This window comes from Vipera ursinii (genome assembly GCF_947247035.1).
Source record: "Vipera ursinii genome assembly, chromosome: 3".
Lineage (NCBI taxonomy): Eukaryota > Metazoa > Chordata > Lepidosauria > Squamata > Viperidae > Vipera > Vipera ursinii.
In genome coordinates, this window is record NC_139516.1 from 103804761 (window position 1) to 103876849 (window position 72089).

Genomic DNA, 72089 nt, shown 5'->3' on the forward strand with positions numbered 1-72089 from the left:
CCGGCTTGCTCGAACAAGTATGTTTTTAGATCGCGGCGAAAGGAGCGAAGATTGGGCGCCGGCGGAGCTCAACCAGTAACTGGTTCCATAGCTCTGGGGCGCCCACAGAGAAGGATCTCCCCCTGGGGGCCACCAGTCGACATTCTCTGACCGGTGGCACCCTGAGGAGGCCCTCTCTGTGGGAACGCACAGGGCGGAGGGAAGTAGACGCCGGCAGCAGGTGTTCCCTAAGGTACTCCGGACCCCTGCCATGTAGGGCTTTAAACACCATTACTAGTACCTTGAATCTCACCCGGAAGATAACTGGTAACCAATGCAGCTCACGGAGCAGAGGTGTGACATGGGAGTATCGGGAGACTCGCAACACAACTCTCGCGGCTGCATTCTGTACCAGTTGGAGCCTCCGGGTGGTCCTCAAGGGAAGCCCCATGTAGAGAGTGTTACAGTAGTCTAGACGAGAGGGCACGAGCGCGTGAGTGACCATGCATAAATCATCCTGGCTTAGATAGGGCCGCAACTGGCGCACCAGGCGAACCTGGGCGAAAGCCCCCCTAGTCACAGCCACCATGTGATCTTCCAAGGTGAGCCGTGAATCTAGGAGGACTCCCAAGTTGCGAGCCCTATCTACGGGGGTAATAATTCACCCCCCATAGAAAGAGATGGAATATCCGAATAGACCCGGGATGAAGGTATGCAAAGCCACTCAGTCTTGTCGGGGTTGAGTTGAAGTCTGTTCCTCCCCATCCAGACCCGAACCACCTCCAGGCAACGGGACATCACGTTGAGGGCATCACTGGGGTGGTTTGGGGTCGAAAGAAAAAGCTGGGTATCATCAGCATACTGATGATACCCAACTCCAAAGCCACGAATGATCTCACCCAGCGGCTTCATGTAGATGTTGAACAGGAGAGGCGAGAGGACCGACTCCTGAGGAACTCCACAAGCGAGAGACCTCGCGGTCGACCTCTGCCCTCCTGTCAACACCGACTGCGAACGTCCCTGGAGATAGGAGGAGAACCACTGTAAGACCGTGCCTCCCACTCCCAATCCCCTGAGACGCCGCAGCAGGATACCGTGGTCGATGGTATCGAAAGCCGCTGAGAGGTCTAATGGGACTAGAACAGAGGAATGACCCCTGTCCCGAGCCCTCCAGAGATCATTCACCAGCGCGACCAATGCCGTCTCCGTGCTGTGCCCGGGCCTGAAACCCGATTGGTATGGGTCTAGATAATCCGCTTCATCCAGGACCAGAGGGAGCTGATGCGCCACCACACTCTCAACAACCTTCGCAAGAAAGCGAAGGTTGGAGACCAGACGAAAGTTGTTCAATACAGCTGGGTCCAAGGCAGGCTTCTTGAGGAGAGGCCTTACCACCGCCTCTTTCAAGACGGCAGGGAAGCTACCCTCACTCAAAGAAGCTGATATAACTGCCTGGAACCAGCTGCGTGTCCTCTCTCGGGCTGCATAAACCAGCCAGGAAGGGCACGGGTCCAATAAACATGTGGTGGAGCTCAGCCTCCCCATAATCCTGTCCATTTCCTCCAGAGTCACAGAATCAAACTCCTCCCAGGTAATATCGACAAGACCGCCCGTGTCCTGATCGTCAGACTCTGCCCAGTCAGAGTCCAGACTAGTCCGAATCCGAGCGATTTTGTCCGACAGATGTTGGTTAAACTCCTCGGCACGACCCTGCAAGGGTTCCTCCCTCACCTCTTGATTAAGGAGGGAGCGAGTCACCCTAAACAGGGCAGCCGGGCGATTATCTGCGGACGTGATAAGGGTAGCGAAGTGATTAGACCTCGCCACCCTTATCGCAGCGAGATAAGACCTAATATAGGTTCTTAGTCGCAATCGGTCGGATTCGGATCGGCTGGATCTCCAACCGCTCTCTAGGCCCCATCTCTGACGCTTCATCTCCCGGAGCTCCGCGGAGAACCATGGAGCTCGACGGGATCTGCACCGGGTCAGGGACCGCAAGGGTACAACTCGGTCAAGAGCCTCAGTGGCTGCCCTTTCCCAGGCTTCCACTAAGGCATCTGCCGAGCTGTGAGTGGGGGAGGCAGGTGGGGACCCCAGTGCTGCCTGGAACCTCTTGGGATCCATTAAGCGTCTGGGGCGGTACCATCTAACTGGTTCCACACACCCACGGCAGGGGGTAGCAAAACGGAAGACCAGCCGCAGGAGATGATGATCGGTCCATGACAGGGGCATAATAATTGGGGAGCCCCCACCAAGATCATCTAACCACCGACCAGATAAGAAAACTAGGTCAAGGGTGTGGCCTCCCTCATGAGTCGGTCCTGAAATTACTTGCGTCAGGTCCATGGCCGTCATGGAAACCATGAACTCCCGAGCCAACTCAGATGATCCTCCCAGAGATGGTAGATTGAAGTCCCCCAAAACTATATGTTTCAGGAACTCAACCACCAACCCAGAGAGGACATCGAGAAGCTCAGGCAGGGCTGCTGCTGCGTGACTAGGCGAAAGGTACACCAGCAGCAAGCCCAACTGCGCACCAGGGCCGCATCTCAAAAAGAGAGACTCACACCCGACTATCTGCGGAACGGTGGCCTCCTGTGGACACAAGGTCTCCCTCATAACAACAGCCATTCCCCCACCCCTACCCTGAGCCCGAGGCCGGTGTAGCACCCGGAAACCTGGTGGGCAAAGATCAGCCAGAGGAATACCGCCCTCTGGGCCCAACCAAGTCTCCGTGATGCAAGCCAGGTCCGCCTGCTCACACTCGATCAAGTCACGGACGAGAGGAGCTTTATTAACGACAGACCTGGCATTCAAGTACACCAGCCGGAGCTCAGGAGGCTGCACATCCTCACTCCTGGGACCTCGGGGCGGAACAAGAGGGTCGGAGTGCCTCACCGCTTGCAAGTAGCAGAGAGGCCTTCCCTGAGATTGATACGGCCCTCTGTTCCTACACCTGCTGCCATTCCCTAACGTCGTGGGAATGGGTAATCCCACGACTTGCCCTGGAGCCCTGGGGGCAACCGACCCCTGCTCCTCCCCTCCGTGATCAATCTCGGCCCTGGCCTGAACAACGGTTGTTGGACTACCCCCCATATCCGAACAACCAAAAGAAGTTCCCACCCCCCTCCCTAACCTCCTAAAAAATTTAACCAAAAAACTAACCAGGGGCCTCTTAATTTGCTTATATCGGAGGCCCCTACCCGTGCCCAACCATCTCTCAGGGTCCCAACAATCGGGCCCTTCATCAAGAGGAGGTGTAAAGAGTAAGGCGGGTCGCTCCCAGGATGGGGGGCCCCCTGAGGGCGTGTAAGACCGTGCTAGAATAAGTCAGACGCATGATGATTATTAAACAAGTCCAACAAAAAAGGCAGCAAGGCAGACCAGATCGATACGGGAGGGTCTCAAAATAAATAAGTCGAAGGCAAATGACCAGAGTGCCAGCCCAGCTCCACTGCCACTAGAGCTGGGAAACCCCGGAACAGATCGAATCCCGCCGTCTCACGGCGGTCAGGGCCGGGGAGCAGCCTGGTACATACAACCGGGGGAGCAATACCACCCAGAGCTCTCACCTCTGGGAGGCAGCAGATGTAAAATCTTAACCACTCTCCCACAGTGGTTATAACCCGGACCTTCCAAAATTATAGGGGAGGGGAGAAAAGAGGAGGGAATTAGAGCATATAAGTGAAGAAATGAGGAAAACTGTGGTTAAACAAATTGTTCAATCCAATAATAAAATTTCATTGATAATTGATGAATCAACCACAATAAGCAAAAAAACTACCCTCATAGTATTTGTTCGATGCTGTATCAAAGGTATGGGAATGAATTCACCAGTAATTTTTTTTTGGACTTGTTAGAACTGAAAAAGTAACAGCAGAAGAAATATTTGATTCCTTACTCCAATGTCTTTACTCTTATGGGATGACAGAAGATTATTTGAAAAAGTATTTGATTTCTCTGGCATGTGATGGCGCCGCTGTGATGATGGGATGTAAAAGTGGAGTGAAAAAATTGCTGTCAGAACATTTTCCTTCTATTATAGTTTGGCATTGTGCTAATCACAGACTAGAATTATCAGTAGGTGATGCTGCCAAGGAAACTTCAGGAATAAATAGATTCCAATCATTTATTGATAAACCGTATGTCATATACCATGCTTCACCAAAGAATAGTAGAGAGTTGCATTTATGTGCAGAATTACTGGGGACTGAGCTGCTGAAAATTGGAAGAATTTTAAGTACCTGATGGGTGTCATCTAGTTTGCGTACAGTTTTGGCTGTATGGAATAATTTTGAATCCCCTGTGTATCATTTTGAACAAGTAATGCATGATCCTACAAGAGATAAAAATGATAAATGCACTTATGATGGCTTGAAAAGAAAAGAAAAAAGAAAAATAACATCTACAGAATTTTTATTGGACCTAGGACTGATGTGTGATGCTCTCCAAGAATTGTCAGATTTAAGTTTGGATCTACAGGACCGCAACATCGACTTGTATAAGGCAAATAAGAAAATAAAAATACTAGTACAAGTTTTTGAAGAAAGAAGACAGAGCTTTGGGACCTATTATAAATGTGCTCTTGCTGCTGTAAGTGATCTTCGCTTTTGTGGAGTTTTACTTCACAAAAGAGATTCAAGAAAGGATCCTCCCATTGACCCAAGTATATTTTATACAAAATTGAAAGAGTCAATTGAAAAAAGATTACTTGATAGCAAAGACGATGAGTTGGCATATTGGTCTCACATACTTGATCAAAAACATTGGCCTGAAGATGTTAATACTCAACTGACATTTGGAGAAGTGGAAATTAGAAACTTATCAATCAGACTGCAACTAAATGAAAGAGAAATGATTCATGGATTCTGTGAATACATTCTCGAAAAGACATATCCAGAAAAACTGTTGCATTTGATATGGACTCTGAATACCATTCCTATTTCTTCAAGTGAATGTGAATTTTCACAGATGAATCTAATTGCCACCTCAACAAGAGCTTCGTTAAAGACTAAGACAATTTCAGCACTTTTGTTCATTAAACTTGTTGGACCACCTCTGAGACTTTTCGATCCTTCAAAGTACGTTGATCTGTGGTTACTCAGAGGATGACATTTGGCCATAGATACTAAGAGCAAGGAAAGGAGTCGAGAACATTTGCCAGACGAGAATTGGACAAAAGTTTGGAAATATCTATGAACATGTTAAATGTTTGTTAAGTATTTAGAATGCACTTGCTTAGTCCCAAGCACGGGACAAATCTTATTTCTTGTTTCAGCCTAGCCCAAGGCCATCTACAGGCAGTAGCCACAGCAGTGGCAGTTCATATTTGTGTAAATTTTTTGGCTTGCTAACAAAGAATAAAGGGAGACAGATAAGTTTGAAATGATCATATCTGTCTCCCTTTATTCTTTGTTAGCAAGCCAAAAAATTTACACACACACACACACACACAGACACACACACACACACACATATATATATATCCCTGCTTAAGCAATCTTCCAGCAATCAAACCCACAGAGGAGGTTATGCTTATAGTTAATATCAATTAACTAAGATGGCGGACGTGTCGAGCTGAGCTCCGTGAGTTTGGTGTGGTTTGGTGGTCTTGGGGGCATCCTTGGAGTGCATAATGCCTCCATGTTAGGGCTGGATGATCAGACTGCCTTGCCATCCCTGTTTTTTGGGGCGTCGGTGCCCTCCATATCGGCGAGAGGCAGCTGGAGGTCTGGCCTGGAGATCGTGGCCATTTTTAAATGCTGATTTTCGGGCGGAAAGAGCCGTGGCTTGAACTTGCTTGCATTTGTTTGAATTAGACCAAAACGGCCTGAATTTGACCAGAATCGTCTTGTAATGGCTGGAGGAACTGCGGAGGAGGTCTTGCCAGGAGACTGTGGCCGTTTTGAAATGCCACGGCTTGAAATGCCCAATCAGCTGATTTTTGGGACAGAAAGAGCCGCGGCTTGAATTTGCTTGAATTTGTTTGAATTTGACCAGAAACGGCTTGTAATGGCTGGAGGAACTGCGGAGGGAGTGAATGCTCCAGCCTGGAACATTTGGAATGGCTGGAGGAACTGGAGGAACTGCATCATGAGCAAATGTTTCCGGAGGAGCCGTGGCTTGAAATGCCCCAGTTTTGGGGCAGATAGAGCCACGGCTCCGAATGGCTGGATCAACCGAAGAAACCGCGGCATGGGTGAATGCTGCTGGATCTATCTACTCCTCGCTTGTTCCTATCTGCTACCTGCTGCTATCTACCTGCTGCTATCTACCCCTGCTAAAGCAGCCACTGGAGATCACCGAGGAGAAGATCAGGACGATGTTGGTCTCCTATGTTGATTAAGACCTGCTGCCTTTAAGAGATCTGAGGCAGCTTTCAATCATGGCCTGGAGTTACAGCTTCCAAGTTGGGCTGGGCTTGCCTATCACCTATATGGAGTTAGACTCTTGCATGCTGTTTTTCTTGTCCCCCAAAGACTCAGGAGGACCCGGGGTGAAGAGTCGCTGAGAGAGGGCGGCTCAGTTTCTTTTTCATCTACAACCTCTCTGGATGTGGGAGATCTGTGAGGGTATGTTCTTTTTCCCTGGATGGGGTTTCCATCTGCCTCCCAAATCAGCCTTGAGGTCGGGGTGAAAGAACGACTGCTGACTGGTTCTGGGGTAGCCAGCACAAGTGAGAGTGGTGCTGGACTGGCGGTTTTGGACTCATACACTCCTTCTGATATGACATCATCTTTCAACATCTGACTGCCACTTCCCGAACTCACATGGCCAGTCATGGCACGCTTATGTTATTCAGTCACAGACTTATACGCCCTCAGGGGTGCTCCCCCCTCCTGGGTGCATCCCGCCTTCTTTTCTACCTCTCCTCTTGATGACAGGCCCAATTGTTGGGACCCTGAGAGATGGTCAGGTATGGATTGGGGTCTCCAGTTTATTGTTAAGAAGAGACCCCTGATCTGTTTTTTAGCAAAAAAATTTAAGGGGTTAAGGGGGAGGGTTGGATTGCAGTTTGGCTTGGAATCTGGGTTGGAATCTTCCACCAACCGAGTTTCAGTCCAGGCTTGTGACAGGTCGTGGTGGGACCAGGCTTGGGTTGGGCGCCTCTGGGTCTCCGGAAGGAGGGGTGGGGTTGCGGATCCCCACGATGATTGGGAATGGCAACAGGTGGTTGTACGGGGGGCCACATCAACATTCGGGAGCACGCCCCGCTATCTTCAAGAGGTGGCGCGCTCCGATCCCCCGGATTTACCCCGTATTCCTGGGAGCAGGGATGAGCAGACACCTGAGCTCAGGCTGGTGTACCTTAACGCCAGATCGGTAGTTAACAAGGTTCCCCTTATCCGAGAGCTGGTTGAGGAGGAGCATGCCGATCTGTCTTGCATTACTGAGACCTGGTTGGGCCCAGAGGGAGGTGTCCCTCTGACTGATCTTTGCCCGCCAGGTTTCCATATGCTTCACCAGCCCCGGGCTCAGAGAAGGGGTGGGGGTGTTGCGGTGGTTGTAAGGGAGACCTTGTGTCTGCGGGAAGCTACCGTTACTCAGATATTTGGGTGTGAGTCGCTCCTCCTGAGATTTGGCCCTGGGGTTCAGTTGGGCTTGTTGCTGGCATATCTTTCACCTACCTGTGTAGCAGCCGCCCTGCCCAAGCTGGGTTGGCGGTTGAGTTCCCCAGACTTATGGTTCTGGGGGACTTTAACCTGCCATCCTTGGGAGGTTTGTCGGGGTTGGCTCAGGAGTTCATGACCTCCATGACGGCCATGGACCTGACCCAGGTAATTCAGGGTCAGGTCCATGGCCGTCATGAGGGGGGTCACACACTCGATCTTATTTTTATATCTGGACGGTGGCTTGATGATCTGGGAGGGGGATCTCCATTTATTACTCCCCTGTCATGGACTGATCATCACCTCCTGTGGCTGGCCTTCCACTTCACGCCCCCTGCCACGGGGTTATGGAACTGACCAGGTGGTTCCATCCCAGGCGCCTAATGGACCCTGAATGATTCCAGGAGGCGCTGGGATCTGTGCCTGCCATCTTTGCTCACAGCCCGGTCGATGCCTTAGTGGAAGCCTGGGAAAGGGCAGCCGCAGAGGCACTCAACCGTGTTGTTCCCATGCGGCCCTTGACCCGGCGCAGATCCCGGTGGGCACCATGGTTCTCCATGGAGCTCCGGGAGATGAAGCGTCGGAGACGGAGCCTAGAGAGCTGTTGGAAGTCCAGCAGGTCTGAGTCTGATCGATTGCAACTAAGAACCTTCACAAGGTCTTATCTTGCAGCGATGGAGGCAGCGAAGTCTACTTCACTGCCCTCATCGCATCTGCAGATAATCACCCGGCTGCCCTGTTTGGGGTGACTCACTCCCTCCTGAATCAGGAGGTGAGGGAGGAGCCCCTGCAGGGTCGTGCCAAGGAATTTAGCCAATATCTGGCAGATGAAATCGCTCAGATTCAGGCCGGCTTGGACTCCAACTGGGCAGAGTCTGACGATGGGGAATCGAGCGGTCTTGGGAATATTACTTGGGAAGAATTCGATTCTGTGACTCTGGATGAAGTGGACAGGATCATGAGGAAGCTGAGTTCCACCACTTGTTTACTGGACCCATGCCTCTCCTGGCTGGTTTATGCGGCTCGGGAGGGGACACGAGGCTGGCTCCAGCCAGTAAGAACTGCTTCTTTGAGAGAGGGTAGCTTCCCCGCTGCCTTGAAGGAGGCGGTGGTGAGGCCCCTCCTCAAGAAGCCTGCTCTGGACCCAGCCATTTTGAATAACTACCGTCTGGTCTCCAACCTTCGCTTTTTAGCAAAGGTTGTTGAGAGTGTGGTGGCTCATCAGCTTCCTCTGTTCCTGGAGGAAGCGGATTATCTGGACCCCTACCAATCAGGCTTTAGGCCCAGGTACAGCACGGAGACGGCATTGGTCGCACTGGTGAATGATCTCTGACAGGCTCAGGACAGGGGTTGCTCCTCTGTCCTAGTCCTATTAGACCTCTCAGCGGCTTTTGATACTATCGACCATGGTATCTTACTGCGGCGCCTCAGGGGGTTGGGAGTGGGTGGCACTGTTTTACAGTGGTTCTCCTCCTACCTTCTGGGTCGTTCACAGTCGGTGTTGGCAAGAGGGCAGAGGTCGGCCTCGAGGACTCTCATTTGTGGAGTCCCTCAGGGGTCGGTCCTCTCGCCTCTCCTGTTCAACATCTATATGAAGCCGTTGGGTGAGATCATTCGTGGTTTTGGGGTGGGGTATCATCAGTACGCTGATGATACCCAGCTTTTCATTTCCACCCCAGATCAACTCAGTGATGCCCTCTCTGTGATGTCCCGTTGCCTGGAGGCAGTGAGGGTCTGGATGGGGAGGAACAGGCTTCGTCTAAATCCCGACAAGACCGAGTGGCTGTGCGTACCGGCATCTCGGGTTGTCCATTCTATTCCAGCTTTATCTATAGGGGGTGAGGTGTTACCCCCCATAGATAGAGCTCGCAATTTGGGCATCCTCCTTGATTCACAGCTCAATTTTGAAGATCATATAGGAGCTGTGGCCAGGGGGGCTTTTGCCCAGGTTTGCCTGGTGCGCCAGTTGCGGCTCTATTTGGACCGGGATGCCCTGCGCACAGTCACTCATGCGCTCGTGACCTCTCAGATAGACTACTGCAATGGGGCTGCCCTTGAGTACCACTCGGAGGCTCCAGCTGGTGCAGAATGCGGCCGCGCGAGTTGTGATGGGGGTCTCCCGATACTCCCATGTAACACCTCTGCTCCACGAGCTGCATTGGCTTCCAGTTGTCTTCCGGGTGAGATTCAAGGTGCTGGTGATGACCTATAAAGCCCTAATGGCATGGGTCCGGGTTATTTACGGGAGCACCTTTTGCCGGCATTAACCTCCCATCGTCCTGTGCCTCCTCAGGGTGCCGTCGGTCAGGGAATGTCGACTGGCAGCCCCCAGGGGGAGAGCATTCTCTGTGGGCGCGCCTGCCCTCTGGAATCAGCTTCCGGTTGAGCTCCAGATGGCTCCCGACCTTCGCTCGTTTCGCCGCGACCTGAAGACCTGGCTATTTGAACTTGCCGGCCTGGACTGAGGGATTGGGGTTTTAGTTTTAAATTTAAAAATTTTTTAATTTTAAACTATGTATTGTTTAGGGCTTTGATTTAATTCTGTTTTAATTTTTATACCTTATGTGTTATTTATAGTGTTTTAATTGCCCTGTACACCGCCCCGAGTCCCTTCGGAGAGGGGCGGTATATAAATCCAATAAATAATAATAATAATAATAATAATAATAATAATAATAATAATAATAATAATAATAATAATAATAATAATAATAATATTTAAAGTATAAAATCTTTGAACACCAGGATGGATAAAACAGTCATTTATTGCTAAAAGATCATAATGAGCAATAAAAAGTAACTGTTTAAAGTTTAAACCTAATCTAAGCTTTCGCTGGTCCTCTGCCAGCGTCATCAGAGAAAAAACACTGAAGGTTTGGAAAAAAAACCCGTTGGTAAGCCTGTTTGGTTCCGTGCTCTGCTCATTGGCCGTGTGATGGACCTTGCTCTAGCCAATTGCAATTGTTCCGACTGTCTCACATTGCTTCCCTTGCAATCCGTTTTTTTTTCAAACCTTCAATGTTTTTTCTCTGATGACGCTGGCAGAGGACCAGCGAAAGCTTAGATTAGGTAGATATACTTTAAACAGTTACTTTTTATTGCTTATTATGATCTTTTAGCAATTATCCATCCCCGTGTTCGAAGATTTTATACTTTAAGTAAATATGCCTGGGATTCATATTTTTAAAATTATTAAGAATATACATATACATACACACACACAGAGACAGTATATATATGTGTGTGTGTGTGTGTGTGTATATATATATATATATATATATATATATATACACACACACACACACACACACACATATATATATATATATATATACATATATATATATATACATACACACATACACACACACACACACATATATACATATACATATACATACATACATACATACATACATACATACACACACATATATATAAATATAAAATATAAAACCTATTCAAGTGGAACAGAGTGGAAAGAAAGGAATGTTTATTTTAAGACTACATGTGCCTGCATATAGGTACATGTTTATACATACTATCTGTGCCTGTGTGTTTGTGTGTGTGTGCATACTCTGTGCAATTGTACATATATGTACACACACACATAATTATGCACATACACATACAGAAGAACCAATTTGGTCTAGCAGTTAAGACACCAGGTTAGAAAGTGGGAAGCTGTGAATTTGCAGAATGGGACAACTCAGCATAGCCATTTGCTGTGGCCACCTCACCATGGCCAACTCTCCATGACCAACTTACTGCAACCAATTCACCATGGCTGACTTGCTGTGGCACAATTCGCCACAGCCAACTCACTGTGGGACAACTCATTGCAGGCCAATTTAACAATTAAACTTAATTATTTAAAATAAATAAAAAATATTTTAATTTTCATCATTCACATTTCATTTTGTTCCTCCTTTTGCGTCCGTTCTTTAATGATTCTATTCCACCATTTTTTTGGTATTCGTGTAACTATTGTCCTGCAGTGAGTTATCCTGTGGCGAGTTGGCTGTGGTGAGTTGTCCCATGGCAAGTTGGCCATGGCAAATTGGCCATGGCAAGTTGGCTATGACAAGTTGGCCGTGACAAGTTGGCTATGACAAGTTGGCCATGGCAAGTTGCCTGTGGCAAGTTGGCCATGGCAAGTTTGCTGTGGCAAGTTGGCCGTGGCAAATTGGCCATGGCAAGCTGGCCATGGCAAGTTGGCTATGACAAGTTGGCCATGGCAAGTTGGCCATGGCAAGTTGGCTGTGACAATTTGGTCATGGCAAGTTGGCTATGGCAAGTTGGCTGTGGCAAGTTGGCTGTGGCCAGTTGGCTGTGACAAGCTGGCCATGGTGAATTGTCATAGACCCATGAGTTCTTGTCCCACCTGAGGCACAAAGCCAAATGGGTGACCCTGTGGCCAGTCACTCCCTCTCATGCTATGAAGGATGCATTAGCAAACCATTTTTGAGAAACCTTGCCAAGAAAACTTCAGGCACTTGTCAAGCAGTTGCTGGGTATCAAGATAGACTTGATGGCACCAAGCCCCTCCGCACACGCACAAACTGAAGCGTATATATTTAGAAAGGCCTGTCCACAAGAAGGAAGGCAATTGTCAATTGTTTCCCTAGAAAAAAATATAGGAAGGTCCATTAAAAAGAGAAGGAAATTAATTCATTCATTCAAATTATGAAATACCCACAGTATGTGTGTGTGTGTGTGTGTATGTATAGATACAAAAAGGGATTTTAACTTTTCTACTGCTTGATTACTTTTAAAAGATTATTTTTCTAGCTGTCTTTACAGATTTAATCAGCATGAAAAAGTATATGGAAACAACACTGCCTTGCAAATTTTTAGGCTACATTATTGTAAGGAAAGTTATAACTACAACTCTCCAGTTTTCACCCTCTATTATAAAGTTTATTTTCTGAAATACAGCTGTGTAAATATTCAGAATTCCTTGAGTAAAACTAAAACTGGATTCTTGGCTTGAGAGGTTGCAGAATAAACACCACTCTTTGCCATACTGCTAGAACAGACATGTCAAACACATGGCCTGGGGGCCGGATCCAGACTGCGAAGTGGTTTCATGTGGCCCATGTTCTGTTGCAGGCAAATTGTATTGTGAATTTAATTCCTTGTTAAGACACGTATTGGTCTGTTTAAGCAAATTTAGTCACATTTAATGGCCCTTTCCAGACAGTGAACTCATAAAGCACCTGGTTCATCTGAAATACCTTTATTTTGCATGTAGAAAGTGGTTACAGCAGAGAAGGTGTGGTCAGGTGAATCTGGACGGTACTTTAAGGTCGAAAGACAGTAACAGGATTACTGTCCGCATGGCTTGTGTTCAGATGTTACAATGGAGGATGGAACACAAGGGAACAAGGAGAAGGAGGAAGTCCAACCCAGAAGGGGTGGATCCTAGTACAGCATCATGAGCAGGATAAGAAATACATCACAAAGGGGGAAGGAACTGGTAGACCCAATTAGCATATTATAATTTCCCAAGAACAGCCACCTGGTGGCAGCACACTCCCCGTCTGGTATTTCATAATACCACTATATAAAGCCCATAACGGTAGTTATGCAAATGCAAATACACATTTGTGGTTTGTAGTTGTCATAAAACACTTAAGAAATATAAGTAATAAATCTGAGAAATAGACATAAAACTGAGAGATATAAAAATTAAACATGCATACATATAAACGTAAACTTGAGAGATATACAAAAAAATAAACATGATATATGAGGCATAAAAACCTGAGAGATATAAGAGGTAAACATGCGTCCATATAGGACACAAAACCTGAGATATATAAGTAAACATGCATACATATTGCAATAATAAAACTGCCATTTCAGGCTTTGCTTGTTGCGTTCAAGACCTGAAAGATATAAAAGAACATGCATATATATTGCAACAATAACAATTGCCTTGTCAGGCCCCAATAGTCTGGATCAGATTTAAGGCACTTTTCTTCTTGAAGGCAGGATTCAACAGGGAAAGCAATGAGTTCAGTCTTCAAGAGGTAAAAGCAGAATGAGTTCTGTAATGGGTCTGATGAAGGTTTTTATGGTGCCTTGCTTTGCGACCCTTACTTCCACTTTACGTACCTTCCCATCATTGCTAAGAATGGCCTTCTCGATAAGTCCCATGGGCCACTCAGTTCTTTGAACTTGTTGGTCTTTGAGCAGAACAAGGTCTCCAACTTGAAGATTGGGGTATTGATTTTTCCATTTTCTGCGACTTTGCAAAAGAGAAAGATAATCCATCTTCCATCGATTCCAGAAGCAGTTGGGAAGGTGTTGTACTCTCCTCCATTGATCATGATACAGAGTTCCTCTTCTGAAATCTCCAGGTGGAACAGGAACAGATCCGAGCTTTTGAGTGAGAAGAGTAGCTGGAGTGAGGATGGTCGGGAATTCTGGATCAGTAGACACTGGTACTAGTGGCATTGAGTTGATTATAGCAGACACTTCTGCTAATAAGGTGGTCAAGATCTCATGAGTAAGCCTTGTGGAGTTCAAGTACATTAACATAGAGTCCAATATTCTATGTGTGATTCCTATCATTCTCTCCCATGAGCCGCCCATGTGGGAAGAGTGAGGAGGATTAAAGATCCAAGTGCAGCCCTTTCCAGCTAAAAAGTCCTGGACTCACTTAGAAGTGATTTCTAAATCTCTGCAAGCTCCGATGAAATTAGTTCCACAGTCAGATCTTAATGAGTTTACTGGTCCTCTTATGGCAAGAAATCGCCATAGAGCATTAATGAAACATGAGGTATCCATGGATTCCAAAACCTCAATGTGTACTGCACGTACGCTCATACAAGTGAATAGCACTGCCCAACGCTTGTTATTTGCTTGGCCACCATGTGTTCTACGTGCTGTTACCGACCATGGGCCGAAAACGTCCAGACCAACATGAGTGAATGGTGGGTCGGTGCTTAGTTGGCAAGTCTGACATCTGTTGTTGCTGATGCCTTCCTCTTAATTTTCGCCATTGCACACATCTGTGCAGTATAGCTGTAATCTGTCTTTTTGCTCCTACAATCCAAAAACCTGCTGCTCTTATGGCACCTTCTGTGAAATGTCTGCCTTGGTGCTTAACCTCTTCATGGTGATGGCGTATGAGCAAGGTACAGAGATGATGACGACCAGGTATTATAAGAGGATGCTGTTCACGCTCTCCCAGATTGGCCTTATTTAAACGTCCGCCAACCCTTAGCATGCTGTGAATGTCTATAAATGGGTTCAGGTTGGCGATTGGACTGTTTCTTGGAATGTTCTCTTTGTCCTGGATGCATTTGAATTCTGCGCTAAAAACATTCTGTTGTACACAGCATATGATGAGCAGCTCACTGCTAGCGATGTCTTTTGCTGATAGAGGGTTTTTACACAAGTGCCAGCCTTGACATTCAATGTCATTGGACTTTGCGTGATAACATTGTGCAATGTGGACTAACCTTGCGATGGTGCGTACGAGCTTTTTCCACTCAGAGAACCGTTCAAAGCGTTGACAGTCCATGATGGTTCTCTGTTCAGATCTGGTAAGAAGAGTCTTGATTTCAGAATGAATCTCCGGATCGTTGTCCGGATCTTGAAGATCAAAGGATTCGACTGTGCTTTCTTCTGTATGATCAAGCAGGAACTTAGGACGTGTTAACCAAGAGGAACTTGTAAAAGCACTTGCTGATAGTGGTCTTGTAGCGTGATCTGCAGGATTAAGTTCTGATGGAATGTAATGCCATTGTTCAGGCTTTGAGGATTTTCTGATCCGTTCTACATGGTTGCTGACGTAAACATAAAAGCGTTTTGTCTGGTTGTGTATGTAGCCCAAGAAAACCTTGCTGTCTGTATAAAATTTAATGTCATGTATGTGACAGCTCACACAATATAAAGTCTACAATTTCAACAGCCAATACGGCCCCACAAAGTTCAAGTCTAGGGATTGTGTGCTCAGGCTTGGGTGCCAACTTGGCTTTGCCAAACAAAAACCCAATGTGGGTCCGATTTATAGAGTCTTTAACCTTGAGATAGGCAACAGCTGCTATGGCCTCAGTGGATGCATCTGAGAAAATGTGAATTTCCCTGGTCTGACTTGCTGTAAGGGAGGCTGAAGTGTAGCAGCGTGGTATGTCAATTCCATTTAAGGCATGTAGAGATTGTTTCCAGGACTCCCATTTTGGGAGCTTGTCTCTTGGTAATGGTGCGTCCCAGTCTTTTTTTTTTTTTTTTTTATTGAAAAGTTTTATAATACAATTTTCCATTAAAAACCCCCATCCCCCTCCACCCTCCCCTCCCTACCTCCCCCCTACCTCTTCCCTCCCCCCTTACCTCCCCCCTTCCCCCCTCCCTCTTCCCTCCCCTCCCTCCCCCCCACCCCCCTCCCCCCCCGGACTTCCCAGAGCTAAATACAAGGTATATATATATAAAAGCAATCATAAGCAACCATATACTAACAACCATAAATTCTAAAATCCATCACTCTCTAACTTATATAAGAACAAACAAAACTTAACATTATTAAATATATATAAAAAAAAATAGGAAAAGAAAAGAAAAAACACGAAAGAAGACTTATTCGAATGCTAGATAAAACTTCTTAACCCTATACTTATTCTGGATAAACTCAATCCACTTTCTCCATTCCATAATATAACGTTCTTGCGAGTGATCTTTCAAATAAGCCGATATCTTCGCCATCTCTGCCAGGTCGGAAACCTTTAAAGTCCATTCTTCTATAGTCGGCAGCTCCTCTTTCTTCCAATATTGTCCTATCAAAAGTCTTGCTGCCGTGACTAAATTCAGCATCAACTTGGAGTCCACCACTGTAGCATCAACAATTATTCCCAACAAAAAAAATTGCGGACAAAACTTTATCCTCCTTTTAAAGATCTTCTGTATATTCCACCAAATTTTGATCCAAAAGGCCTTAACCTTTTTACATGTCCACCATATGTGAAAATATGTTGCATCTTCAACCCCGCACCTCCAACACTTAGGCTGATAATTCGGGTACATACTTGCAAGCTTTTTAGGATCTAAATGCCATCTATAAAACATCTTATAAAAATTCTCTCTTAAATTTTGAGCTTGAGTAAATTTCACATTCCTCACCCAGATCTTCTCCCACATGTCCATTGTAATAACTTCCTGGATATTTTGGGCCCATTTTATCATACAGTCCTTAACAAGCTCTGTTTCTGAATCAATCTCTATCAATGCAAGATATATCCGTTTAATATGTGCAGGTCCCTGATTTCTAATTTGCTTTATCAGATTTTCATCAATCGTTGCAAATCCAATTTTCTGGTCTTCTTTCCACCTGGCCCGTAACTGAGTATATTGAAACCATGTTTGAACAACCTTCTCTTCTCGCAAGAAGCTATATGATTTCAAGCACCAAACATTCCTTTCCAAACTTAAAATTTCCTTGTAGGTAGTCTCATCGTGTTTGAAACCAGCATGTATATTTTCTATTGCGTGTTTTGGAATTGCCCACAATGGTATCTTACAACTTAGCTTATGTCTATACTTCTTCCAAACTCTCAGCAATGCCTGTCTTAAAATATGCGTCCTAAACACAGTACCTACCTTCTTATCATACAACAAATATGCATGCCAGCCAAACAACAAATCATGGCCCTCAAGATTTAATAACCTCGATTGCGTCAAATTGATCCAATCACTTATTCCTACTAATGCAGCAGCTTCATAATATAATTTAAAATTAGGCAATTTAAGGCCACCTCTCTCACGAATATCCTGCATAATCTTAAGTTTAACTCGTGGCTTTTTCCCTGCCCACACAAATTTATTGATACCACGCTGCCATTCCTCCAAATTAGAGTCTTTCTTAAGAATCGGTATCATTTGGAATAAAAATAAAAATTTGGGCAGGACATTCATTTTCACTGCTGCAATCCGTCCCAACAAAGTCAATTGCAATTTTTGCCAACTCTCCAATTCTTTTTGAGTTTTCCCCCACAATTTTTCATAATTATTTTTATATAGCTTTGTATTCGAGGGCGACAAAATTACCCCCAAATATTTAACCCTTTTAACAATCTCAAATCCAGTTAATCCTTCCAAGAAGGCCTTCTGTGACACTGTCATGTTTCTAGCCAAAATTTTAGTTTTCTGTATGTTTACTTTAAATCCAGAAACCTTCCCATATTGTGTTATTATCTCTATCAGGTCCACAACAGAGTTCTCTGGCTGGGTCACTGTAACAACCAGATCATCTGCAAATGCTCTCAATCTATAGTCCTGATCTCCAACTTGTATCCCCTTAATTTTTTCCGAATTCCGAATCTTGTTCAATAATATCTCTAAAGTTAATACAAATAACAAGGGCGATAACGGACATCCTTGCCTTGTACCCCTCTCAATATTACATACTGCCGTCAGACTATTGTTAACTATAATTCGGGCAGTTTGCTTTTGATATAATGCCCTAATCGGCTGTAAGAAATTTTCCCCAAAATCCATTTTATCTAACATTCTCAACAGAAATTGCCAATTCAATTGATCAAAAGCCTTTTCAGCATCTAAAAAGATTAGCGCTGCAGAGATCTGGTTGTGCCTTTCCAAATACTCTAACACATCAACTATATGTCTAACATTATTTTTCATTTGCCTACCACTAATAAACCCCGTTTGATCCCCATGAATCACCTGTTGCAGAACCCTCATCAGTCTATTAGCCAAAACCTTAGCAAATATCTTATAATCTGTATTTAAAAGCGAAATCGGTCTGTAATTTTTAACTTGAGTAGCATCCTGATCTTCCTTCGGAATCAATGAGATAAAAGCTGTTCTCCAAGACGGTGGCACCTTTCCCCCCCTCTGGATTGTCTGGAACAGTTCCTTTAACGGTTTTATCATCTCAAATTGTAAATTTTTATAAAAAGCCGCAGACAAGCCATCTGTACCGGGCGCCTTATCAACCTTCAAATCCTTAATTGCTGTAAGGATTTCTTCTTCTGTGATCAGTTGGTTAATCCCCTCTCTTTGTGCTTGCGTAAGGACCGGAATATTAGCATTCTCCAAATATTTATCAATGTCTTTTACCTCAATTTCCTCTTTGGTATATAGTTTCGAATAAAAATCCACAAAAGCATCCTTAATAAGATTCTGTTGAAACACGACCCTTCCTTTATATTCAATCTTGTCTATATTAGAGGCCCTTTGTTTCTTCCTCAGTCTATAGGCTAACCATCTGCCTGGTTTATTAGCGTTGCAAAAAGTATTATGCCTAGCAAACCGCAGATTGGTTGCCACTTGGTCTGCCATTAATTTATCAAATTGTCCTCTTAACAGCCTAATAGCCTCTTTAATCTTCACGTCCCCTGGATTCAAAATCAAAGCCCTTTCTTTTTCCTTTATTTCATTCTCCAGTTCTTTCCTTCTGGTTTCCACTACACGTCTACGTCTATTATTCATATATATCAACACACCTCTCATATAGGCCTTACTAGCATCCCAAACCATATCCATAGAGGTACCCTTATTCATATTAATCTCAAAAAAATCCTTCATCCGCTGTTTACATTCTTCCACATTTCTCTGATCTCTAAACAAGTTCTCATTTAGGCGCCACGAGCGCCTGTCTCTTTTCTCCTTATCAATCTCCAACCAAACTGGACTGTGGTCTGAAATAGTTCTTGCACATATCTTCACTTTTTTAGTTCTCAAAAAGAAATCATTAGTCAACAAAATAAAATCAATCCTTGAGAAAGATTGGTGTCTGTCAGAGTAAAAAGTATAATCCTTCTCCTGCAGGTGCCTCTCCCGCCAGATATCTCGCAATTCGAGATCATCCTTCAATTCAAAAAAAGTTTTAGGCAGTCTGGCGTGGCTTGGAATACGCTTAAAAGCTCCAGCTTTATCCAAGTGTACATCCAGAACACCATTCCAATCTCCCATAATAATAAAAGATTTATAATCCAACTGGGTAAGCTTTGTATGAAGTAAGCTAAAAAAATCAGCTTGTTGTTGGTTAGGTGCATATAGTCCAACTAGAAGCATCTTTTTACCTTCTAAGAGCAGCTCAATCATAACATATCTTCCATGCTTATCTGCTTCAATTAAGTCTGCTGTTAAGGCACTTTTAACATAAACAACTACTCCATTTTTCTTATTCTCTGCAGAGGCAACAAAATGCGTACCCAGTCTCGAGTTCAGTAAATACTTTTGATCCAAAACTCTAATATGCGTTTCTTGCAAGCATATAACATCTATCTTAAATTGCTTTAAATATTGAAAAACTTTCTTCCTCTTCTGCGGTGAATTTAGTCCATTAACATTCCAAGTTAAAAATTTAGTTGCCATGCATATCATCCAGAAGCCCTTGGACCACAGCCTTGATAGGACTAACTTCTTTAGGCCGTGCCCCTCCCACAGCTTGACTGTATGTACGTTGCGAAGAAACTGAAGACTTTTGCTGATCTTGTTCTATTATTTTCTTTGCTCGTTTTAAAGCAGCACGCGTCACTCTTTGCTCTCTAGGATCATCCAAAGAAGTTGTAACTTGATCTCCTCCCACGCCACTTTCCTCTGTTTCCTCCTCTTGTTGTTCTTCTTCTCCAGATCCTTTTCCAGCTTCCAGGAGCGTTAATGGGGTTGCTTTTAGGACATTATTGTAGAAATCACGCGCTTGCTTCACAGTAATCAACCGGTACCTTTTACCTTCATGCATCACCATCAGCCCCTGAGGAATCTCCCATCTGAACCTTATATCTCTTTGCTTGAGCTCATGCACGAGGAATGTATAATCCTTCCTTCCCCTTAAAATCCTTGGAGGAATTTCTTTTAAAACCAAAACTTCTTGTTCAGCAATCACCACTTTAACATCATAGGCAGCTTGTATAATTTGATCTCTGATCTCTCTTTTTGCAAAATAAACCACCACATCTCTAGGCAACTTCCTCTGTCTGGCAATCCATGAATTCACCCGAAACACTTTATCCATAGCTGCTCTTATTTCAGATGCTGGCAGGTTTAATACTTCTTCAAAAGCCTCAGAGATCAGCTGCTTCAAATCTTCTTTAGTATCCTCTTTTAAGCCTCTGATTCTGACAGCAAACTGCATCTGGTAGAATTGGGCTAAGCTTAAGTCCTTCTCCAGTTTGTCTCTTACATTTTCATTCTCTCTTACTTTAACTTCTAATATAGCATTCCTTTGAGCCAAATCATCCATCTTTTCATCTAATTCTTCCACACATTCCGCCACTTTATGCACTGAAGACAAAATGTCTACCTTCATCACGCTGAGCTTCTGTTCCATCCTCTCTTCCATTCTCTCCTCCAGTTTCTCCAATTTCTCCTCCATCTGCGCAAATTTGTCAGCCATTGATTGATTAATTGAGTCCAAAAGTTTATCCACAGCATCTCGAAACTCCTTCGCTGTCAGCGCTTCAGAAGAGTGCAACGCCTGTAAAGATGATTGTTGCACTGGCGAGGATCCACCACTCCGAAGAGTTTTAGGGGGAGGTTTCGCCGCCATCTTTTAATCCTCAAATATGACGCACTTTCACTTAGAGTTTAAAAAGTTCAAGTAGTTAGAGAGTATAATAAAATAAGCCTCTTCACCTTTATCTCTTGTATCGCTCTGCCTGCTCCTTTAAATCATAGTCCTTTCTTCAGGCAGGGATGGTTCGCAGACGCCTGGCTCTGCTCCAAAAAGTTCAGAGCAGACACGCCGGCCAGCTGGGAGCAACCCAGGCTTCGGGGGAGTTCAATCCTTCAGCCGCCCAAGCTCCGAGCTCAGGCGGCCTCGGAGAACTCAACCCCTACCTGGGGCCTCACCCCCTCCTCTTCTCCCGAGGAGGGGGCTTCAATTTCGCCCGAACAGCTGTTCGGCGCTGTTACGGGCGAAAAAACAAACAGCTGAGCCGCGGGCAGCCCGGGAAGGCTGTCTTCGGCGCCGCGACGCCACCGGAAGTCCCCGGTGCGTCCCAGTCTTTAGTGGACTCTAAAAGCTGTCGTAGTAAGGATTTACCTTGTATGGTGATGGGAGCTACGAAACCAAGTGGATCATATAGGCTATTCACTACTGACAAAACACCACGTTTGGTGAATGGTTTATCGATAGAGCTGACATGAAAACCAAAGGTGTCATTAGATAAGTTCCACCGTAGACCCAAACTTCTCTGTTCGGGGGGCATGTCCACTCCCAAGTTAAGGTCTTTAAATCCTTTGGCATAATCACTGGGCTGGAAGGCTTTCATAACTGTAGCACTGTTTGAGGCAAATTTGTGGAGTCTAAGATTAGCTTCAGAAAGCATACTTTGTGTCCTTTGGAGCAGGTCTATGGCTTCTTCGTCTGTGGGTAAGGATTTGAGTCCATCGTCCACATAGAAGTCTCTTTCGACAAAATGTCGAGCATCTGCACCATAGTCTTTCTCACCTTCTAGAGCAGTCCTTCGTAGACCATATGTTGCAACAGCAGGTGAGGGACTGTTTCCAAAGACATGTACTTTCATGTGATATTCGGTGACATCATTGTCCATGTTGTTATCACGGTGCCACAGAAACCTTAAGAAGTTCCTATGGTCTATTCTTACTTTAAAACAATGAAACATTTGCTCAATGTCAGCTGTTATGGCGACGGGTTCTTTTCTGAACCTCATGAGTACACCTACGAGGTTGTTGGTTAAGTTTGGACCAGTGAGAAGGGCGTCATTCAGGGACACGCCTTGATGCTTGGCGCTGGAGTCAAACACTACTCTGATTTGCTTTGGCTTTCGTGGGTGATACACGCCAAAGAAAGGCAAATACCAGCACTCATCATGTACTTGAAGAGGTGAGGCTGGCTCAGCATGGTCGTTGTCGAAGATCTTTGCCATAAAGGCAATGAAGTGGTCCTTCATTTCAGACCTGTTCTTTAACGTTCGTTGTAGTGATTTGAGTCTAGATAGTGCTTGATTGCGATTGTTTGGGAGTTTGGTTCTGGTAGAACGAAAGGGGAAAGGTGCAACCCAGTTGTTAGACATATCTTTGGAGAATGCAGTGTCCATCACTTTGATGAATTCTCTGTCTTCAACGGACATGGCTATTCTGTTGTCATCACGTGTAGTATGAAACACTGTGCTGCCTAAGTTGTCATCACAGGTGATGGAGGTAAAATCAGATACCTTGATGATGTCAAGAGGTTTCTCCTTCATTTCATAGTGGTGAGGACATTGTCTGAAGTGAGATGCACGCCCATTGCTTAAAATGTTAGTTTTAAAGGAGTTGATCTCAGACGGCATGCGCATCCTATTTAAGCATACATCTCCCACTATTACCCATCCTAGGTCAATTCTTTGGGCATGTGGGGCATTGTCAGGTCCTTCGCACTGCTGGTGTATTCTATGAACTGTGATCATATCCCTTCCCAGCAGGACTAAGATGTCAGCGTCCATATCTATCGGTGGAATCTCCGTAGCCAGCTGCCTTAAGTGGAGGTGGTGATACGCAACTTCTGGGGTGGGAATCTCTGCCCTGTTGTCTGGTATTTGGTCACACTCAACCAATGATGGCAACGGTATGCCCTTAATCGCTTTGATATGGGAGATCATGAACCCATCAGCTCTTCTGCCAGAAGTCTCTATCTGACCAGAACAGGTGTTGAGCATGTATGGTGTTGCATGTCCGTCTATGCCAAAGATATCAAAGAATTTGGGTTTGACCAAGGATTTGTTGCTCTGCTCGTCTATTATGGCGTACATCCGGACGGCCTTTTCGGGCTGACCCTTTGGATATATTTTGACTAGACATATCTTGGCACAGGATTTTTGAGTGAAATTGTGTCCACACACTTTAGTGCATGAAGCTGACACATGTGTTACTGGAGCACGACGTTGGTGCTCCCCGCCATGGTTTGAAGCAGGGTTGGATGTAGGTGATTGCTGTTGGTTGCCTGGAAGTGGGGCAGGATGCATAGCTGTAACATGCTTGTTGCTGTTGCATTCTGTGCACTTGACAGGGACTTTACAATTTTTAGCAAGATGGGTATATGAAGCACAGCACCTGTAGCATATTCCAAGTTTTTGGAGAACCTCTTTCCGCTCATGTGTAGTCTTGGCTCTGAGCTCACGACATTTCCTGAGAGGGTGAGGTTTTTTGTGAATAGGACACTGATGATTGGGATGTTCCTCTCCACCAGCTGACCCACTCCATTGAGTAGGGGATGATACAGGAGGTGAGATGTCCGTCTTGTTTGTAAAAACAGCTCCATGTGAGTTTCTGTGTTTAGGTGTGGTGCTATCATGCCTTGATGATGATGATGCAGTAGGCACACTGGATTGATGTTGGTTGAAACTGTGATCATTTCTTGTCCAGGTATGTCTGCCAGTGAACCTTGATGATGATGATGTAGCATGTGCACTGGATTGAGGGTGGTTAAAACTGGGATCTGTGTTCATCCAGGCGTGTTGACTTATGAATTCGCAAAAAAATGAGAACGGGGGAAAGAAACATCATGGCGTCGTTTGTAGTCTGTGCCCTGCCATTTCCAGTCCATCTGCATGCCGTATGGCAGTTTGAATACCAGTGGATCGACACCATAGGAGGAATCCAGGTGTCGTAGACCAACTAGACGTGGGTCTTTTTTTGCCGATTCTATTTCCGTGAGAAGATCACTTAGTTTCTGAAGCTTATAATGGTCATTGTTGCTTATCTTTGGAAAGTTATATAGTCTTTCATATAAGGCAGCCTCTAACGCTTCTGGGCTTCCGTAGGTTCGGTTAAGTCTTGTCCATGCAGCAGTAAGACCTGTGTCTGGGGAGTCAACGTGTGCTACACTCAGCCCTTCCACACGATCTGTGGATTCTGGGCCCAGCCACTTTATGAGTAGTTCAAGTTCCTCTCTGGCGTTGAAGTTGAGATCAGCAATAGCAGCTTTAAAGGTTGCTTTCCAGAATCTGTATTTCTCTGGACGGTCATTAAACTTTGAGAGGCTAGAGTTGAGAAGCTCTCGGCGAAACATATATTTGGCATGATCACAGCGTTCTGACCCCTCAGTCCGTGATGCCAAAGAAACCGGTGGGACTCCTTGGTTGTGAAGGTTCTCTGGAGAAGAAGGATGAGGTGCACCGGGATGGAAAGATGTTGCAAGAGCATTCAGCTGTGGTGTATGCCCTGCAGTTTGTGCAGGCTGTGGAATCAACCGTTGATCATTGTTGGGAATTACGTTGTCATTGACAAGAGGTGATGCTGTTTGAAGTGTTGGCGCACCTGTGTTGTGGGGTTGAATAGGTGCAGGTCTCTGCAGGCTTGGGGTCTGGGTGCTGTTCGTAGGAAGTAAGGTTGATGCACCTGTGTCACTTTGAAGAAGAGGTGTAGGCCCTGGCAGGCACGGGACTTCTGTGCTGTATGTGGGAAGCACGGTTGATGCACCTGTGTTGCTTTGAAGAAGAGGTGTAGGCCCTGGCAGTTCTGTGGTCTCTGACTGGTGAGTGGGGAGTGCCGAAAATGCACTTGTGCTGTGGTGTTGAAGGGGTGCAGGCCCTTGCAGTTCTGGGGTCTCTGCAAAGTTTGTAGGCATTGTGGAAGATGGCTCTGCATCGTTGCAAACATTATGCTTTAGCACGTATTGACTGGTACGTTCCATTAGATCTTCCACTTCTGTTGGGATGGAACCATCTACATCAGTGCTTTCCTTTGCTGTCTGTTCATAGACCTTCAGCTTTGCTAAAGCAGCCGCTCGTTCCTTTTCTATTTGCAGAATTTTCATTTGGGCTTCCATCTCTACTTGCTTCTTGGTAAAGGAGAGAAGCATGTCCTTTTCTTCTGCAAGCGCACAGGCTTCTAATAGCTTGTCATGTATTCTTGAAGCCCTGGAGCGAGAGGATCTAGCTGAGCATACTGTGTGTCTACTTGATGTGGACCTATGAGATCTGGTCTCTTGCAGTTCAGCAATACGGTTTACTGTGTGTCTACTTGATGTAGACCTATGAGATCTGGTCTCTTGCAGGTCAGCAATATGGTTTTTTGCCTTATTCTTTGCCTCTTGCACCAGGAGATCTCTTTGCTGGCTCAGATCCTCCATTTTAATTAATTCTGTTGAGGAATCATCTACATTAGAATCATTCAAAAAACCTGTGTATTTTGTAGACACCCGCTGGTAATGTTCATAAGCTGCAGATAAGCGATCTATAGAGTCTCTTAATACAGCAGGATTACCATCAACACTGAGCAAAATTCTCATGGCGTGTGTAGTTCTGTCCCATAGCTCTGACAGATTACTGGAACATTCATCTTTATTTGCCTCATAAATTTCTATGAGTTTCTGGGTTGGTTTTATTGTACGCTTGGGTCTTCCAACTTCTTGGTGCAATTCAGGGTTATCTGGCTGAACCGGCTCTTCGAAATCAATGAGACATTCCGCCATGGCTAGGACAGATATAGAAAATTTCCTAGATATTTTTGATTAAATTTGGTGAACTTCGCAATTTGACCACCAGGGGGTGCCTTCTGTGTGGTTAGGGACTTCAGGGAAGTTTGCCTGTTGGCCACTAGGGGCACCTTCTGCATGGTTAGGGACTTCAGGAAAGTTTGCCCTTTGACCACTAGGGGGCACTGTACACGTGCCTGAGGACAAGCATTTTAATTGCTGAGCAGCCACTGGAATGCTGCTTGTGTAGGTGAGTACTTCAACGAACTTCACCTCTTGACCACTAGAGGTCGCTGTTTGGATGCAAGCCTGTTATTGTCTCTAGCTTGAATTGGTTAATTTGTTCTTTGTTCCTAGATTATAGATAGAGTACGATAAATCACTTGCTTATCCAAATAAAATGTTTGCATAGCTTGTTATAAGTGTGAATCAAAGTCTCTCTCTGTATACAAGCTTTTACAGGCATTTCAAATTTGCAGACAGTTTAAGCGTTTCAGTTTGGCCACCAGGGGTCGCTGCCTGCCTTAGTGTAAATCCAAACTGGACTTTTGTCTCCTGGATTCCAAGGGTGGGAGCAAGGAGGAGCTGCATTGCCAGAGCAACTAATTGCTTTATTGTCTTTTTATGACCTTCCTAAGCAGTCTTTAGAGCAAAATTTTTTTTTGCTATCTGGCAAACCTTTTTGTTTGAGCAAAATTCTAAAAACAATGGCTAATAGCACAGGATGATCTCTATAGAAATGCTTGCATGGCTAGTCATAGATTTCATTTGCAACTGGCAAAATTTTGTTTGAGCAAAATTCAACTCTAAAGACAATGGCTATCAATGAATGCCTCTCTCTCTGTATAATAACATCCAAGCTTACAAGCTGTTGCATAGCTTGCGTTCCTAAGGTGAGGTGCACCACCAAGAGCTGGTTACCAGGACAACAGATTGCTTTGTTGTCTATGTTTATTGCCACTTAATAGCTTAGCCAGAGAGAAAGAGTTCGTTTTCAAAAGGTAAATCTCTGAAACTTCTAGAGAAAGACTATTTGAAAAGGCAGGCAGGAAATTTCTCCAAACTTTCTTTTGGTTTCACAAACTTGAAGGTTGCAAACAAACAGTCATTCTAAATTGCAGGCAAGAGCTGGCAGAGAGGCAATAAGATGTTTACTAGCCTTTTCAAACAAGAGTTCACAGAATGTTATCTCTGAAGCCTTTGTTACCTCTGCCTTGCTCAAAAACAACATATACATGAAGGATGCAGAGAGAAGGAATTCAGATTGCATTTCCTGACTGTTTAAACTTGATTGTAGAAATGTTACAGACTTTAAATTGCAGATTTTAGAAATTAAAACACGTTTTCTAACTGAACTTTAAACTTGATTGAGGTAAACACATGCAGCCAGTAAGAATTAATTGCTATCCTTGACTTCTTACTTGCAGACAGCACACACAATGCAGCCAGTAAAATTGATCACTGATATTTCACTTAAGCTTTTGCAGATAACATGCATACACAATGGATTGCAGGCAGTAAAAAATTAGCTATGTCTTTCGACTGTTCTGTTGCAGGCAAATTGTATTGTGAATTTAATTCCTTGTTAAGACACTTATTGGTCCGTTTAAGCGAATTTAGTCACATTTAACGGCCCTTTCCAGACAGTGAACTCATAAAGCACCTGGTTCATCTGAAATACCTTTATTTTGCATGTAGAAAGTGGTTACAGCAGAGAAGGTGTGGTCAGGTGAATCTGGACCGTACTTTAAGGTCAAAAGACAGTAACAGGATTACTGTCCGCATGGCTTGTGTTCAGATGTTACAATGGAGGATGGAACACAAGGGAACAAGGAGAAGGAGGAAGTCCAACCCAGAAGGGGTGGATCCTAGTACAGCATCATGAGCAGGATAGGAAATACATCACAAAGGGGGAAGGCACTGGTAGACCCAATTAGCATACTATAATTTCCCAAGAACAGCCACGTGGTGGCAGCACAGTCCACGAAGCCATTCTGGAAACAGTGAGGGAACGGCCCCCACTGCCTTGGCCCCAGCCCAGACCAGCCAGGAGCCAATGTACAATTTCGTGGTGGCCATCTATGCTGAAACGCATTCAGTCTTAGCTCCACAAGGCCATCTGGAAACAGCAAGGGACCAACCCCTGCCACATCAGCCCCGTCTGCTGGGCGCGCGTTGGAGAGGTATCATCCTTTGTGAGGAATGAAGAAATGCAGATATTTAAAGAATGAGAACATTGGCTGATGCAATAAACAAATAAGTGACAATAAATTATTTAGGTCTGTGTATGATGAATCCCATCTATAAAGCAGTAAACTATACAAGAATCACAAAAATAAAGCCTTGACTGGAAGAGATTCACTTAGACAGGTGCTATATCCTAAGCAAGTGGGAAATAATGATCAAAATAGAATGCCAGGGTAAATGTTTAGGCATTTAACATTTTAAATCAATAAAGCTTTGTTGCTGTTTGCCATTCGCTGCAAAGATTTTAGCTGTTTCTTAATGGAAAGAATGCTAAAAGAGAAAGTTAGAGAAAGGCCTCACATTGAATGTTGTATACAGGTTCCCCTTTCATAAATCCCTTATTTCTTTACCAGAGTTTGTGCAACTTGGTGCTTCCATGAGACCTGATTGCAGTTACATGTGAACTATTGATCAGAGCAAATGGGAGATGCTTTCAAGAGGAGAATAGTTGCCTTTGGAACTTATTATATTAAAAAGCCACTTGGATATTTTTTAAGAAAATTGAGAAACACTGAGTGGATAGTTACATTGCCATAATATATTCTTGAATAAGGAGATGACCCCACTCACTACAGAATAGATTTCTCCTTTCCCTAGCCCAAAATTTAAATAAATGGCTTCCCCTAAGCCAGAGTTCCCAAATCCTAGTGGTTTTATAGTGTATGGTGCTAGTACAAACCATTGGAACAACAAACAATATTTTTTATTCTTTAAAAAGGAAAAAATATAATGATTCTAGGTTGTATGATCCCAAGATCTGTATACCTAAACTAGTAATCACTGCTCAGTAAACATCCTGAGCAAACAAGCAACAGAGAATGAGAGTAGATGAAAAACTACTTAATTGGACCAAAAAATTAAAAAATATCCTTAGTTTGCTAAGGATGATCCTGGAGCTTTTGGAACATTGGTTAGTCTACTAGACCATAGGTTGATAAAATCCAGATTATCAGATTGCAACAGAAAGGTGGAATTTTTGATATCTCTTGTTTTCATGATTAGACACTGGGCTTGATTATCAGGCCCAGTCTGGAAGCATCTTTTCTGCTGAGGTGCTTGCCTCTCTGAAGATTTCTGGCAGATCATTGCCTGGAGACAAAACAAACAAGTTTATAAGTCCATGAGACCATGAATCCCACCCCTCTCTGGAAGAACATAGTGACTTTACCTACTACAGGTCATCCTCAACAACCACAATTTCTGTTGCTGAGACATTTGTTAAATGAGTTTTGCCCCTTCACAATCTTTCTTGCCATAGTTGTTAATCTATGCCTTTGTTAAGTTAGTAGCATGGCTGTTAAGTGAATGTGGCTTCCCCATTGACATTGCTTCTCAGAAGGTCACAAAAAAGGTGATTGCATGATCCCAGGACACTGCAACCATCATAAATATGAATCAGTCGCCAAACATCTGAATTTTGACCACATGACCATGGGGATGCTGCAATGGTCCTAAGTGTGAAAAGTTGTGCTGATGTAACTTTGAACAGTCACTAAATGACAGTTGTAAGTGGAGGACTATCTGTACACATTTTCATGACTTTCCTAGTAATTCAGTTTCATTATTTAAGCTGATTTAGCAACACGTTCTGCTGTGTTCTCACTAGGATTTTTATGAACTAATAAAAGCTTCTGGAAACTTGCTCCTTGCTCTGTTTTGGAGGGGCTTTTTCCCATTTATTCTGTAGGTATTTAATGTTTCAGTATCTGCACTGGATATTTATATTGGAGTACAAACATAGAGGATTAAAACTTGGCAACTGTGTGTGATAAACTACATCCCTCTCTGAAGAAAATGAGAACAAGGGGAAAAAATCAAACTGTACCACTGAAAAATGTTCCGCTCAAACATATTAATGGTTTATTTATTCTACTTTGACAACAGCAGTCTATTACCATTCCTATTTTGGATGAAGTAGCTTTTTAAAAGTTAAACAAAGGGCACTCAAAGCATGGTATTAAGCAACAAGAAAAAAAAAGTTGTCCATGAGGTAAATTTTAGGTCATTAAGGCTCTCTACATCAGGGCTTTTCAACCATTGGCACCTAGCTGGTGGTACACGACCATCCTAGAAACGTAGTAGGAGAGGGGAATGAGCTGAACCGGTGGTAGCACCGCACAAGCCTAAGTGAGAGATGGCTGGAGCTGCACAGCTATAAGGGCTCAGTGGAAGCACCAGGAAAAGCGCCAGGGTCCAGCTGGAGCTCGGCGCTGATCCTGGCACTTCTGCTGAGCCCAGAAGAAGCACTGATCAGCTGGAATGTTGCAGCATCTCCAGGGTCTTGTGATTTACATTCAGATGCTTGGCAACTGATTCGTGTTTATGATGGTCACAGTGTCCCAGGTTCATGTGAAATGACCAAAACCTGCTGCAACCACCCAGCAGATGGGGGTAATAAAAACCAAACCCCACCACCCCATCCCCGCTGCCAATCCTCAACAGAAATGCTCACAACAATGAAAACCTCGGGCAGGAGGAAGGCAGGCAGGCAGGAAGGTGTCTTGCTAGGCTGTGGCTTGGGGGGCACTTTTTCAGTACCATTGTAACTTCAAACAGTCACTAAGCGAACTGTTGTAAGTCGACTACCTGTACTTCATCAATTTTTTCCTTTTTTTTTTGGTCATCAAGTTTTTGACACCTTGCTAGGCAACTGGTGGTACTCGGATGTTGCCATATCCTAAAAGGGGTACAATGAGTGAAAAAGTTGAAAAGCCCTGCTCTACATAATCCCCAGTTTATAGTCTAGCTCCACAAGCTTATTAGTGCATGAACCAATATTAATATCTGGACTTCAACACATACTTTGCAATTTCTGCAAACAGAGAACTTCCATCTGGGAGCAGAAAGGCAGGCATTCCATTCCATTGTCATTAAAGGGGAGACATGCACATTTGCCCCTGCTCTCAGCTGCTGTGCTTGAGGCAAGGTGGCAATTTAAAAAACCCACCTCCCAGGGGTCCAGAAAAAAGTCTTACAGTTTGCACTCTTCTTGCTGATGTTTATTTATTTACATAATGGGGAAGAAGTTTCTTTTTTCAGTGTGAAATGGAGTGGGCTGGGCTAAGCATTTTGTTAACTGATCAACATCTGAAGATAGATTGCCTGAGAAAGAAAAAGGCTTAATCATGGGCCAGATAGGGAACATTTTAATTCGCTCTCAGTTCTTTGCAACCACCACAAATTTCTTGTACAGAAGTGCTCATGGCACCCTGATAAATTTAATAGTTCGAGCATCCCATTCAGTCCTACTTTGAATGAAATCTAAAGTTAGACGACTTGGACAACAAAAAGATTTGTTACCTGGAGGTGTTATTACTGATAACTATTTTTTAAAGGAGCTTACTATTTAAATATGGTGCTACAAATTACTTTTACCTGAGGAAGCACAAATGTGAGCATATCAAAAAGGAGTCATAAGTTATCTTTTATGTCTAAAGGTTTTATGTGCTTGTACATGATTTTGGCATACATGACTTTATCTACATCATTTTAGAGTCTACTAGTATATTAGAAGAAAAAAAATCCCTTAGAATAAATCTTGCTTACAAATACATCAGTGCTGTTCAGCTACAGTACCAGCAAAACTCACATTCACAAGCTTTTATAGATATATAAAATATGTATACATACATGTTACATATCCATTCACATATCAGTGTTACATTTAATAGCCATTTGGTTTGTTTTCACATTTCTTCATAAGCCGAACAGGCTTAACATTTGTCAGACATAAAATGACATGTCACTGGGTAATGGTGATGATGAAAAAAATCAGTTTCGATGAAATGTCAGGTGTGATTCAAAAGGATCAGTATTGAACAAAGTCATTTTTTCCCATCGGAAAAGATAAAGTCAACAAAGCACATTCACTTGGGAAATTCTGAGAGAATCATAACAGAGGTATGAAACGAATCCCATTTTTATGAGTTGTCATGATTAGTTTTTATAAGAAATGGTATTGAATGAGTGCATACATTTCATTGTGATAATTTGATGTGGTTTGTAAAATCTGTATCTGTCCCAGGTGTCATGTTCTGGAATGTTTCCAACCCTGAATGGGGGTATTATCCATTCAAAAGATGTCCATTATTTTTTGTACCAAATAGAACATCTTCTGAGAAAGAATGCAACATTGGAAGCTTTCTCCTTAACATTTTCAGAGATGTTTATTTTTGTCAGACCCACTAGGTCAGAGGTGGGGAACAATGGCCCTTTTATGACTTGTAGACTTCAATTCCCAGAACTCCTGAGCCAGGAATAACTAGAACTATAATTTATGGAAATATAACAGAATCATGCAAGTCTCTCCTTATACCTTAGTGAATTAGAGAGGTATTTTCCTGAGTTGGTTCTGAATATAATTTTGCTTTCCAGGATTTAAAGGCTGTTTCAGCCCTCTTTCCCTAGCTAATGTTCATGCAAGTTCTTTTTGTGGGGGCATATTATGAATGCTTCAGAAGCTGAACAAAATTTTGCTCCCTCGGAAATTCTTGTGTATGCCAAACAATATTGCAATTCAAAATAGTAATTATAGTTTGAAAATTCTGGTGTTTCAACTGTTTTATGATCGTTTTATTTTATTTTATTATATTTTTTATTGTATGTAGTCACCTCTGTTGTGCCTTTGTTCTACCCTAATACCACAAGCACAAAGGGCACTTCTTAACATTTTAAGTAAGTTCTATCTAATCCTGCCACCTTTTGTTGACAATATTACAAATCCAGGGCAGAGATTCAGACTGGTCCCTATTAGAGTTTCTTGTTGAAAAGGACCATCCTGCTAGAGCTCTTATTATGCAGAGGTAGGCAAAAATAACATTGACAAATGAATACAAAAGTAGTTAAGAGATAAAGACTATATAAAGAAAACCTCAGCCTTGAAAAAAGTAGTACTGTAACCATAAAAAGACATTTAAAATGTTTTTGCCTCTATAAGCAATAATGTCCAATATTTCAAGAAAAGTACAAATTCTTAAGCAGTAATTAGAGGCTAGGGATAAGGGAAGGGAAGGTTAAAATGAGTCGCCAAAAATTTCTCCATAAGATGTTTCTTAGGTTTTATTTTTTTATAAATTAATTAAACCAAATTTCATTTTCCTGTATTTATACTCTTTGTGCTTTACTATCAGCTTGAAGAATGTAAAGTGACTATATGTTTATAACAGAGTTTATTTTTTAAAAAAATCTGCCTTGATTTTGCCAGGAATAAGAGAGCATAGAAAGAAAAAAAATCTAGCAGAGTTTCAAGAATGTGTTATTATAAAGTTCCAGAAGTTATTGTGGAGATTTTGGTTTACCTCCAAGGACTAACAAATTGCCACTGAAAAAGTTTGTTGCCATCAGCAGCCAAAAGGAATCAGACAGGGAAATGTTTCACCATAAAATTGTGCAAGATTATAAGATGGATCAGTAGTTCATCGTACACTGGGAGGTGGGGAAAATATATTTTAATTACAAAAGCCTGGATAATGCAATGCAAAACACCCTTAAGCATGATTATTAGACAACAAGCCATTGTGAATCTTGAATAAAAAGACAGCTTCCAAGTAACTATGCAAATGGTTGTGCTGCCAGAGAATGAAATTAGACAACCATAGAAAGCTAAAACAATGGAAATATGAAAACATCTCTCAAAGGGCAAATGATAGTGGGATTGTTTAATTTTTTTAGCCATCAGTTACACATTAAGAATTTATCATCTTTCTTCCTCCCTTCCTCACCAGTCAGAGCAAGTAACAGAGCAGGTGGAATCATCCCATACACCTGAACTGAGGGCATCTATTACCTGTTTCTCAGTCAGGAATTGAGCACATCTGTCAGAATCCATTTATATTTCATTTCTATCTATCTCCTCTGTGCTAAAACTAAATCTCATCTTCCCTTGGATTCTTCCATTCCCAAGGGGGAGAGGGACAGGCATGTGTGCTTTATTGTTTTCACTTCCCACCCCACTTTACATCGGGGGGGCTGTGTAGAGAGAGTTTCCTCCTTTAAATTTCTGGGAGTCTACCTCTGTGAAGAACTTACCTGGAAAGGTAATACAACCCAGGTGGCCAGAAAGGCCGAACAGAGACTTCACTTCCTCAGGGTTTTGCGGAAGAACAGGGTAGAACAATGGCTAATGACCCTCTTTTACTGGTCTACTATAGAGAGCATTCTCTCGTACTGTATTGTGGTTTGGTATGCTGGTCTGACAACCGTGGATAGGAAAGTATTACAGAGGGTGGTTAGCACACCACAAGACATTGTGGGCTGTCCCCTGACACCACTGGATGACATCACCAGGGCTCACTGTCTTGGAAGAGTGAGGAAAATTCTCAGGGATGACTCACACCCTGGTTGGTATCTCTTTACTCTCCTACCATCGGGTAGGAGATATAGGAGTATAGCCAGCCATACCAACAGGCTGAAGAACAGCTTTTATCCATGGGCTGTTAGGCTCTTGAACGGGAAATAATTTTATAAACTTTTCGCATGATTGACTTGCGAGGCCAGTGTGTTGTGCAATTAGCTCACATGGTATAATAAGATGGAGGGTTTGTTGTCACTGTGAATTGGGGGTGGGGGCACAAAGGGAGGCTCAGCCAATCTCAATGTATACATGGTTGTACTTTAACAATAAAGGTTCATTCATTCCGCCTGTCTGCTATCCATTACAATGTAACCAATTGCTTTCTATACTAGACATTCTCTCTGAACTTACTGGGCAACTAGAAAAAGGGGTGGGGGGAAGAAATACAACCCTCCAGGATCTGGTTTATTTCTCCGAAGGAGGTGTGAGGAGCTGTGGAAATGATCGTGCTGCAAATGGATTGTTATCTTTCCTTTCCCATGATAGACTTACCACCTGGAGATTGGCTGATCTGGAACTGACCAAATGAACTGTGGGGTGGAGTTTGCTTGGGAGCACTTTAAAATTATCGAGATGTAAGGGAATCCCTCAGATCCTGTCTATTTTGCCTGCTATCTTCTATTTCTTAGTAAAAGTTCCTGCTTGGAAAATCCTGTCTCCAGAATTCTACTTTCTTAAGAAGTGGGTAAAAAGTCATTATGAATAGCCCTCTTGTACTTTACATCCCTTTTTATATTTTATATTTCTTCTAAAGAAAGAAAAAATTTTAAGAAAAGATTGGACAGCTATTTGTCTGAAATGGTACAGGGTTTCTTGCTTGAGCCATGGTGGCACAATGGTTACAATGCAGTGGTAAGAATGCAGTACTGCAGGCTAATTCTGCTGACAGCCATTTGCCAACAGTTTGGCAGTTTGATTCCCACTGGCTCAAGGTTGACTCAGTTTTCCATCCTTCCAAGGTCTGTAAAATGAGGACCCAGATTGTTGGGGGCAATATGCTGATTCTGTAAACTACTTAGAAAGGGCTGTGAAGTGGTATACAAGCCTGCTATTGCTACTAAGTAGGAGGTTGAAGTAGAAGACCTCCAAGGTCCGTTCCAAAATTGTTATTCTGTTATTCTGTTAGAAGCTTCTGGAGACAGAGGGGAACAATACATTCCTTCAGTGTACAGTCCGAACAAAACTCCTGAGCAATAATGACTGGTTTAAAATTGTCCAGTAAGCTTCTCCTATACGAGTCCTACATTTTCAGCATTATCTCAAACTGACATTTAATCAAATTGTTAACATTAGTTAAGCAGTGACTATAAAGCTCTTGTTTGGATGTGTTTATATAGAAAGATATAATTAGCTTGTTTTATACAGTGACTATTTTTTCCCATGGCTGAAGAAAGTTAATTATGCTACTTCTATGAAATAGCCTGTAACTGCATTCATTGTGCAGTTTTTGCTTGACATGGCAGAAAAAAATTAGCAGTTTGTTTGCAAGACCAATTAGAATTCATTAAACTGGGTATTTCGGATCCATTGCAAAGTGGAGGGATTCAGTTACAATGGTGATTGGTGCAACATTGGAAGACCTGAAATATCAGGTTATAGTCCAATTTTTATGGAGAAAATTTACATATCTGGTTGCAGAGGGGGTCTCATTGAATTGATGGCACATAATAATAAATAACATGGGGCCCATATTTATTCAGGACAGCCTTTCAGAAGAACAGAAATATGCAAATAGAAATATGCAAATATGCAAATATTCTGCAGAAATCCCACTAACTAGGAATTTTCCAGGCTTCCTTTTATAATATTAAATTAAGCACAATAACTCATGCTATAGTTTTCATGCTCTTTTATAGTTAACTGGAAGACTGTTACCATCAAATTTGTCATCACAACCTATTGACTCTCTTACATGGATGTTTTCCAGATAATTTTATTATCTCCATGAGTAAGAGCCTATTCTGCCCATCAGAGGTTCTGGGATTTTAAACAAATATTTACATTCCCAGGGGTTAGGGTGGAGACACTTAACTTTCCCTACTACATGGAAATTTGCATGCAAAATACCATAATTACATAGGTGATTTCATGTTTTCCCCACAAACACAAATGTAGATTTTCAATATATATATTTCTATGATGAAATACACACACATATATATTCAAAGTTGCATGCCTTTTTTCAAAAATATCTGCGATTGGGATCAAGAGACTCTCCACGGAGTTTACCTCAATCCAATACTTGCAGGATTATTCCACAAAACACCAGATTTTGATCTAAGAAAGATAGATAAAGCTTCAGTTTTGATAGATCATAAAATTCACTCACAATGGAGGTGATTTGCATATCTAATCATTTGTGTGCACATATTTATTTAAAAAGAGAAAGAAGCATTTTGGGGGTGGTTAAATTTTACATGATATGATTATTTGCAAACTTTTCAAATCATGGTGCCTTAACCCAATTACATGTACCCAGTTGGGCTCCACAGACATTCACTCCAATATTACACACAGTCTTACAAGATTTGGGCCACTATATATTTTTTTTAAAAAAATCATTTTAATTTATAACTTAAGAGTTTTAGTTACCAGGTTCTGGGTCTTTCTTAATCTAACTCTAGCAATAAATGGACGTTTTCATACCAGCTGTTTTGATTCCGCAGGAGAGCAATGGGACACATTTAAGACGAAGCCATGCAAAAATTGAAAAGCCTTCTCTTGTTTAAGTAGACTATTTATAGGGCACAATCTGGAATGAGAATACTAATACTAATGCATTAGACATCCATATCCAATTGATTTTTACTATAGAGAGAAGGCAAGAGATAAGATTGCAATATTTTACTTTTTTTTTCTCCTAGAGTCCAGAATAGCATAGGGTTATCTGAAGCCGAGAACCAAAAGTTGGTATTTAAGGTGCAGAGTCTCAGAGTTATTATACAGCTGTTTGATGTTTAGGAGATTTCTCCTAATGGGAAAAATCATGTTTAATAAAAAATAATATTACATTTGCTTTTTAAAAAAGAATATTATAACTAAGTGGAAAAATGGCTACAGATACAGTACAAGATTCATGGCTTGGAAACAATATATCTGAGAAGGATTTGGGTGTGGTCAAAGTCAATAAGCTGAACATGAGTCAGCAATGTGAGACATCAGTTAAAAGGCGAAAGGAGTTTTGGGCTACATTTAAAAAAAGCATTGCATCAAAGTCATCTGAGGTCTTTATTTCTTGTCACTTGGCACTGATGTGACCACACCTGGAATATTGTGAATTTTTGTGAGTCAACATTTTCAGAAGAGCATTGGCAGGCTAGAGCAGATTCAGAAGAGGTCAATAAGGTTTAGGCAAGGCTTCAGGTCATGCACTATGGGAGTAGGCTGAAGAAAGGATTTGCAGTATGAAGAGGGAAAAAAGAGACTTAGGCAAGACATAATAGTTATGTTCAGGTACATAAAGAAAGCTGCAGGAAAACTGGTCACAAACTATTTTCCATGGCATAGAAAGTAAGATAAAAAATAACAGCTATAAATTACGGTTACCTAGATTTCATTTAAATATAAGGATGAGCTTCCTGATAATAAGATTTTCAGAACAGTGTAGCAATTTACTTATGGAGATAGTCAGTTTGAATTAGATGTTCCTTGTAGTCTCTTCCAACTCTACAGTTCTGTGGTTTTATGTTATATATCTGGGTTGTGATCTTGTTTAACAACACTTCTATATTTTATTTTCCCTGCAACCTTCAATGACAGGGTAGTTAAACTGTAAAGCTCCTGTATTTAAACAATTTATCCTCACAATAGCAAAATGCATCTTGAAAGTGACCACATTTTAATTTCTGAACATAAAATAACCAATTCTATGCATAAATGTATAAGTCAATATGCATTCGTTGGAAACTGGTGCTCACAAACATTGACCCTACCTAGTTAATGCAACTTTTAGTGGAAGTCTAGACCAATATTTACCCTACAAAGTCCATCTCAAACTATTGTAGAAAATGTGGAACAGATTTTTTAAAAAGGACACTTAAACATCAGATTTGCAATAGCTCAATAAATGTTTCCTCATTTAACAACGGGGTTGTTTATTTCTTTTAAAATGAGCTAATTTTGCCCAGAGGAGTTCATGATACAACAAGTGCAAGTCCCTGTGTTGTTGACAGAGTAAAGCATGAATGAAGAAATAATAATTCTTGAAGTGTTGTCATAACTAGCTCTATGGGTTGCCTAGTAATAGCCAACTATTACTTGGCGCATCAATTACTTGTTCACTAATCTTCTGGAAGTATCAAAATCTCTTCTCTGCTTAATCATCCATTTACTATGATGTCTAGAGGCCAAGGTGTGAGCCTCATCACAGATGCACTGCACTCATCCATATGGCCCTATAAGGATTACAAAGTCTTCCCTAAGAAAGCTTGATCATCCCTAACTTCTCATGTAAATACCAATTAACCACAGTGCACAAATACCAATTATCCACAGCAAGTCTGTCCACCTAGAATCTAATGGGGTAGGAACAAATTTGTGCCAGTGTTATAGAAGTGCATTTCCATCAAATGCTTGTTTGTTTGTTTCCACTTAAGTTGTATCTCAGTCTCTATGACCCAGGATGTTTGCTGTATGAGAAGACAGGGGAAAGCCAAATAATTATCTCTTTCAAATCTCTGTGTTACAACTAAAGTGCACTTGGGAAAGGGGGGGAACTAGAGAAGGGAAATCTTGATCATGAAGATTTTAGCATTTTATTTTACCCTTCAGGGGAGGCACTTTCAATAATTAAAAACAAATATTGTTGGTTTCAGACAAACTTCTCCAACTCAGTTTTACTTGGTGTAATGAAGAGCTCATTTTTCTAAGAGTGACCCCTATTTCCCAGAAATACTGCTTTAAGATGGATTTTCAATGGTTTATAGAGGTTTATGAAGATTTAATGGCAGGGCTTTTATTTTATGTTTTATTTTTTAAAAATGTATATATTGCTAAGGCTAGATCTGGCTGCTAAAGCTAAACAATCACTAGATAGAAGAAAATAGTTTTCTGTAAATATTTGCTGCCACCTAGCAGTCAATAGAAGAAAATATCTGTAGCTTGAGGTTAAACTGTGGAGTCCTGGCTGCTTTCTGAACTTAATTGTTTCTTGCAGACATTTCCTTACTTGATTTGGTAACATCATCAGTGTTACTAAATGTGGGGTTTTCTCCCTGTTCAATGCCCTGCTCACACTGATCGGGATGTGGTTTTCTCCTTGGCTGTTCCTTGATTAGGATATTGTTTCCTGTTTGATTGTTTGGTATTAATCCTTGCTTATCTGGGTGTAGGGTGCTGGAGAATATGCATTCTGTTCTGTTTCCTTCTTAGATTGTTAATTGTCTCTTTAGAAATGTGTGTAAATGTACCGTATTTTCCGGCATATAAGATGACTGGGCGTATAAGACGACCCCTGACTTTTGAGAAGATTTTCAAGATTTTTCGTCTTATACGCCGGAAAATACTTACATGCCAGTTGTCAAGTGTCCAACACAAGCCCGATTCAGATTCAGCCCCGTCTGATGCAAATGGTGCAAAGCCACGTGCTCTTCCAGGCCAAACTCTGCAAACAGCACGCCAGAAGCCACAACCACCGTGGGAACTCTGAGTCCCCGTCTTTCGGCAGCCTGCACGGCCAAGCGCGATTCGGCTTTGAGATAGCATTTGCAGACAGAGCAGCCGCCGCGTCTGGAGCCAAGCCCTGCCCAGGAGACGGTTGGCCAGGCGGGCCCAGAAGACGCGCTAGAGAGCCAGGCTTGGGGCGGCCATGCCGAGGCTGGCTGGCGAAGGCTGCTGTATGTCTGCGGGCAAGAGGGGCACCAAGTACCGCTGTTACGCACTCCATGACCAGGCAAGCGATTCTTCCGGTCGGCGCGGGTCAGGCGGTGCCTCAGCAGGAGCAAAGGTGCTCCCTTCCTACTGTCGAGCAGCGCGCCTCTGGGGACCGCCTGCCCCTCCTCTTTTCGGGGACCTGACAGCCAGCATTGGAAGCGCCAGCATGGCCAGTCCTACAGAAAGCAACGGCGGCGGCTGCAGTAGCCGCCCCAGGAGCTGATGAGAGTTTGCCCTCCATCACCCATTCGCCATCGGCTGCTTAACCACAGGTCGCCATCACCTACCTCCATTCACCCAGCGATCCCGCCATCCAGCAGAAAAGAGAAAAGATCAGAGAGGTGAATAGTATTTTCCAGCATATAAGACGACTGGGCGTATAAGACGACCCCCAACTTTTGAGAAGATTTTCATGGGTTAAAAAGTCATCTTATACGCCGGAAAATACGGTAGTTCTGTTCTATATGTCTATTGATAGTTGATTTGTCTGAATATCAAGTTTTCAGGAATCCTCTATTCTTTTTGGATTTAGCTTGGATTAGGATCTCAGTTCCCAGATGAAACTGATACAATCTGTATGTTGTGAGATTAAGCAGTTTCCATCATGTTGCTGACTGCAAATTGGTGTTCATGGATGCCCTCTGCTAGTCTTTTGCCTGTCAGTCCTACATAGTGACTGTTACAGTCCTTACACTTTCTGTTGTAGATGACTCCTGCTTTTTCTTCTTGAACCTCTGCATCTTTTCATTTAATTAGATGTTTTGGAAAGCTCTAATTGTGTGCTATGGTGATGCCATGTGATTATAATAGACTGAGATGTTTTTGATATGATGATACCCAACTTTTCCTTTCGACCCCAAACCACCCCAGTGATGCCCTCAACGTGATGTCCCGGTGCCTGGAGGCGGTTCGGGTCTGGATGGGGAGGAACAGACTCCAACTCAACCCCGACAAGACTGAGTGGCTTTGCATACCCTCATCCCGGGTTTATTCGGATGTTCCACCTTTGGCTATGGGGGGTGAACTATTACCCCCCGTAGATAGGGCTCGCAACTTGGGAGTCCTTCTAGATTCACGGCTCACCCTGGAAGACCATATAGGAGCTGTGACTAGGGGGGCCTTCGCCCAGGTTCGCCTGGTGCGCCAGTTGCGGCCCTATCTTAGCTGGGATGATTTGTGCACGGTCACTCATGCGCTCGTGTCCTCTCGTCTAGACTACTGCAACGCTCTCTACATGGGGCTGCCCTTGAGGACCACCCGGAAGCTCCAACTGGTACAGAATGCAGCCGCGAGAGTTGTGTTGGGAGTCTCCCGATACTCCCACGTTACACCGCTGCTCCGTGAGCTTCATTGGTTGCCAGTTGTCTTCCGGGTGAGATTCAAGGTACTGGTAACAGTGTTTAAAGCCCTTCATGGCATGGGGCCGGAGTACCTTAGGGAACATCTGCTGCCGGCATCAAGCTCCCTGCGCCCTGTGCATTCCCACAGAGAGGGCCTCCTCAGGGTGCCACCGATCAGAGAATGTCGATTGGTGGTCCCCAGGGGGAGATCCTTCTCTGTGGGTGCTCCGGAGCTGTGGAACCAGCTACCGGTAGAGCTCCGGATGGCGCCCGATCTTTGCTCCTTTCGTCGCGATCTCAAGACGTTTCTGTTTGTTCAAGCCGGCCTAGCCTGATGGGGATTGGTGGGGTTTTTATTCTTGTGTTTTAATTTTAACTTGGCGTTTTAGAACTTGATTCTAACTGTTTTAATATGGGCAATTATTTAATCTTGTTTTAACGTTTGTATTTAGTATTTTATTCTGCCCTGTGAACCGCCCTGAGTCCTCAGGGAGAAGGGCGGTATATAAATATTATTAAATTAAATTAAATTAAATATGGTAGTGTTATAGTTGAGCCGTGGTAGTGCAGTAGTTAGAATGCAGTACTGCAGGCTACTTCTGCTGACTGACAGCTGCCAGCAGTTCATCAGTTCATCAGTTCAACTCTCACCGGATCAAGGTTGACTCAGCCTTCCATTCTTCTGAGGTCAGTAAAATGAGGACCCAGATTATTGGGGACAATATGCTGATTCTGTAAACAGCTTGGAGAGGGCTGTAAAGCACTGTGAAGCAGTATATATGTCTAGATGCTATTGCTATTGTGAAAGTTATAGTTTATGTTGGTTGTATTATAATGAGTTGAGTGATCAGGGTCTTTTTATAAAGTTGCATGGGTATCCATTTTATTGGAAGATATTGGGTAGATGGTGTGTTTCCTTTTTCTGGTGTTCTGGTTTGCTGCGATGCATTTGCACTCATCTAGATGTTTTTACACAGCTCCTCTTGTGGGAGGTTAGGTTGTTACTTTGTTAACAGAGCACTTGATTAGTGTGGGTTCAGTTCTAAGATATATATATATATTCTTTTCTATTTCTCCACATACAAGCATCAAATGTTTCAGAAAAAATCAACTGTGAAAAATTTGAATGTAGGCAAATCTCAACAATGGGGCAACTATTCTTTCTGCATGAATGTCTAAAATAGCATGCCCTGCCCACCAGTGTCAGATGCAAAACTCCAATAAGCTGGACAATTGGATGGAAAACAGCTCAACAAAGCAGCCAAAAAAGGATATAGCCAACTATGATGGATGTTCACCTCAAACTAAAGAAATACCAACATGTTGTAGATAATCACAAGGAGCAACTGGAACAAACTATGACCCCAAAACACACACAAAATGCTCACAAGCACCATTCATCTCTAAGACAAGCTGAAAAAAATGGAAAACAAAACTCCAAACCAAACTACCCAAGCTAAACCCCAGAAGCAAAGAGGTAGTCAATGGGTAGTCAGTATATCCACCCATCCACCCACTATCCATTGCAGAGCACAATATCCTGCAGAAAGGACTCAGTAATAATACAGATGATGCTAATGCTAATTAGCTAGTAATCAGACAGAGCACTGCAGCCTAACTGGTAGCCTTAAGCTCATGAGTCTTAACCTGTGGGAGGAACAGCTCCACCAGGTGAAGCAACAAAAAGCTGAGTGGATCTCAAGTACTTACAAGAAAGGGTTCCGTTGGAGTAAAGCTTATTTTGGAGTTTTAACAATGTTTTTCTGTTGCCATCTAGTCATCCAGTGTATTGCAGCCATATGAGTGTGTGTGTGATGTAATCATTACAGAGCAGGTAATAGTAAACAGAGACAAAGAACAGGTTCTGGTCTACCCGCAGTTGAGAAACTCACTGGCTAAGCCACGACCTAACATCAATTTTACTCCAAAACAAACATTCAGCTAATAACATCTTATAAGATATGGATAGTCACTTTCTAGGAAGCAGGGCCAACAAAAGAGAGCTCCACAAAACAACTTTAGTGAAAGAGATGCTGGTAAATGAACCAGCTTCTCTAACTCCTAAATTGAGAGGATTTAGAATTTATAGTGCTTCAGGCAGATGTTCCCTTCAATGAGGCCATAAAATCACAGTCTCCAGGGGCTTTTATTATTCAGGGAGCAGGGAGAGTTAGCTTTGGCCAAACCACAGTTCAGAACCCTCAAGGAGATTGTTGACTCTGAATTAGGGGACAGTATAGGAAATATCGGGAAGCGGTGGCTCAGTGGGTTAGGACGCTGAGCTTTTTCGATCAGAAGGTCAGCAGTTTGGTGGGTCGAATCCCGAGTGCCGCATAGCAGAGTGAGCGCCTGTTACTTGTCCCAGCTCTGCCCACCTAGCAGTTCAAAAGCACATAAAAATGCAAGTAGAAAAATAGGGACCACTACGGTGGGAAGGTAACAGCGTTCCGTGCACCTTTGGTGTCTAGTCATGCCGGCCACATGACCATGGAGACGTCCTCGGACAAATGCTGGCTCTTCAGCTTTGAAACGGAGATGAGCACTGGCCCCTAGAGTCGGAAACGACTATCACACATGTGCGGGGGAACCTTTACCTTTACCTATAGCAAATATCAATTGTGAATGTGCAGAGGGCCCTATTGTCTTTGGGCTCTTGCAAAGTCCTGGATGCAGAGTCATGAAAGGCCAGCAAGGAAAATACCCAATGTCCTAACCCACTCAAGAACATACAATATCTTTAGGGAAACACCTGAAAGGGAACATGTTTGTTACTTCTGCTCTCTTATCTTATTGTATGTGTGTCAGCTTTGCTGGATGGCTTGCTTATGTACCCAGAAAGAATAAATACAAGGATTTCTTGTCTTTCGGGGCTGCTCTCATTTAGAGGAGCCTGTCTTATGGTTTAGCTGAATAAAAATGTAAAGCTTGAAGGCAACTTCTGGTTTCCTGTATTTTTTACTAGCAAAACCTCAGAACCTGCATATCATTTTTGGTGATTGGTTGGTCCTAAGGAGGCTCAGGAAAGGGGAAGGCACCGAGCGCACTCTGGGATTTCCTGGAGGTGCCCCCCTTCTTGACTCTTCATTGTGGTTTTAACAGGAACCAGTTTTTCTTCTTCTTTTTGGTTGCCTTCTACTTGATTCCTGCATACTCAGGAGGGCTGAAGATAAGGTAGGACACACAGATATACATTACTTTGTTGCACCGGCTTGCTTGGGGGAGTGTGTGTGTATGTGTAAACATGTGTCTGTTTCCTTGAATTATTTCCCACTGTTGACCAGAGCTGGGTAGAAGGGTTTGCTCCAGCAGCCTAGACCACCCCTTCATATCTGGAGGGGGGGGCATTTAGATAGCAAGGCTGAAGCTTCTGTTTGAGGGCCAACACTGATCTGTATGCCGGGACATTTTGGTCATTGTGATACCTGTGCCTGCTGTACTTCTACATGGGCGATTTCCTCTCACCGGCTTCCTGTTTACTTACACCACAGGCGTCACTTCTCTCTCTCTTGGCTGACATCTAGTTTTTTGTTTGGGTTGTTCATCCTTTCTTTTTTGGTGGTCTTGTTTTGTTTTTCTTTCTCTAAAACCATGGTCTCTTTTGCAGGGGGATTATGGGCGGTAGTCAGGTTCAATTATGGGAGGTGGTCCCCAATTTCCCAGTCCCTCTTTGGGGACTTGGGGCTCCAACACCCATATACTGGATATGTAAGCATGGGTTAAGCTTTTGAATGTAACAGATTACTGAATCTGTGCACTTATGCCCCCCACTTGTATACATGAATTGGCCATGGAAACTACATCCTTGGTAGCCTTCATGTTCAGCATGACCAATGTAACAAGGGGCTGGACTCTTCTTGTGTTTGGGGCAGGAAAGTTCTTCTTCCAGAGATAAGTTAGGGATCTATACACCTTGCACAGTCACATGGAAGGTCAATACTGGCATGTGGGATGGTTGGCATAGATGTCATCAGACCTTTGGCCTTGACTACAAGAAGGTCCCCTCTGCTCTTTGTTTGCAGCAATGGGACTCATGACTTATATGTCTGGTGTTAGAGCTTATATGCCTGAGGGGTTGGAAGGCAAACTAGGCATTTATCTTGCTAACCACCCAGACTGGTGATTCCTTTGTGGTTTGTCTGTAAGTCTGCCAGTTTACTGATCTGATACATGTACCATAGGGATTATCTTTCCCTCTGTTCATATTATCCAAAATAAGAATACCATTCATTTCATGGAGGAAGGAATTAGGAATTACCCTAAAGATCTGAAGATTTCTACTGATACTGTATGGGGATGGTTTAGGGAATTACTCTTGGTACTCTCTTTGTAGTATTCCTTGTTCTATATCCTGTTGTGTCATTCACTGCTTGCCCCTATTCACCTCTACCTGTCTTCAACAATGTGGCCCGCATACTGTGGAAGCCTATCCTGTGTTCATACTTTTGTGTACTGCTCTAAGTATGAAAAGCAGGGATTATGTTGACCCGGAATTAGGGGACAGTATAGGAAATATAAATTGTGAATGTGCAGATGGCCCAATTGTCTTTGGGCTCTTGCAAAGTCCTGGATGCAGGGTCGTGAAAGGCAAGCAAGTAAAATACCCAATGTCCTAACCCACTCATTTAGAGGAGCCCGTTTTTTTGTTCAGCTGAATAAAAACGTAAAGCTTGAAGGCAACTTCTGATTTCCTGTATTTTTTACCAGCAAAACATAAGAACCTGCATATCAAGATACTGGGTTCTCACATGTCCTCTACCTTTCATTGGGAATTTATTTAATTATTTATATCCTACCTTTATTATTTTTATAAATAGTGCAAAGCAGTGAACATACTTAATGCTCCTATTTTTTCCAGAATACTACTTGTAAATTGCATTTTTAATATTAAGAATCTTTAGAAAGATGAGTTTTATTATACTGGTTGGTTTTCTTTTCTCTTTTTTTTAAAAAACAAGTTTTATTAGTTTTCCAATTTAACACCCAAATATTTAGAAAGCATCATGGTAATATTTAGAAAGCATCATGGTAATCGAAGGTTCAATAACAGAGATTTTAGTACCAATCTCAGGTTACATTATCAAAAAATCCTTCTCTATTTCCCTTAACATTTAATATAACATGCTTAAACTAGAAAATTTCTAACAGTAACAGGCTCAGTTAAAATAATTATCAGTCTATTTTTAGTTATACATATCCATATCCTGTTTTTAAATTTTACCTAATTTTTAATTCAAGTTTAGCCTCTAATATCCATAATAGCATCCATAACCCAAATTTCCATTATTTCACTAGACAAAAATGTTAACATCTAAAATACACCTATACCTACATAGGTGTCAGAATCCATTTATATCCCATTCATGAAACTCCATCTGTATGTTCTAAAATCTTATACCTCTCCCTGGATTCTGCCATTTTTCCAAGGAGGAGAAGAGAAGATGTTAATAGGTGCAAGGATTGTTTATTCAGCCTGCCAGGAGGCTGTCTTCAAAGACCAGGGGAAGATCCTTTGAACTGAGAACAACAAAGGAAGGAGGGGGAACAGATCTGGTTTGTATCTCCGATTAGAATCTGAAAGGAAGGAGGTAATTGTCATAAAGGCATGGGAAGAACCCTCTTTCCCATGGAAGGGTTTGACACCTGAATTTGCATTGATCCGGGACTGACCTGATGGTTTGAGGGAGGGGTATTGACTCGGGGACACTTTAAAAGTACCAAACTGTAACACAGTTTCAGATCCTGTCTACTATTCCCATTACCAATCATGTTTTAGTAAAAGTTCCTTTTGGACAATTCCTGGTTCAAGAGTTCTTTCTTTCCTAAGATGTGGATTGGGGTGGGTCTTGTTTTATTTTCTTTTATTTATCTTGTTTTATTTTCTTTTGTTATTCTAGTTTTATTTCATAAACATTTTTTATTTCTCATCCTGATACATCACAGCTTACTAATACAATTGTCAATGCTGCAAACATTGACATGTTTTTGCACTGACAATATAAGAGGCAGCCTTTTGCTTTAACTGTTTGGTTTTGAATCACAAAATCCTGGGTGAAATGCAACAGGATGTTTTGACAAGATAAGGGATAGCCACTTCAGAAGGGAAGTAAAACTTTGTATGCTAAATTAGTTGGTAAATGCGACTCATGACGTGTAAATAAGGGAGGGTAATTCTGTATGAGGTGGTGTGTCAACGGGAGGAGAATTCAGATTCTGGCATCCATCCATGAGTGCCAATGCTCTGTTTCTGTTCATTATAGACTTTTTAGAATAAATAATTATGCAACACTCTTTGATGTGTTTTTTAATCAGAACCATGACATCATGCCAGAATCTACTTTCTTTCAAACATCCTGTGGGGTACTGAGCCCCCGCTGCTGTCTCCAGTCAGGGAGATAAGCTGGCAAAGATTCAGGGAAGAATCTGACAATGGAAAGAGAAAGCCTAGCTGCTGGCAAAATTTCTGAAGAGGGAGTAATAGACAGCTTGCTGTGGGAAGATGAGTTTTGGTCAATCTCCAACCCTCAGCAGCTAATTGAGCCTATTGGGTCATCAGGCTGGAACCACTCCAGTGGAGGACTTGACACTGCACTGACAGAGGCCTTGACACTGCACTGACAGAGGCCCCAAAAGCAGAATGGTGGAGAGATGCCAAACCATCTGCCACTGAGAATTTAGGTGAGTGGAAAATCCTGTCTGCAGACCAGACAGCCTGCCAGCCCCAGGAGTCTCCTGCCAGGCCCTCCAGACCCACAGAGACAGAGGACCCCAGCCTGGGGCCTCTGCAGCAATGGGAGGTTGGGGAACCCCCACAAGGGAAACACCAACAACCTCTGAGCTTGCCACAGCTAATAGAGGCCTTGCAACACCTGGGGGTGGTGCAGAAACCTGGAGATCAAAAGCTGATGCGAGGACAACAGCAAGGGTGGTAGCAGCAGGGCCCGAACATGCAACCCCTGAACATACAGCAGGACCAGTGGTGCCAGCAGCAGTGGGGGCCCTGGCAGCCATTGAATCAACAACCAGGATGGGGCCAGCAGCAACTGGAGACACAACAACAGCAGTGGGGGCCCAGCAACCATTGAACCAACAACTAAGGTGGGGCCAGCAGTAATGGGTGCCCCAGCAACCAATGATGAGCCCACCCTTCAGAGCAACTTTCAATGGGGACCCAGAGAAACTGTTATTCTTCCTCAACCAAGTACGCTCCCACTTGAATCACTGGGCCCATCTCTACCTGGACCCATGTGCTATGGTCGATGTGATTGCATCCAGCCTAGAGGGAGAAGCATCTGAATAGTTGAAGAATTTATATAACGAGCAAGCCCCTGACTTGGAGGTCCTCCACCTTTTCCTCCTAGGGCTGAGGGAAAGATTTGAGGACCCATCCATTGCCCTCAAAGTGGAAGAACAAATCCACAAGATAAAACAAGCTGGCTGGCCTGCCCTGGAGTATGTGCGGGAGTTTCCAAAGATGGCCAGTCAGATAGAGAGATGCCCTGAGCAATCCATAATTCATCTTTTTAGAGAAGGGTTAGATGACCACATTTCTCAGGCATGTATCTACCAAGCTGTGCCTGACCAGCTGCATGAATGTTACCAGGCAGTGGTGAAATTAGATGTTCAGCTCGCCCACTATAAGAAGCCTCTCCTACCTAAAGCCAAGCCAAGGTCAGAACAACCCGAATGGCAATCACCCCAACGAAAATCTCCAGCTGCTATGATGTCTGAAAGACCCAGGCCACCTTTAGGCACAGCAATTAAGTGTTTCCGATGCAGACAGCAAGGTCATCGAGCAGCGAAATGCCCAGTCCCCTTCCCCCAAAGGCAGAACAGACCATGACCAGTAGTGAGAAAGAAACCTGCACAGTGGCTAAATGGAGAGAAATCCAACCGGATGATGCAGGAACCTGTTGCCCAAGTCACATCCAACACACGTGAGGATGTCGGAACTCAGGCTGGACCCACCCCCATTCTACCCTCTTTTGATGGCGACAATGAAGGAGAAAACGACCCGATGGTGAGCCAACATGTCCCACCTTTCTCACTACCTGCCAAGATCATAATCCGTAAGTCAGGTATGCAGTAGATTTAAAGGTGCTAATTGATTCTGGATGCTCCCGATGCATCATTAGCTTGCCATTTGCCATGAAACTGGGCATACGAGCAAAACTGCTCTCCAAACCTGTGAGGTTCGAGCAAGCCAATGGCTCCCTGATGGGAGGGACTTTAGTCACACAATTAATGGAGCCCCTACGCCTAGAAATAGGTGAGCACTGGGAATTTATTTGCTTCCTGGTGAATTCAAAAATGACTGAGGCTGTGTTCCCATATCAAAATAACTTACCTTATGTCTGGCCAGAACTTGAAAATAATATTTAACGTAGCACAGTACTTAAACAAAATGATCTGGTTGAGATCTGCATATGTGGGACTGATTGGGGTAGATTGCAAGGGCGACTCCGAAATATAATGTTATCATATTTTATCTATATCTTAAATTATTGTACATTGTTACAATTTCATTTTAGATTGTATTTTATTACTATTTCATGTTAAATTGTATTTTATTTTAATTCCATTTTAAATTGTATTTTATCAAATTCCATTTTAAATTGCCTTTCTCAAATTTTAGTAACAATTTGTTGCTGGAACTTTGCACTTTGATATAGCCCAAGGGCTAATCAATAATCAATAAAGACTTAAAGTCTGAGGCTGTGATTCTAGGATTAGCTTGGTTGAACAAATGAAAGCCATTTATCTGGTGGGAGAAAGGAATGAGAACTGTGAGACTATAGGGCCCAATCCCCCCATTGATTCAACAGATGTTACAGGGGATTTTAGCCCACCCTATGGCTGCCTCACGGCCACCAGACAAGCTGCTCATCCCCAGTGAGTACTGGGACCTAGCAGAGGCATTTAGTGAGAAAGAATGTGATACCTTGCCACTACACTGGCCCAATGATTGTTCCATTGTACTGTTGCCAGGGGCCAAACTTTCACAACCAAGAATATATGCTATGTCCCCCCTTGAAATGGAGGAGATGCAGCGATATGTGGATACAAACCTAGCGAGCGGATTCATCGAATGGCCCTAGACTACTGTGGGAGCCCCTGTGTTGTTCAAAGAGAAAAACGATGGGTCTCTTCATCTCTGTGTAGACAATAAAGGTCTTAATGCTGTGAGTATGGAAAATAAATACCTTCTCCCCCCTCCTGGAAGACTTACTAACACACCTGGTGAAGAGGAGTCTCTTCACTAAATTAGACCTGAGAGAAGCATATTGCTGGGTGAGAATAAAGGAGGGGGATGAGTGGAAAACTGCCTTCAACTGCCCCTTGGGAATCTACCAATTCAAAGTCATGCCATTTGGACTGCAGGGGGGCCCAGCCATATTTATGCAGTTGATTAATGAGGTCCTACACAATCATTTATACAAAGGGGTTCTGGTGTATCTTGATGACATCCTGATATACAGTACGAATATGACTGACCACATAAGACTGGTCAAAGATGTGTTAAAGAAACTATTGAATGCCAAACTTTATGTCAAATTGTCAAAATGCGAATTTCACCAAACCCGATTAGATTATCTTGGCTACAGAATTTCCGACAAGGGCATCGAAATGGACCCAGCCAAAGTGAAAGCTGTAATTGAATGGCAGCCCCCAAAGACTCGCAAACAGCTCCAGAGCTTCCTAGGGTTTGCCAATTTCTACCATGAATTCATTCCCTCTTTTGCCGAGATTGCTCTATCCCTTACAGAACTACTCAAAACGGCCAAGGGAGGGGGAAAACCATGACCTGGCCAACCACTTGCATGGACTATGAGTTGTCAGAAAGCTTTTGAGAATTTAAAAAGACTATTTGAGGCTGAACCGGTTCTAAAGCACTTTTGCCCAGGGGAGCCCTTCGTAATTCAAGTGGACGCCAGCAATGTGGCACTCAGAGCTGTGTTACTGCAAAAGAATAAAAGTGGGGTCCTGCAACCTTGTGCCTACACCTCTAAGAAATTCACTGAAAGTGAGAGGAGATGGACAGTATGGGAGAAGGAGGCCTTCACAATTAGGTGGGCTATTAAACTGGCAACACTATTTAGAAGGGAGCAAGATGCCTTTTGAAGTGTGGACAGATCACAAAAATTTAGAGGGACTAAAAACTCCCGGCAAATTGTTCCCAAAGCAAGTGCGATGGGCACAGTACTTTAACTGTTTTAATTTTACTCTAAAGTACATACCAGGAAGAAAAAACTTCCTAGCTGATGAGCTATCCCGATTGCCACAGTACAAAAGCGAACTTGAAGAGGTCTATGAGGCAATTATCCCCAGTTCACAACCTGTGGCACAACTCAAACCTCGCAGAACCCCTAATCCTGATGACCCAGGAGTGAAGAAGATAAAACAAGAGCTCCTCACCGATCAGTGGTTCAAAGATAATCAAACCTCCCTAACATGCAGGGATTTGTATTTACCTGAAGCCCTCCATCTCAATGCTCTCAAACACAGCCATGATGTAAAACTGGCTGGACACTTCAGATATTTAAAAACTCTACACCTCATCTGCCGGCAATTTTGGTGGCTGGGGATAAAATGAGATGTGGAAAACTATGTCAGGAGTTGTACTGTATGTGCCACCATGAAAAGAATTCCAGGGAAAACCCCTGCGTTACTGCAGTCAGTGGCAGATCCTTCTCAACCATGGGAAGAAATAGCTATGGACTTTATTGTAGACCTACCCAAAATAAGAGGAAATGCTGTCATCTGGACTGTGATAGACCTGTTTTCAAAGCAGGCTCATTTTATCACCTGTAAAGGACTCCCATCTGCCCAACAACTGACTAAATTGTTCCTGAAATATATCTACCAACTGCATGGCACCCCTAAGCAAATAATTTCAGATAGAGGAGTGCAGTTCACAGTGAAATTTTGGAGGAATTTCCTTAAACCAATTGGATCATCTCAAGGTTTATCATCTGCTTTTCATCCAGCTACCAATGGGGCTGCAGAATCCGCTAACAAAATGGTGGAGCAATACCTTAGATTCTATGTTTTCTACCAACGGACAAACTGGACTGACCTCCCTTTCACTGAGGTGGCCTACAATAATTCTGTTCACAGCAGCACTGGCTACACACCTTTCAGAGTAGCCACAGGAAAAGAGTTCAGCCCAATGCCTGACTACCTTCAGGTGCCCTCCACTTCTCAGACACTTGATCAATGGGTGAGGGGGTGGGAAAAGGTTTGGAGAAACACGAAAATGGTGTTAAAAAAGACTTCTGAGACTTATAAAAAACAGGTTGATAAAAAGAGGGCTCCCCAAATAACATTCCAAGTTGGGGAAAAAGTTTATCTGTCAACTAAATATTTATGCCTCAAATTACCCAGCAAGAAATTAGGACCGAAATTCTTGGGGCCTTTTCCCATTGTGAGAATCATCAACCTGGTCACAGTAGAATTGAAACTCCCCAGACTTTTGGAGAAAATTCATCCGGTTTTAATAAGGGTGTAAATAAGGGTGGGTAATTCTATATGAGGTGGTGTGTCAAGGGGAGGAGAATTCAGATTCTGGCATCCATCCATGAGTGCCAATGCTCTGTTTCTGTTCATTATAGACTTTTTAGAATAAATAATTATGCAGTACTCTTTGATGTGTTTTTTTAATCGGGACCATGACAACAATAACCTAGATTTGTCAATCTATTTTTACTTATGCATATCCACGTTCTATTTTGAGTTTTACCTAATTCTTAATTTTTAATTAAAGTATTCAAATTTAACCTTTAACATCCATAATAGCACCCACAACCCGAATTTCCATTGTTAAACTATGCAAATTATAATATATAAAATAAGCCTAGTAAATACATAAAGATATTCTAGTTTTATCTCATAGACATTTTCTATTTCATATCCTAATACAGGGCTTTTAACCAGTGGTACGGGTACCACCTGTGGTACATTGGCACCTGGCAGGTGGTACGCGATCATCCTAGAAAAGTGGTAGCTTGGGAGGGGAATGAGCTGCAGGGCTGTCAGGGCTCAGTGGAAGCGCCAGGATCAGTGCCAGGCTCCAGCTAGAGCTCGGCGCTGATCCCAGTGCTTCTGCTGATCCCAGAAGAAGTGCCGATCAGCTGGAATGTTGCAGCATCTCCAGGGTCTTGTGATTTACATTCAGATTGTTAGGTAGATGAGTATGGCCTAACTGGTTGGGTTGGCAATATATATAAACCATGATTCTATTGTTGTAATAGAAACTGTATTGTATCACTTTAAATGTCTGATGATTGGCCAATGCTGTTTTTCCAACGGCCATAAGAGGGAGCTAGAGACATAGCTTCTTTCTCTCTGTTATCCTTTCTGTTACGTTTGCTGTTACTTGCTGATTATTGTGGTTTGTGGGTTTGCTACTGTTTGCTAAACCTGAAGAACTGTGTTTTGACTTACGGACTGGTAAGAAGACTGTATTGGATAATCCTTGGACTATTGTTATTTGCTATCATCTCTTTACTCGTGTATGACCTGGACTGATTTTTTCTTGGACTGTGCTATTGTATTATTCCACAAGTAAAACATTTTTTTACACACCTCAGTATATCTGTGTGGTTGCTGCGTAAACTTGACTACTCTCAGTATCCTCTTTTTCTGTGCAAGCTCTTGTTAGCTCAAGAGGTACTCTGCACATCCTTATCATAGATGCTTGGCAACTGATTCATATTTATGACAGTCACAGTGTCCCAGGGTCATGTGAAGTGGCCAAAACCTGCTGCAGCCACCCAGCAGATGGGGGAAAATAAAAACCGAACACCCCCCCCACCCCACTCCCACTGCCAATTCTCAACAGAAATGCTCACAACAATGAAAACCTCGGACAGGAGGAAGAGTGCCGCTGGGCAGGCAGGCAGGTGTCTTGCTCGGCTGTGGCTTGGGGGGCACTTTTTTCAATCCCATTGTAACTTCAAACAGTCACTAAGCGAACTGTTGTAAGTCGAGGACTACCTGTACTTCATCACTTTTTCCCTTTTTTTTTTTGGTCATCAAGTTTTTGACACCTTGCTAGGCGACTGGTGGTACTCGGATGTTGCCATATCCTAAAAGTGGTACAATGGGTGAAAAAGTTGAAAAGCCCTGTCCTAATAGATCACACCTTAATAAAAGAATAGCCTTTAGTAGCTCTATAACAGTTCATTTTTTAAAAAACCTAACTCTAGCTTTCTTTTTCTGCCCACCAAGTTTCCAGACCAAAAGCTTTGGGTTATCAGATAGGTCTCCCTTCATTCCAGCACATATTGCTTGAATTGAGGGAGACCATCTAGCCATCAATGATCCAGAAAAGCTACACCATTTATAATCATTAAGTTGTTGCGCTGATGGTTCAAATCTCTGTATTTTCTCTAATATCTTTATCTTCACTTCAGTCTGGTCTCTTCCTTCCTCTGGTATCTTCTGATTTAAATAGAAAGTCGTATCCAATTTTGTAATTACTGCTTGGTTGTCCAGGTTTTCAATAAGCTGTCTTTGTTGATCTTTAGCATCCTCTATTTTGGTGTTACTTTCTTCCGCTTCACATACTTTTGGAGTTGTAAGTTCTTTAGCAGATTTGGATGTCAAGATTTGGATGCTAAATTTTTCAATATCTTGTTGTTGTTCCTTAGAGTCTTCTGTCTTAGTGGTGGTTTCTTCCAGTTTTGTTGTTTTCTGAGTTATAAGTTGTTTAGTTGGAGTCTGGGTTTCAATTTGTGACTTCAAGTTAGCACCTTTATCTTTCAGTCTGGAATTAATTATCTTAGTGGCTTCAAGAATTTTTTCAAGTATAAGCTTATAATCAATCAAAGATTGTATCTGGTTTCCCTCCATTCTGGAATAGTTATAGATAGTCTTTTAGTGGAGGCTAATTTTTAAACAAGAGTCAGTAAATATTCACCTCCACAGTTCTTAGAAGCCAAATTCATCTCCCAGCTGTTTCAAGTTTTTATCTTTAGCTAGTGCCAAGGACACATCTGAGTTGTAAACAGATTTATTTGCCAGGGATATTCGCTTGCTGTACCAAGCTTAACCACAAGATGTCCCCAGTGTTATTTAAAATCCTTTTCAGAAAGAGCAGGCTTTTATCAAATTTAAGTTCTTCTTTGTCTTTTTTCTTCTTTCCTTTTTTGTCAAATGCATAAAATAGCCAGATCCTGTGAAGATAGAAGCTTTTTTGGTCGCCAAATGTAAAAGGGATGTAAGTCCAATTAGTTAATTATATTTTTTCAAGGTTCTTTTTCCCCCAGTGTATTCAAACACTGCCATTTAAGAGGGTGTGGAAAAAATCCCTTCCCTCTCTCCTCACAAGGGGAAGCAGTTTCAGAGGGCTTTTAACAGGCAAAGAAAAGAAAATTAGGATAGGGAGAAGGCAGTTCTCACCCAGTTCCTCCACTGTGCTTTCAAGTGCTAAGTTGTTAGTTTGGCCTCGGCTGGAAATGGCATTAATGATGGGCCATGGGAGTGCACAATCCTTTCTTTATAGGTCCAAAGAGCTGCTCCAAGTTGAATGGGAGGGCTGCCGCCCTTCCACAATCGATCGGAGAATCCTCTTCCCCGCTCATCGCCCCTCCAAGGTGACTTTTGACCCCTTTCAGGGGTCCCCCAGCAAAAGAAAGCCAGATGGCAGGAGGAGCAATCCCCTGCACGTCTGCCAGCATCACAATCCAGAACTGGAAGCCCTGGTTGAGTTTCTTTCCAATGCTCAGTGAAAAAAGTTTCGTGTAAGTTTAAGAACTTAAAGTAAAAAAAACTTTGTTTTTTGGAAATAAGCAGCAAAAAGATGATTAAAACTTTGATGCTGGAAAGTTTTTAAATGGATTAAGGGGCCAAATTGACTGGAAATAAGATTAGGAAATAATTATAATTATAATTTCCTGTAGTTTGTTTATGATCCTTTTAAAATAAATGAAGATTTTGAATTTAAGTGTAAGACATTTTTTCTTAGGGAAAAGTTGTGATTAGATAAAATATAAGTGGAGACCTTGAAGGTCATTTACTAGAGGCAACCAGAAAGAACTAAAACTTAGAGGATAGAGGAAAGTATTTTAACTCTAGAGAACTCAAGGATATTTGGCAACAATGTACTCAAACCTTCTTTTCAGAAAATATATAAAAATGGGTTCAAAAGAGGAGTATATACAACCAAGAATCAGGTTGCTTTGGATGATATGGATTGAAAATGACAGGATACAAGAATGATATTGACAAAATGTTATATAGGATTCACAAATGAAACCAACTGTTGTTTTAATAAATAAAAAGGACACAGAGACAATAAATCAGAAGAGAAGATTAAAAGAATTTAATTTGTAGGACATTAATTGATGGGATTAATCTTTTCTGATGATGCTTTAAAGATTTATTTCAAGATATAAGACATAGGAAGAAAAGTTTTTGTATTTCTAGATAGAAATACTTTACTATGTAAGGTAAATGAAACAACTATATAATTAATTTACTTCTTTAAAATATATATATGCATGCATATACACACACCTATTTTGTATTTTTCTTAAGTTTCCATTAGTTTTCTATTTCTGTATTTTTAAACTTGAATAAACATTCTTTTTGAAACACATATATACAGAGATCCTTTTTACCTGGTCTCCATTAAATTTGTGCAATTCTGAATAATTACCTAGAAATACATCTATCCAGGTAGCATACATCTTGATTAGTTTGGGGCTAAGGAGAGCAAAACGTCTTCTTCCTAATGCTGCAAACAAGCATTGGGGACGTCAATTTTGCAAGCCAATCAGAATGGCAATATATTTTCCTCTAATCTTCACTGATTCAATAGCTGAATTTAAAAGGCTGACTTCTCTGATGCCTATATTCAATCCTAGGTTGAAGCCGTGGCAACAAAGAGATATCAAATAGTCTTTTTGGAACATATTAACCTCAAAACAATATTTTTATTCTACATTCTTACATTCACCATCATAATAAATTACATTTGTCAAAAGAACTTGGAAAAATTAACATCATATTCATTTCTACTTCTCTCACTTCTTTAGCATTCCAAAGGCAGAAACAGAAAAACTTGACAGCAGACAAGTCAACAAAGTTGGCATTAACCCTAAGTATGAAATACTGCAGGCCTCAATATCAAATAAGAAAATGAAAGCTATAATACCAATTCAATAGCAGCTCATTGGGAAAGTGTACTTAATTCACATGTGAATCATATTCTTAGAGATACTAATAGTGGTGCCACATATCCCATCAATTTTTCAACTATTGTACTTCTGGATAGTTTAGCCTACTGCCAACCCCATTATTTAGGGTTCATCCGGAATTCTGGTTGGCTTCTCTCCACAACTGTAGCTATGTATTAAATCCTTTAAATCTTTGGAAAGCCTCACATTTTATTGGTCTGAACTAATTAACAGAGTTTGCTAATTCCTTTTACAATAATCGTCTTACCTGTTCAGAGCTATTTCTGCAAGGGTCATGCTTATCCAAAGACGTAAATCTCCATCTATATCTATCTAGCCTCAATTATAACACTCATCCTCACTGGACCAAGTTTCTTGGGGAGTACATCAGAAAACCTGGGACTGATTATCTGAATTCACAAGGTAGTTGTTTTTATTTGCTAGTATGGTACCAGCAAGTTATGTGAGACTTAAAGTTATATTAAAAAGTATTTTTATCCCAAACGGTTTTTACTGAAGGTTACCAGGAATTTTACTAGAGTTTGATTATGATTTGATTTTGTGGTGTTTTTGGAGGCTGAAAGACTATGAGACTCCAATCATTCAAAAAAAAATTGACTTTATATTAAGGCTGTGCAATGCTTCAGAACTGACTCAGAAGCAGAAATTCAGAATGCAAATGAGCGCAAATATAGTGCCTCTTTAAAGCAACTGTGGTTTTGATGTGGTTTGGCATGAGTTTCAGAAAAGCTACTTTAATGAGGCACACTAAAGAAATGGTTTAGAACAGTTTTAGGAGTCCACATATCTTAAAGCTGCCAAGAGGTACTTATTAAAGTACCTCTTCCCAATCATTTTTTATCCTATGACTAAATTGAATCCTAAGGTGCAATTAGAGGTGACTCAGAGATTAGTAGAAGCTCCCCTGTGCAATGTAAGACCTCCATCTTTCATTCCTAGTATTCAGGAAACTCTTACAAACAGCATTTTAAGCATGCACTTGGGACTAAAGTGAAGATGAACAATGTATTTGAAATGAGATCAATCTGGCAATTTGGTGTTACAGTTTATAATAATATAGAATTATATAGAATTCCATCAACGGTATTATTATAGATATGTCTAGTATAATTGATATGTTTTAATCTAATGCAATGTATTACTTGTATTGCATGTTATGCTATTAATTGCTTACACTTGTGTGATTGATGCAACATGGAAGCATAACTAAAACATTCAATGAAAATAAATGGTAAAATAATGGCATGTGGGGATGATCTTGAGAGACAGGAGGAAATGAGCTTCCCTAAATTCACTGACTTCTATTAAGCATGTTATAATGGTATGTGGAAATGACCTTTGAAGAAAAGGAGCAAGGGCTCCAAGGAGGGGAGAGGTGCTTCAACACTTGCAATATTCTATTACTGTAACTTTACCATGAAGGTAGCATTAGTATTCATAGTTTATGCTTCTTGTTTGGATGACCTCAAACACTGGCATCAGTTTTGCAAGTTTAAAAGAACCCATCCATTCTTTTACTTTTGCTTTCCAGAAAACTAGCAATGATTGCTTCTGAAATGCTTCCCACATCCCTTTTTCTTCTGTGGGCTAAGATACCTTTTGCCTGATGGTAGTCCAGTTTGTGACTCTTTCTCCTGTCTCCAACCGTCATTCCTACATACCATTTGAAGGTGCTTAAATAGATGTCAGTGAGTTTAATGAAGCTCATTTCTAAGTAAACCTGAGAGAACATTGTACAATAAGTGCACTTAGGATATTTATTTCATTTCTTTTCATTTATCAAAATGTTTGAAAGTGGTAGTCCCATTCATGCAAAGAAAAGGTTAGAGGCAAAGTTTTCATGCATTGGAAACTTGAGGACCTTTTCACTTATATGTACAATGCTGTAGGGAAGGAATGGTTGTGGTTGTTAGTGAGATGTTACGAGAAATTATGCCTTTGTTAAATGCTAGCAGATTGCCAGCTCATTGCTGTATTAGTCCCTGACCAATAAAGCTACTTAGTAGCACTCAACAGTTTCTAAATAAAGCCATGATCTGCTATCAGTAGTATGGTTTACAAAGCTACTGGTTTTAGAAATAAGCTCATTTAAGGTCATACTGTACTCCCAAATAAGCAAGCATAGGATTTCTGTCTAAACTCCAAATTATGCCTTGCTCTTTCCTCTGGTTTTCTTCTTTTCTGGTTCGTGAAATTCTGTTCCAGCTTTTCTTGTCTTTGGCCATATTTTTCATTCTTCTTGTAATGCTGGAAGATTGGCAAGCAGGAACTGGAAAGTGATATGTACCTCTTAGGTGCATGGTTCATAAAATTTGATATTCCCATGTAATGGTTAAGTATGGTTAAGTATATAAGAAAATTTAAGCAAGAATTATAATTGGCTTTTGTTTTGTTTGGATACCTATGTAAAGAAAGAAGATCTTTCTCATCATCAGTCCAAATCCTTGGGATGGTCTGGTATAAACAAATACTCTTTAACCTGTGGCAAGATGGGCGGCACATAAATTGTATAAATAAATAAAACTTGATGTCTCATTTTTGGAAAGAATAGGCAAAGCATTTCAAAGGCAATATAAGATCAAGTTGTCCTCTTTGGCCTTGGCAAAATCAGGTGAGCTGAGTTCACTGAAAACAGAGTTGATTAATTATGGGCTGGACGCTGTATAAGCATCCAATGGAAATCCCATGTGATTGAGCTTCAACTGCTGCATTTTGATGAGTGGCAACATTATTCAGTTAGACTTTAATTAATTAGACATTAATATTCACTGCAATATAAAAAGATGTATAGAACTGCCAAACCATCCAAAGCTAATTGGATGCTGCTTATATGATGATTTTAAGGGTTTGCTCACCAACATCTCTGAGGTTCGCTGACTGACAGAATGGCATAAGGCCTGCCGGTCTTCCTTCCTTCCTTCCTTCCTTCCTTCCTTCCTTCCTTCCTTCCTTCCTTCCTTCCTTCCTTCCTCCCTCCCTCCCTCCCTCCCTCCCTCCCTTCCTTTGAATATTTTTTGATTGCTATTATATTACAACATTAGTTTCTTACCTTTCTTTGGAATTAAACCTTAAACATTCATGTTGATATGGTCATTTTTTGTGTGAGCAAAGTTCTGCAGGAATTTCCTAACCTCTGCTCCACTCTAAGTCCACATTTGCAGAGATTCAAGCAGCATTCCAGGATGAAGGTGGGTCTGACAGAAGCAGCTGCAGCAGGAGAGGATTGGCGCAACACAGCAATGGAACATACCTATCAAAGATTTATCCGTTTGCAGTGGATTCATTCATTCCAATGGCTATTGACAGTTGTTAGCTTAGAAAGCACTGACTTTTTTATTTAAAAATATTCTGTTAAGCTTGAATTGAAGTGCTTACTTCAACTTTGTTATGCCCATGCTAAAGCTTTACAGGGATACAAGTCTGTAAACAATAATTACTAAGTCAGCTGATGGTCCTCTGCTATTTGCCATGATTCATTCTCAAATCAAAAAGCTGTGTCAGTAGTTACATCAACAAGAGATTAACTCTAGAATTTAAATGCTTTAGATTGCCTTTCTTTCTTTGTCATCTTTCTCCCTCATTATAAAGTCTCTACTTACCCATATAAAGTTTTGGCATTTATGTACAACTTTATATATTGCAATGAATATTAATATCTAGATGAATAATATTGCTGCTCATCAAAATGTGACAGTCACTATACTTGATCCTTAAAGTGTGAAAACATATACTGTCATCAAGTTGATCATGCACCTGAAAATGCTCCAAGGTTTAAAACTTGATTGCAACATATACAAAAAATGTATCCTATTTAGTATTGTAATTTTCTTTCATTCTACTATATTTCCTGATCAAAGGAACTGTAAATTTCTAATGCAGGGCTATAATCTACAGAGTCAAGAAATAATCCATTAAAGTGAATAGAGGCACAAAAATAACAATGCAGTCATTTTCAAATTTCTAACAACTTTTGTGCTTTGTCTATAGAAGAAAGAGAAAGAAAGATTCAAGTACCTTACTCTGTGCTGTGGCAATCAGTAAATAAATAGTTTTATAAAATTTATTAATGCCTCAAGTATCTGTATAGGTGATCCTCAACTTATGACAGTTGGGACTGGAACTTCCATCACTGAGCAATGTAGTCATTAAATGTGCCACACCTGATTTTGCAACCTGTTTTGCTGCAATCACTAAGTGAATCTGACTTTCCCCATTGACTTTACTAATCAGAAGCCAGTTGGAAAGGTCACAAATGGTGATCATGTCACACACACACACACACACACACACACACACCAGTATGTTGCAACTATTGTAAGTACATGCTGGTTGCCAAATGTCCAAATTTTGATCACATGATCACGGAGATCATGGAGTCATAAGTGTTTGGTCACTGCCCAGAGCTCTTCTTTGAAGCAGTTAAGAAATACGAAGTATAAATAAATACATTATTTTTTCAGCATTGTTATAACTTCAAATGGTTGCTAAATAAATAGTCATAAGTCACTGAATATCTGTAGTGTTTAATGTTGCAAAACTGAGCAATCTCATGACTGCATAAAACCTAATTTAATCTAAATGTCAGAAATTACTCATATGACTTTCTGTGGGATAAATATAGAAATTAATTCTTTAAAAAGTAGGAAAATCTTGATGTAAAACAGAAATCTTGCATGCTTCTGTTCAGTTGGAGCAAGTACTCTTTAAAATATTTAGTTACCAATATCATATAATTATCAATACCTAAAATAAACATTTAGTATAGAGTCCTAGCTTTCTATAAAATAAACTGTTACTTTGGATTAAAAACAATTACAAAAATATAAATAATGATATACAAATGATCACCATAAGATCTACTTTAAAAAGACAACTCTTTATTCGAACGGTTGTAGGAGACAGTTCACCAGCCTCCCAATAGAAAACTCTTCTCAAAATGAATTGAACGGTAAGTTCCAGGATCCTCCCCATAAAAGTTGTAGTTTAACACATCTGGAAGAAACAGTAATGAAAAATGTTGCCCTAGATTATAGGTGTCCAACCTATAATCACCATGACGTAAAAAGATGTCAACACTCTAGAAAGAGTACAGAGAAGAGCAACAAAGATGATTAGGGGACTGGAGGCATATAAAACATATAAGGAACAGTTGTTGGAATTGGGTACGTCTAGTTTAATGAAGAGAAGGACGAGGGGTGACATGATAGCAGTGTTGCCACAAGGAAGAGGGGGTCAAGGCAGCTATTCTCGAAAGCACCTGAGGACAGGACAAGTTAGAACAATTAATCAGTGGAACAACCTGCCTCCAGAAGTTGTGAATGCTTCAACACTGGAAGTTTTTAAGAAGAGATGGGACAGCCATTTGTCTGAAATGGTATAGGGTTTCCTGTCTGACCTCCAATGCCCCTTCCAACTATCATCATCATCATCATCATCATCATCATCATCATTATCATCATCATCATCATCATCAACTTTGGCAAATTTAAGACTTGCGGATTTCAACTTCCAGAATTTGCAAGCCTGCATTCTGGGAATTGAAGTCCACAAGTCTTAAAGTTGTGAAAGTTGGACACTCATAATCTAGATTAACACATCTTGTATTTCAAGATGTGAGACTTGGAGAGGATTTGGAAATCTTAGCTGTAGCCTCCAAGCATCTTCCAAAGTTGCCTTTCAGTTATAATTGTTAATATGATAAAAATAAAATATTAATAAATGTAATAAATTGTTCTAGCCTATCCAGTTTGTTTTGGTCAAATCAATTTTTGTAGCACAACACTGACTTTTTCCAAGGTCAGATATGACTGTTAAGCACAAAAAGGTGGGCATTTTATGAAGTCTTTAATAGCAAGAATGTAAGGGATTAAGGAAAAGAGGGTCTTTTTAAAAAATGAGTAAGCCAAACTCTGGGATTCATTTATTTGTGAATTATTAAAGCAGGGTCTCTAAGAGCTATATAGAATCCATCCTTTATCCAAATAAAATCTAGCTGCTTGTGGTTAACATTTTGAGATTTTCCCATTTCTTCCCCATCCCATAAACAGCCCCAAAGACTTCTTACATAGTTGTTTAATTTGCAACTTACTTTTCCCTTTCAAAACTCTATAAACTTAAATAAATGAAAATAAAAAAGGGGAGACACAAATGCTTTCAGGTCACCCAAATCTTAGAAAGGTCCTCTAGTCTTATGTATCCTGTAGTATCTTGAGAGACTTAGAACTTTATTGTTTGTCATCACAGGAAAGCTAAAAAAGCTGTTAAAGAATCCACTGCAACCAAGGTGTGACATTAGAGAGTAATCTTTTAAACCATTTGTAAGAATATTGTGAAATTCCTGATATAGTATAGCTTGAAACCCCATGGACCAATAGTCTGTGAGGCCACGTCAATGGGGTCTTTTCGGAAGTTGATATCCAGCATGGCCAGAAGGCAACAGTTTGGGAACAACTGAATAGGTTGCCTTCAGTGACTTACTATTTTCTGTTTCCATTTCCTACTGTAACATGAGGGATATAGAGGTCTTTTCCTAGTTATAAAAAATGTTTATTATACTCTGGGTTTGTATTCTAACTAACAAGAGTACAAGTTTGAAGAAAGAGAAGTCACTGCTTTGAGGATTCCGTTCATTGAAGCAAATGGGACTCTTCAAACAGTAGGACATTCTTTAGCCACACAAGCCTGAAAAACAGTTGGGCTGCTTTAATGAGCAGAAGAGATGCACTCCTTTTCTGGAACGTCCAAAATCTTTCTTCCACCGAATACATAGGGGATTTAAAATAGGGCTTTTCAACCTTTTCACCGATTGTACCACTTTTAGAATATGGCAACATTCGAGTACCACCAGTCACCTAGCTAGGTGTTAAAAACTTGATGACCAAAAAAAAATGGGAAAAAGTGATAAACTACAGGTAGTCCTTGACTTACAACAGTTTGCTTAGTGACTGTTTAAAGTTACAACGACACTGAAAAAAGTGACTTATGACCATTTTTCACACTTATGATGGTTGCAGCATCCCCAGGGTCATATGATTTACATTTGGATGCTTGGCAACCGATTCATATTTATGATGGTCACATTGTTTCAGAGTCATGTGATCGCCTTTTGCAACCTTCTGACAAGCAAAGTTAGTGGGGAAACCAGATCCACTCAACAACCATGTTACTAATTTAAACTCTCTCTCCCTCTTTCTTTCTCTGTCTCCCTCTCTCTATTTCTCTCTCCCTCTCTCTCCCACTCTCTTTCTCTCTCTCTTTCTCTCCCTCTTTCTCTTCTTCTCTCTTTCTCTCTCTCTCCCTCTCTATTTCTCTCCCTCCCTCCATCTCTCCCATTGTCTCTTTCTTCCTTCTTTCCTTCTTTCCTTCCTTCCCTCCCTCCCTTTGTCCCTTCCTCCTTCCCTCCCTCCCTCCCTCTCATTGTCGTTCCCTCTCTCCCTCCAATTGTCCTTTCCTTCCTTTCTTCCCTCTTTGTCCCTTCTTCCTTCCCTCTCTCCCTCCCTCTCTTCCTTCCTTCCTTCCTTCCTTCCTTCCTTCCTTCCTTCCTTCCTTCCTTCCTTCCTTCCTAATCCATTTTTACCAAGAAAACTTATGCCTACATAACTTTAACACTTCTATCATAATTCAAGCAACCACACCCCTGAAATCACTTTACAGACATAAATTGAGGAAAATTAATACTCGGTATAGCCCAAACTGTTAAAAGAAAACATGCTCCTAATGATAAGAAATATTTTCTGATGGGGGATTTCTGGTTAAGAAATCAAAATGAGCTCATGAGCTTGCTTCCTAACAATAAGGCCACTTAGGCATCCTGACCCTCCATTACCGGAAGAGGCTCAAGAGGAAAAGGAGCAGCTGGGGATGCCCTGAACTATCTCGTGCTCACCTGCCCACTTACTGGAACTGCATGCCAGGATTGAAAGAGCCACAACCTGTAACAGGAGGTAGCAGCCATGATGAGGCCAATTGGAAGCCATTTTCATCTCTCCCGCTATAGCCTACCCTCCTGTCTCTCTCTCTCACCCACCCCCATCGTAAAATAACCCTCCCCTCCACGGTGGCCCCCACAGCCCATCGGAGAGCAAGAGCCACAGCGGCACATCCTCCTGCTCAGTGCGAGAGTTTAACAGCATTATCCAATTAGAAGCCGCTTAACAAGGGAGTTGCCCTCATTTTACCTACCTCGGAAGGATGGAAGCCTGAGTCAACCTTGAGCCTGGTGGGATGCGAACCTGCACTAATTGCAGGCATGTATACTTATATACATTAACTATATTACAGTATATATTTTATGTGTAGTCCAAAGCAATTCCTCTTCACTCAATGCAACTTAGGCAAGCCAAAAGGTTGGACAATCATGATTTAAAGATAACTGATTCAATCAAGTAAGAGGATGAAGGCATACAGCTTTTGAGATAAAGCTTACCATTGGAAGGTAACTTGCTGTTGGGAATATTTTCTCTTTTGCAGCAGTGAACGAATCCTAGCCTCTTTATCATTTTCTAAATCTGAGCACTTGGACCCAGACTTGGTTAGTTTCTTGACTTTGCTCTTTTCTTGTGTCCTTTGATATTATATTGTTACTTTAACAGACTCATTGACTTTTTTAAACTTGGTTTTTACTTTTCTTCTCCCTTCTTTGTTTAGCTAAAAGGAAGGGCTAAAATGTGCCTGCCACGTACTGATGCTCCTTTGTGGGATCAGGATGGTCATCACAAGTAGTTACTCTACCACAAAAATGAAAGCTTTCAAATTCTTCTTCTTGGCTGCACCAAATTTGTGTAAGAATAAAATATAGAGCACCCTCATACATGTCATAAGTGCCATACCCAGGTTGACTCTGTGTGTCCCTGATCCCATAGCATTTCCACCCACCTAGTCTTCACTCAATAATATAAATCCTGATCTTTATTACTGTTACTTGGCACATGCTGGCTGGATGTCTATGACACCATCGGTCACCAGTGAGGGAACAAAACAATCTCAGTTCAGCAATTAAGGCATCTATGGTTGAATAAATAATGCACTGGATTCAGTTTTCCAGGAGAAGAACTGGTGTTCTGCAGAATTTAGGGGTGTTTTCCCTTTGGGGAAAACTTTGCCTCACCTGCCTTCTGACATTAAATTTTCTTGCTTTAATTTATCTTCCATTAAATAAATCAACCACAGAATTATGCCTTAGAGGCACAGCAATTGGCAGCAAACTCATTTAAATCAGGCAAAATTAACTGAGGGTGGAACACTAACTTTATGCCAGTTTTCAAGCTCTCATCAGGAAGGAGTGATCCAGTTGTCTCAGAATGGCAATAATGAAATGACTGCTGGCCAATCCAAGACGTTTGAGAAACTTTGGGATTTGAAAATATTGAAAGGACAAGATTTATCTTTAAAACTCAAATGGGCCAAAGAGTTGGACCTTCTGTTTGCAGAAGGTATAATTTCAGGAAAATGAGAGGTATTTAAATCCAGCTAAAGCATTTTCTAATACAAGTCAGGGAGATGATTTTCACTAACACCTTCTATATACACCCTCCTATGCTAAGGATGGAAAATCATTTTTTCAAATAAATTTAACCTCAAGAGATGACATGACAAAATGGTTATATATGTCAAAATTGTAAAATATAACTCTTCTAAATATTTAAAAAGTTAGGAACAAAATACAATTTGTTCTCTATTTTAATACCAAACCACATACACATAGGGATGTTGCAGCTACAAAGACCCGTAAAAGTAACTTTAAACATACAACAAAGTAGTTAATTTCAGTTATGTTCACCAATCTGGCATATTCAAAAGCAATCAATTAAATTTTCACCTGAACCTATTTAAAATGTTTCCGTTGCTCCAAATAAGGAATTGCATTATCGGTACTAAAGAGGATAGATTGAATAAATCCACTAAACCTCCTGTCAACCTGATGAATTAAAATGAACCTGGCAGTATTCTACTATCAGCTGATCCAGGCTTATTTATTCCTTCTGCCATAATATGATTCCTTCCCTAATCTAATATGAATCTTTCTGCATATCTTGCAATATGTACAGTTTGCATCCTGGGTTAAGGATCAGTTCCATTCGGCTGCTGCAACCAGAAAACAGCAGATGCTGTTCAGAACTGGGAGAGACTTTGGATATGTGATGAGAATTAATTGTCAGTGTAATATGTATTTTAAATGGGTCATTTGATTTTGTTTTAAAGAAAAATAGGTTTGGTGGGGAAATGTCTTTAAAACATTTATTTGCAACCATTGTTGTTGTTGTTAGTTGCGAAGTCGTGTCCAACTCATCGCAACCCTATGGACAACGTTCCTCCAGGCTTTCCTGTCCTCTACCATCTTCTGGAGTCCATTTAAGCTCATGCCTACTGCTTCAGTGACTCCATCCAGCCACCTCATTCTCTGTCGTCCCCTTCTTCTATTGCCCTCGATCTTTCCCAGCATTAGGCTCTTCTCCAGTGAGTCCTTCCTTCTCATTAGGTGGCCAAAGTATTTGAGTTTTAACTTCAGGATCTGGCCTTCTAAAGAGCAGTCAGGGTTGATCTCCTCTAGGACTGACCGGTTTGATCGCCTTGCAGTCCAAGGGACTCGCAGGAGTCTTCTCCAGCACCATAGTTCAAAGGCTTCAATTCTTTGGCGCTCAGCCTTTCTTATGGTCAGCTTTCACTGCCATACATTGCAACTGGGAAGACCATAGCCTTGACTATACACACTTTTGTTGACAGGGTGATGTCTCTGCTTTTTAGTGTGCTGTCTAGATTTGCCATGGCTTTCCTCCCAAGGAGCAAGCGTCTTTTAATTTCTTGGCTACAGTCCCCATCTGCAGTGATCTTGGAGCCCAGGAAAATAAAATCTGTCACTACCTCCATTTCTTCCCCATCTATTTGCCAGGAATTGAGAGGGCCGGATGCCATGATCTTGGTTTTCTTAATGTTTAGTTTCAACCCAAGTTTTGCACTCTCCTTCTTCACTCGCAACAAGAGGCTCTTTAGTTCCTCTTCACTTTCTGCCATTAGAGTGGTATCATCTGCATACCTTAGGTTGTTGATGTTTCTTCCAGCAATCTTAATTCCAACTTTTGATTCATCTAGCCCTGCCTTTCTCATGATGTGCTCTGCATATAAGTTAAATAGGCAAGGCGACAGTATACAGCCTTGCCGGACTCCTTTCCCAATTTTGAACCAATCAGTGGTTCCGTGTCCAGTTCTCACTGTTCTTGGCCCGCATATAGGTTTCTCAAGAGACAAATAAGATGGTCTGGTATGCCCATCTCTTTGAGGACTTGCCACAGTTTGTTTTTTTTTTTTTTATTGAAAAGTTTTATAAAATACAATTTTCCTTTAAAAAAAAAACCCCCCTTCCCCCTCCCTCCTCCCCTCCCTACCTCCCCCCTATCTCCCCCCCTCCCCCTCCCCCTCCTCCCTCCCCTACCTCCCCCCCTCCACTTCCCCTCCTCCCCCCTCCCCCCCCCGACTTCCCAGAGCAAAATACAAGGTATATATCTAAAAGTCAATCATAAACAATCATATACTAACAATTATAAACTCTAAAATCCATCACTCTCTAGCTTGTATATAGTAAACCAATCCTTAATAATACTAAATATATATAAAAGACTAAAATAAAAAAAACTAGCATCATTCCCATCTATGTTCTTCCACAATTCACTATTACCTTAACATATTCTCATTTGCACATTAATAAATAGTTCTTACACAAATTAACCCACATTAACCCACAAAACTTTCTTCCTCTTCCTCTGTAGTAAGTTGTCCATTAATTCCAAATTAAAAAAAAAAAATCTATTACCATACATAGCATCCCAAAACTTTTTTTTTTTCCCTAAAAAACACAACTACCACTTAACTATAAATATTTTGTGGAAGTTCCATAGATTTCTACTGATCTTATTTTTTTTCTTTTTTGAGCATTTTAAGGCAGCACGCGTCACCCTCTGTTCTCTAAGATCATCCAAAAGAGTTGCAGCTTGAACTCCTCCTGTACCCTTCTCGTCTATCTGTGCATCTTCATCCTCTTGATGTTCTCCTTCTCCAGATCCCTCTGCAGCTTCCAGAAGTGTTAATGGGGTTACTTCCAAGACATTATTATAAAAATCATGCGCTTGCTTCACATTACTCAAACAGTATCTTTTGCCATCATACATGAAGCTCAACCCAACTGGGATCTCCCATCTGAACCTTATATCTCTTTGCTTGAGCTCTTGCACAAGAAATATAAAATCCTTCCTTCTCTTTAAAATCTTTGGAGGAATTTCTTTTAAAACCAAAACTTGTTGACCAGCAATCACAACTTTGGTATCGTAGGCAGCTTGTATAACTTCATCTCTAATTTCCCTTTTTACAAAATAAACCACCACATCTCTAGGCAACTTTCTCTGTTTAGCAATCCACGAATTCACACGGAACACTTTGTCCATACCTTGTTTTAATTCAGATGCTGGATGGTTCAATACTCCCTCAAAAGCCTCAGAAACCAGCTGCTTTAAATCTTCCTTAATATTCTCTTTTAGGCCTCTAATTCTCACAGCAAACTGCATCTGGTAAAATTGGGCCAAGCTCTGTTCACTGTCAATTTTGTCTTTTAAATCTTCAATTTCCAATACTTTTGCTTCTAATAAAGCATTCTTTTGAATCAAGTCTTGCACTTGATCATCCAGCACCTCCACACATTTAGCAACTTTTTGCACTGAGGACAAAATGTCTACCTTCATTTCTCTAAGTTTCTGTTCCATCCTTTCTTCCATTCTCTGCTCCAATTTCTCCAATTTCTCCTCCATCTGTAGAAATTTAACACCCATTGACTCCAAAATTAACTGGGTATGTTTTTCAAGATCCTTCGATGTCAATACATCAGGAGAATGCAACGCCTGCAGCAATGATTGTTGTTGCACCGGAGAATTTCCAGCACTCCGAAAAGTTCTAGGGGGAGGTTTCGCCGCCATCTTTTACTTACAATTGTGACGCACTTTCACTTTAAGTTTTAAGCAAAGTCCATCAAGCTTGAGAGTAAAATAAAATCTTCTTCATCTCTTCATCTTTCCCTCTTGTACTGCTCTGCCTGCTCTTTCCCTTTCATAGTCTCTCCTTCAAGCAGGGATGGTCGCAGACGCCTGGCTCTGCTCCATAAAGTCAGGAGCAGAGACGCTGGTCAGCTGGGAGCAGCCCAGGCTACGGGGGAGTTCAATCCTTCGGCCGCCCAAGCTCCAAGCTCAGGCGGCCCCGGCGAACTCAACCCCCACCTGGGGGCTCACCCCCTCCTCTTCTCCCGAGGAGGGGGCTTCAGATTCGCCCGAACAGCTGATCGGCGCTGTTTCGGGCGAAAAAACACCAGCTGAGCCGCGGGCAGCCCGGGAAGGCTCCCTCCGTCGCCGCGGAGCCACCGGAAGTCCCAGGACTTGCCACAGTTTGTTATGATCCACACAATCAAAGGCTTTAGCATAGTCATTTGCAACCATAGGTGTTAACAAAATGCAAATGATATTTTCTGTTGTCTGATGAAGACAAACATGTAACAAAAGAAAGGAAGATAAGCAAGCACATACTGATAAAGAGTGCTATCAAAATTAGATGGAATGAATTGGCCTCATATGGACTACGGTAATTTTGTTTGGTAGGGAATGGGATTTAATTGAGGTAGGAAGTTAACATTTTGTCATTCTTGTGATTGCTGTGGACATACAGATGCAGCCCAGCAAGAGCTCTTTTGATGATAGAAAACATTTGTGAGATGTTCTAAAAGAACTAAACAAATGTGTACATTGTAAATCAAGAATAAGATAGACAATGAATTCTCCAAGTTTAGGTATATGAATTCCAAGTTATCATGATTATGTAGACACAGAGGCAAAAACTGAACAAAACCTTCTAATAAACCTACTAATATTCAAACACATTTCAAAAACCTTCTATATCTGTATCTAGCTTATAAGATTCCAGAAACTATGTTTGACTTATGGTGGAAACAGAATGCCAGGAGATACACACACACACACACACACACACACACACACACACAGTGCTTTTTTTCTAAAAAAAAAAAAAAAAAGATGCCAGAACTCAGAGGTCCTGTCACTGGGAGCAATGCCG